The following is a 72,089-nucleotide window of genomic DNA, read 5'->3' as shown; positions in this document are numbered from 1 at the left end:
GTTAACCCTCTTGGCGCCACGGTCGAGTTTACTCGACAAGATGCGGCACTGAATAAAACGGCCGATTTTGTCAAATAGGTTGTCAAATTTCATGCAACCTCCCCTGCACCAGATAGTAGACATGTAATACTTCATCTCTGACTCAAAAAACGTAATGCTCCTATACAAAATTCGAGCTAGAGCGCATTGAATCAGTGCGAAAAAAAGCGGAGCTAGTGTGAGACTGAGCCATTTTATCTGACCAATATTGTCAACGTCAGCGAGTATTGGCATTAGATTATTATTATTATCATTATTATTATTATCTAATGGCATCAATAAAGCTTCAATAAAGCCGCAATGAGGTGTTGGAACCTCAACCTCATTCACGGACACTGATTCTGAAGGGGAATAGCTGCATTCAGAAGATGCCGGTGATACTGAAAGTGAAAGTAGCCCTTCACCAAGCACAAACGGTGAATCCTTTGCCTAATTTAAATGGTCCTTTGCCAAATGTCATAGGTGTGAACAATGTTTCCCGGGGTCAGAGTGTTCGTCGCGAAATTAGCAGGCGTGTTATTGTTGCGGGGACGAGGTGGGAGATTTTTACCGCGCTAGACATGTATATTTGTCTTCTGACTGCGCCTCTCCGCAATCGCGGCGACAGTATTGTAGTGGAGACTTTGTCTAATGCCACTGGGTATATTACACGAGGTTGAAGTATTCATAGGACAGTTAGGGGGTAAGGTGGGGAGTCGCAATGACACAGACAGTAGTCCGAGCTGTGCACACTCGGCGCGTGCGCGAGGCAGATCTGGCCGCGCAGCTCATTGCAGAAGCAGAGGCGATGTGACACGGGGCATAGCTTTTGAACTAAACAGGTCTTGTCTACTTGTGTTTGTGTGTCATATGAATAATATATATGTGCCCCATACATGGAATCAGAGTGCCTGCTGCATGTAGTAAATTGAAAATCCCAACTGCTACATGCATTCGGTTTGTTTCTACCATTTATTAGTAATGATTTACACAGTTTGTTTACTACTTACTATTTACCTGAGCATTCAGTATTGTGCAATATAGCACACAGAAGGTGAGGGACATTTTTGGGGGGAAAGAAGTGCTGCATTTTATTATTTAAACATGTGACTTTTCATGAAAATTCTATAATTCAAGATGGCCACCCCCATATGACGTCATAATATGCAAATTAGATGGGAAAATAAAATCCCTACATAAACATTCTTAATATTTGTATATTTGACAGAAAGTCTCTATCTTTTATAAATTTTAAGATATAGCCTTCTGAAATTAAGATGTCAAAATCGAACGTTTTAGGAAAAAAACCTCTGGCGCCTAAAGGGTTAAGGGTAATTGAGCCATCGAACAGCCATTGGTCCAGCCCTATCGTCATGGCCTCACCAGGCCTACACCACGGCATACCTGGATGACGTGGTCATCCACTCCGAGCGTTGGGAAGACCACCTGGACCATCTGCGGATGGTGCTGATGGAGCAACGTAGTGCTGGGCTCACTGCCAACCCCATGAAGTACCACCTGGGCTTGACAGAGGCGAAGTACCTGGGTTTCCAAGTTGGACGGGGACTCATCCGACCACAGGAGAAGAAGGTCGAGGCGATATGGTCTGCACCCAGACCCAAGGTACGAGCGTTTTTGGGGTTGGCAGGATACTACTGCTGTTTCATCCCTAATTTGTCCTCCGTAGCCGCCCCCCTGACAGACCTGACCAGGAAGGGGCAGCCGGAAAAAGTATGCTGGACACCGGAAGCGGAGGAGTCATTTAAGAAGGTGAAGCTGGCCCTCACCTCGGAGCCAGTCCTGCATGCCCCGGACATCAGCTGCTGCTTCCTGCTGCAGACGGATGCCTCTGACACAAGACTGGGGGCCGTCCTGTCACAGGTTCAAGAAGGTGAGGAGCATACCATCTTATACATCAGCAGGAAGTTGACCCTGGCCGAAAGGAACTACGCCGCCATCGAGAAGGAAGCTCTGGCCATCAAGTGGGCAGTCCTGGAGCTGCGGTATTACCTCCTCGGGCGGAAGTTTACTCTCTTCACAGACCACACGCCCCTCCAGTGGATGGCCTGCGCCAAGGACACCAACGCCAGGGTAACACGGTGGTTCCTCATGCTCCAGGACTTCCACTTCAAAGTGCTCCATCGGGCCGGAGCGGACAACTCCCAACGCCGATGGCCTTTCCCGGATCTGGTCAGCTTATGCAGGTCTGTCAGGGGTCACTCCCCACCCACCCCCTTATTCACCCCTGCTAACAACATATTTCTCCACCAGACCAGGACAACGCTTAGGGGGGGGGGAGTGTGACGAGCGTCCCGATTCCACATTAGCGTCCGAAGGGGCGAAGAGCCCTATTGTCCCACTAAGGATTCTTCTTCTTCTTATTATTATTATTTGTTTTTTAAAACAACTTTTGGGGGTTTTTGGGGGCCTTAACATGCTCAAGAACTCTTGAAAATTGCCACAGACTTTGGAATCTGCGGCCATCAGGAGTCAAAGTTATAGCGCCACCAACTGGCAGCAGGAAATGTGTCATTTTCGAAAGGCTTTGAATTCAGCATCTTATTTTTACTCGATTTGCTTCAAACTTCATCAGAATAATGACAAAACACGGCCGATGTAAATCTGTTGTGGGGATATTGATATCTAATATAGTGTTGCCATGGCAACGGTTCAAACTTGAATATTCTGTTCTAGTGATTTTGAGGCAGTTAACAAGTTCAGAATTACATGGAACTCAAAACACATATCAGTATTTATGGTAGATAGAGAATGGCAAAAGTTCATAAAAGGGCGTGGAAGAGGCACTCTATAGCGCCGGGGGGGGGGGGGGGGGGGTTAGTTTTAGCTACAGGCACCAAACTCGGTACATATATTGTTCTAATCAAGACAGACAACTTTCTAATTCACAGTCATCAGCTACGACCAACAGGAAGTCAGCTATTTTGATTTGAAAATAGATTTTTGGAAAATTAAGCTGTGAATTAATGCATACTGCTTAGAGGAGAAATACACTATATACATCAAAATTTAATGATGCCTAAATGATGCCAAAACATTGAGGAACTTAAATTGCGAATGGATTTTGGATAGATTGAACGGTTTTTTCATGGTGACTTTTTGAAATGACAGTAACAAGGGAATCATTAATTGTCTTGTATTTTTAATTTCCAGCTTCCAAACACTTCAAAACTTTTTTTTTTTTCATAAAAGTCATTCTGAGGAAATATGCATAGTTTCACGACTTTACAACACTGAATGGATAACAGAAAATTAAAAAACTGTCAGACATCTAATCTCCCTCTGTTTGAGTATATGTGCTAAGACTTCCATTGTCTGAGAGAAATTGCGCCCCTACATGAACAATTCCCGGATTGAAAGGGAGGAGTCTCTCTTAGTTTCACTTTTAAAACGGTTCAAAATACAAATATATACTTAGATTTAATTCACACTGACAAGCTAAACCAACATATCTCATTATTACCGGGTCAGGCCTCATTAATAATTGATGTTTGGTCAGAGATACTAGAGAAAGATGAGATCACCTCTGAGCACAAGCGTGTGGAGTCACCAGATCATAACAAACTAATTTATTCTTGTTTTATAGCTTTTAAAAATAAAATATTACAGCGATATCACACAATCCACCAATTAGAACACACCAAGAGCTAAATTCAGATGTTTGACTGTAAAGTCAGTGTGACACAGCCTATCTGACACTAACTGAAATTGCTCCGATGAACGCGTTCAGTGTCACGAGCTTAGAAAAAAACGAATTTATTTTTGTTTAAGAGCTTTTTAAAATAAAATATTACCATGAATGCACACAATCCACCCATTATAACACAACAAGAGCTACATTCAGGTGTTTGTTAGCTGTTTAAGTGTGCAAATTAAAGACAGTGCGAGACTCTCTAAGGGCAGAAAAACATCAATCTCTCGAGCTCCAGCTCCTGATTCTGCCTTTCGTCATAAGAACGAACACATCATGGACAAGATTATTTCAAAATACATAATAGCTTGGCGAATATAAACGAAAACAGCCATGTGAACATAAACTGTTGAGAAATAAATCTGAAGTGGATCATGATACTGTATTTGAACATTAAAGTGACCGCATTTACCAGCTGCTTTTGTCTTCAGTTTTAATCTATAAAAATAAAACAAAAATCATTCGTCTTAGCTGCTTTTTTATGTGTGTATGTATTCATGTATTTATTATTATTATTGTTATTGTTATTATGCTCTAACAAGAATTAATCTATATTTTATTAAATTGATGACATTTTATTTTACATTTGATTGGTCCATTTCTGCATTTAAACACCTAAAAACCTAAAACATCAATTTCTACTTTATCCAATTTATCTGTACACACTTTTATTTTCATAATAAACCTGTTTGTTAGATTATAGACTGTTACAGTTGTCTATAATAAATATTAACAGGTTTTATTCAAGCAGTTTAGAATGATTGAAGTAGGCTCATTTTTTAAAATGTAAATCCTAAAAAAAAATTAACAAATAAAAAACAATGGAAAACAATAACTGTTGTACTTTTAATACATTATATATAATTTCATAGTTTATATATTATAATTGTAAAAACAAAAACAAAAAAAATCCTTAAAATCCTTATTTGTGCTGCAAATAATAATTTCAAACTCATTTTATACTGACCTATGACATCCTGTGACATGACATTTATCTGAATTTACATAATCTCATGGATGTAACAGTAAAACAGTTCAGCTCACAAATGAAGACTAAGCTGTAATGGAAGCAGAACTTTCACAAATGCTTATAGGTCAATAAAAAAATTACAAAACACTTATAAATCATCAATGGATTTGATAACACTGTAAAATAAGGTATAATTTGTTAACATTAGTAAATTTAAATTTATGCATTTAGCAGACGCTTTTATCCAAAGCGACTTACAGTGCATTCAGGCTATCAATTTTTACCTATCATGTGTTCCCGGGGAATAGAACCCCCAACCTTGTGCTTGCTTGCTTGCTAACACAATGCTCTACCACTTGAGCTACAGGAACACTATATGCATTGGTAACACTTTGTAATAACTGCACTCATTAGTAAATAGTCAGTTCATGCTTTATAAAGTCTTGTCCCAACATTAATAGTCATTAGTAAGCAGCTTATAAATACAGCTATAAATAACTTTTACTTGGTTTATAAGCACATATATTACAAAGGAGAGTAAAGGGTCAGTTATCTTCCTAAGAAAAATAAAAATAAACAAAATTAGTAGGAGCCATTATGGGGATGGTAAAGGTTTTGTCCACTGGGTGGTGCTGTGGCTATGTTTAATTAGAGCACCTGAGCAACAAGTGTGTGTGTTGGTAATTGGGAAGCACATAGTTTTTGAGTGCACTGCAGATTAGCTCGCAAGGTGGACTCTAGTTGTATGTGGTCCATAAGGTATGGCTTTGTGTGTACATGTGAACAAGGAGAGGCCACAAAAAGTTTGAGATAATGTTTAATGGAGCTCAAGTAATAAAGAAATACATTTGTTATGCATCTACATCCGTCTGCATGGACTCTGTTTGTACGTGTTTTAAACTTGCTTACACCTATTATCAACAGCATTGGAAAGCATCCCATAGGCGTAATGGTTTTTAAACTGTACAAACTGTAAATTCTATGGCCCTAAACCAACCCTACACTTAACCCTAACCATCACAAGAAACTTTGTGCATTTTTACTTTCTCAATAAAAAAACTAATTCTGTATGATTTATAAGCGTTTTGAAAAATGGGGACATGGGTTATGTCCTCATAAGTCACCCTCTCCTTGTAATACCTGTGTCATACCCATGTCATTATGCAGAGTTGTGACCTGATATGTCACAAAAACAAGAGCACACACACAAACACACACACATATATATTCTGTATCCCTCTGTGTTGTGTTTAACTTTTTAGTTTGGTAGCTGAATGTTCCTTTAAATCTCCTTTGTGAATGCTTTAAATTTATAAATAGTCCTCACTTTAGATGAGTTCACAAAAATAGATAGCTGGAAACTACTACATGTTTTATAAAAACCTGACTTCATCATGAATTTGTCAGGGATCGGGCAGACCTGGTCCCAGCCAATCACCAGCACTCACACTCCCCTGAATTCTAATCACCAGCACCTGATCTCCATTATCCCAGCACTATAAGACACCTCCGGAAACCTCAGTTCACTGTCAAGCTTCCAACAGGAATCGACCTCACGATCTTGTCTCCAATTCCACCTCATCTCGACAGAGCACCAGCCGTAACGTATATTCACTTTTGGCAGTTAACCTTTGTGTCATTGTTCTCTTGTCTCCAGAACTCTCGTAGCACTTCCATGATGTGAATGCTCAAAACTGCAATGGATTTCTGTTACAATGCTATCTCGCACTGGAACAACATGCACATCAGTATACCATGGATCGTTCGAAAATATCTTTTATAATCCAGCAGTTATCCGGGGCTGCGCTGAGGTGGGCAGAAGCACTCTGGTTCCAAGAAACAGCGGCCACTTCATCATTCCAGAGTTTTATTAATCATTTTAAGAGGTGTTCGGCCGTCAAGTGGGTGATTCCTCTGTCAGCGAATGATTACTACATTTACGTCAAGGAAAGAAATCTGTGTAGGAATACTCTAATCTCGTCCCCCACGTTTAATGGTGAGTTCAGTCCTTCCTTAGCCCCCTGTGTTCTCCCCATTAACCATCAATGTGACTTTGCAAATTAGAGATGTCATCATTTCAGCCACGGCCATCGTGGACTCCGGGTCCGCAGGCAACTTCATCTCGGGAAAACTCGCTGAAACCCACGATCTCCGAATGACCAGAACTCAGAAACAATACTCCATCTACGCAGTGACAGGCGAGATGATTAACCAAGGGTACGTGACCTCCCAAATTGCACCTGTCACACTCAGTAAACAGAATACTCACCACGAGTCTTTCACTCCATTTGTCCTTGAGAAAAGCCAGACAGACATTATTCTAGGGCGTTCGTGGTTGATCCAACACCAACCCTCACTAGACTGGGCCACAGGAGAGTGTAGTAGTTCGTGGGAGGAAAGGAAGAGGACAAAGGGGTCGGCTGGACTGCTGACGTATTTATTAACTCAAAAAGTAGCTTAACTTTATAAACACCAAATGGTGACTTTTACTCTGACATCAACACAGACACGTTCGCACAACACTTCCGGTTTACTCGTTCCGGTTTCGGTTTCCAGTTCCCATCAGCAGTCCGTCTCTCTCTCGACTGCTTCTGTCTCTCCTGGCATTTTATACTCTCTCCGTGCCAATTACTGAAACGAGAAACAGGTGCTGATAGTTTTTGCCCAAACCACTCACTTACCGCTCGTCTCCTGATTCTCTCTCCCGCTGCAGACTTCGCTAAACCACGCCCCCCCCTGCCACATACCCCCACCGCCCGTCTCAGGCCGGGGAGCCATCCGGCCTGCAGTCCCCCCCCCCATTTCTGGAGAGGAAGTCGGCCACCGCCATCTGAACACCCGGCCTGTGGATCACCTTGAACTAAAAAGGCTGAAGAGCTAGATACCAACGAGTGATCCGCGCGTTAGTATCCTTCATGCAGTGGAGCCACTGCAGCGGAGCGTGGTCCGAACAGAGGGTGAACTCTCGTCCCAGGAGATAATAGCGGAGGGTGAGGACGGCCCATCTGATGGCAAGGCACTCTTTCTCTATGGTGCTGTACTTAGCCTCTTTCTTCGAGAGTTTCCGGCTAATGTACAGCACCGGCCGTTCCTCCCCCTCTATCTCCTGGGACAGGACTGCACCCAGCCCCCTGTCCGACAGGTCTGTCTGCAACAGAAAAGGGAGAGAAAAATCAGGAGAGTGTAATAACGGCCCGCCACACAGAGCAGCCTTGACCTGGGTAAAGGCCTGCTGATACGGCTCCGTCCACTGGACCGTATCTGGCACCTCCTTTTTAGTAAGGTCAGTTAAAGGGCTGGTGAGGTCCGAATAATTAGGAATAAACCGTCTATAATATCCCGCCAGCCCCAAGAACTGCCTTACCTCCTTTTTGGTCTTGGGGCATGGGCAGGTCACAATAGCGGCTGTCTTATCAATATGGGGACGCACCTGTCCATGCCCCAAGTGGAAGCCCAGATACCTTACTTCCACACGCCCAATCGCACACTTCCTTGGGTTGGCCGTGAGCCCCGCTCCCCTCAGCGACCTCAGGACAGCCCTCAGGTGCTGCATATGCCGTTGCCAATCAATACTAAATATAATGATATCATCCAGGTAGGCAGCCGCATATGCAACATGGGGCCGCAGAATCTTATCCATGAGGCGCTGAAAGGTAGCTGGTGCCCCGAACAAGCCAAACGGAAGGGTAACAAACTGGTGTAAACCAAACGGCGTTGTGAAAGCTGTCTTTTCTCTGGATAATGGAGACAAGGGGATCTGCCAATAGCCCTTTGTTAAGTCCAATGTCGAATAAAAACGAGCTGTGCCTAGCCGATCAAGCAACTCGTCAACCCGCGGCATTGGATACGCGTTGAATCTCGATATGGTGCTGAATCAGGTTAGTACGGCCCGGTAAATCAGTGAGTTGGGGCGGCGAGAGGTGATCTCCACCTGGAGCTAGGGCGAGGGATTGTGGTTTGATATTCGCCTCTGGTCCGAGATCATCCTCCTTCCCAATCACCGTTGCCACCATCACTGATTCCGCCTAATTCCATTTTTTTAGGAGGTTGAGGTGATAGATCTGACGGGACCCATTCCTATCGGACCGTATTACCTCATAATCGAGATCTCCGACTTGTCGTGCGACCTCAAACGGTCCCTGCCACTTAGCCATTAATTTAGAGCTCGATGTTGGGAGTAATACAAGTACTTTCTTTCCCAGTGCAAATTTGCGTAATCTAGTTCCCCTGTTATACAGCTGGCTCTGGCGGTCCTGGGCTTGTAACAAATTCTCCATTGATAGCCGCCCCAATGTGTGGAGTTTTGTTCTCAAGTCCAGCACATACTGAATTTCGTTTTTGCCCTGAGATGGTCCCTCCTCCCAAGTTTCTCTCATGACATCCAGCACCCCTCGGGGCTGGCGTCCATAGAGAAGCTCAAAGGGGGAAAAGCCCGTGGAGGTTTGTGGGACTTCTCGCACAGCGAATAACAAGGGCTCTAGCCACCTATCCCAATTTTTGGCGTCTTCATGAACGAACTGACGGATCATGGATTTAAGAGTGCGATTAAACCGTTCGACTAGGCCGTCGGTTTGTGGGTGGATGCTAGTTTGAATCGATTTAATGCCCAACAATCCGTACAGTTTGCGTAGCGTACGTGACATACACGCCGTGCCCTGATCGGTGAGGATTTCTTTTGGAACCCCCACCCGGGAGATAAGACGAAACAGGGCATCCGCAACACTTTTAGTGGAAATGTTGCGGAGGGCCACTGCTTCAGGATATCGTGTTGCATAATCAACTATGACTAATGCAAAGCGATGTCCTCGTGCCGATCACTCTACTGGCCCGATGAGGTCCATACCAATTCTCTCGAAGGGGACCTGCATTAAGGGAAGAGGGCACAAAGGCGCTTTTTGGGCGGTCGGTGGGTTCACCAACTGACATTCCGGACAAGACGCGCACCACCTGCGCACATTGTCATGAATGCCCGGCCAAAAGAAACGGGTCATGAGGCGATTCAGTGTTGCTGCCTGTCCCAAATGGCCCGCCATAGGATTAGAATGAGCCGCATGGCTCTTCGGAATCAACAATTGGGTTGTATTCCCTTTTGTCCAAGCGTCTTGGGTCACTCGATACAACCGGTCTTTTAAAATGGCAAAATACGGATAGGTGAGCGGGAGGGCAGGTTAGAGAGGCTGGCCATCGATGGAGCGGACCTGTTGAAACGCATGTTTTAATGTCTCATCCTGAGACAGCTCCAGAGGAAAGTCATCACGCTCCGAGAGAACTAGTCTCCCGATTTCGTTCGGTTCCTCTGAAGCAGAACCCAGCGGTCCTGGCTCAGTTTTTCCCACCTGTACCCGCGCGGTCTCCTTCCGTGCCTTATTTCCCCAAGAGGCATCCGCACATAACGACCCCAATAAAACCGTAAACGCGGGCCAATTCGTCCCCAAAATTATCAGATGCCGGAGGTGTGGACTAACCGCCACCTCTACACTATGCTTTTGTCCCCGGAATTGAATAATAATTGGGACAACCGGACAACCCGGGGCGGGACACGAGGAGGGCCGGGTGGACTGGACCTAGGGAGAGGGACAGGACAAGAGAGAGAAGGGGGAGAAAGAGAAGGAGACAGAGAGTTAGAGGGCAGGGGTTCGCCAACCCCTGGGCACGCACCATGTGGTCCTCCGACAGATGGATGGCCGAGTCCAGCGACGTGGGGCGGTGGCACTGGACCCACTCGGCCGTCTTCTTGGGTAGCCGAGCGATGAACTGCTCCAGCACCACCAGGTCGATGACATGCTCCACGTAAATTCCCTCGGCCAGTAGCCACTTGCCACCAAGTCCAGGGACTGGAAGCGCTGGCGATGTTGCTCGGGCGACCGGCCAACACGCTGGATGATGGCCCTCTTCAGGTCGCCGAAGACCAGGAGGTTCGCCACCGGAAGTTGTTGCGCGGCCACCTGGGCTTCGCCGGAGAGCAGGGGGATGAGGCACACCGGCCACTGCTCGCAGGGCCACCCCCACGCCTCCGCCGACTTCTGGAAGAGCTCCAGAAACACCTCCAGAAACGATCGTCCTGGGGCCCCATCTTGTGCAACGGCAGGTGCATGGGCACGGTGGGTGGCCCGGCGGCCTCTGCGCGAACCTCCCAACCGATCCAGCTCCGGAACCTCTCGCGGTCCTCCTGCTGGGCCTGGACGATGGCTTGGAAGCGCCTCTCCTGGTCGGTCCTCAAGTCCAGCAGGGCCTGATGTTGTTCGCGGTGCAGGACCGTGAGGGAGGCAATGATGTCCGCAGGCGGCATGGAGGACGGGCTTTGCATGGCGGCGGCAGCGGTCCTTCTTCCTCCCGGGTTTCGGCACCAGTGTAGTAGTTCGTGGGAGGAAAGGAAGAGGACAAAGGGGTCGGCTGGACTGCTGACGTATTTATTAACTCAAAAAGTAGCTTAACTTTATAAACACCAAATGGTGACTTTTACTCTGACATCAACACAGACACGTTCGCACAACACTTCCGGTTTACTCGTTCCGGTTTCGGTTTCCAGTTCCCGTCAGCAGTCCGTCTCTCTCTCGACTGCTTCTGCGACCTTGCATTGACTACAGGTCATTAAATAAGATCACAGTGAAATTTAGTTATCCACTACCGTTAATTTCATCCTCCCTAGAACAACTTCGTGACGCTCGCATCTTCACCAAGTTAGACCTTAGAAGTGCATATAATCTGATCAGAGGTGGGTAGAGTGCCCAAAAACTGTACTGAAGTAAAAGTAAAAGTACTTCTAGAAATATTTACTCAAGTAAAAGTAAAAGTACTAGTCTGAATAGTTACTTGAGTAAGAGTAAAAGAGTACCGGATAAAAAATCTACTCAAGTAGTTAGTTACTAGTTACTATTACATACTGAGCCTATTTTTATTTAGATATATATATAAAATATATGTAATGTATGTGTGTGTGTATAAATGTTTATATTTCATCAGCCTTTACTCGAATTTATGTAATTTATTATAAAACCCTGTCTGTTAACTTAAGTAAAAGATATAGGTGTCATGTCATAACATATTTTTAATACGACTAACTTTATATTAAATGTGAATTTAACATTGAAAGTTAATGTGATATAAATATTGCTACTAATTTTTCATAAATAACATTTACATTATTAAAGATCATTTTCACTGACAGTCTAGAGTTCAATCCCTCTCAGAAACTCCCATTAAAATCACAGAATATCTTAATTATAGAGTTAAAGTTAATGTGATATAAATATTGCTACTAATCTTTCATTGTTCAGAAAGAGAGCAAATAACATTTACATTATTAAAGATCATTTTCACTGACAGTCTAGAGTTCAATCCCTCTCAGAAACTCCCATTAAAATCACTGAATATCTTAATTATAGATTCGTACACACATCTGCACTTTGTTGTTTCTGACTAGAGAATTCGCCAGAAAGAGGTATTCAGTCAGGAGCGAGTGAAGGAAGCATCTGCATTTTAGCGATGACTCATCTGAACACCTCTGATTGGCCATTGCATTCAAAAGCTCAACAGAATCGTGTGATTGGTTATAATGCGCAGTGCTGTAAAAACGCATCTATCTCTGGCTCAGTGCCAGCAAGCGATCACAGATCTGAATTTAGCAGCTGATGATATGACTTGCTGAACGTACTCACACAATCGTGTGATTGTATTAAAATTAATAAAATCTTAATCGGCTATTTTTTGTCTTTTGGAAGCTGCATTCAACTTGACTCCCCTCTGTTATAAGCCACACACTGTACAACAAACTAATGTCACAGTGGTATTGTGTACTGTATTTGAATGTAGCCCCAGTTATTACCTGTTAAACAGTAGACGGCACACGCGGTGTTCATCTAATAAGGATCTCCATCGCAAGCAAATAAGATTTGCTTTCAATTCAGTGCAGTTCCATAGCCACGTTTTCAACGCTGCTGATGATCTTAAACGTTACAACTCTGAGTGAACCGCTTGAGACGCTCAGAGCGTGCGGCAGGGAACTGATCGACTCATTCAAACTGATTCATGAACTATTACACTCGTTTCCCAATTGGTTTGATCAAGCCTTGGAACAGAATTGACTCAAAAGAATGAATCATTCACGAATGAGCTAAAACACTTATCCCTCGCCAGGCCAGGTGGGCACTATTTTTCACATGTTTCCATTTCCTGATATCCTACCATCCTGGGTCAAAGAACACGTGAGCCGACACCTTATCCCGACTACATAATGTAGAAGAAGTCCAGGAGGAAGTGGAGTCCATCCTGCCCACCAAACTCTTCGTGAACCCGAATCAGTGGGACCTTGACGAAGTACTCCGTGAACAAGCCCAGAACAAGCCAGTTCAACCAATGTGTCCAGTAGGGAAGATTTATGTGGCGGAAGGTTATCGTGTTCCCCTCATTTCTGACGCTCATTCCTCTGTAGGAACCGGTCACCCAGGAGTTAACAAGACATTATCAGCCCTTCAGAGAAAATACTGGTGGCCAAGGATGCGGGAGGATGTCACAGAGTTCATTCAAGGGTGCGCACTCTGCGCGATGACCAAGGTACCTTGACAACTACCTACTGGAAAGCTCCTTCCCTTACCTATTCGACAACGCCCTTGGTCCCATATTGGTGTGGACTTTGTTACGGAACTCCCAGCATCTGAAGGTAACACTTGTATCCTGGTAGCCATAGATAGATTCTCCAAGGCCTGTAAACTCATTCCATTAAAAGGCCTCCCCACAGCTTTTGAAGTATTATTCAATCATGTATTCCGTAACTTTGGTATCCCCGAAGATATTGTTTCAGACAGGGGACCTCAGTTCATCTCAACGGTCTGGAGGTCCTTCCTTGCCATGCTCAACGTCACCGTCAGCCTAACATCTGGATACCATCCAGGATATCAGCCGTTTCCTTAGGATCTTCTGCCACAGGAACCAGAACTTATGGAGCAGGTATTTAGTCTGGGCCGAATATGCCCAAAATTCCCTCAGACAAACATCAACCAATCTCACCCCATTTCAATGTATTCTTGGTTACCAACCTCCTCTGTTCCCCTGGTCGGGAGAACCTTCAAATTTTCTGTCCGTCAATGACTGGTTCCGCGACAGTGAGCGGGTGTGGAACCAGGCCCACCGTTACCTTCAGCAAGCGGTCAATTGCCAGCAACGTTTTGCAGACACCCACCGTAAGGAGACCCCTGTCTACCAGCCCGGCCAGTTAGTATGGCTCTCCACCCGAGACATCAGATTACGACAACCATGCAGAAAACTAAGCCCAAGATACATCGGACCATTTCCCATACAACAGCAGATTAACCTATCGACTCCAGCTTCCTGCCCAGTACCGCATCCACCCTACCTATCACGTCTCCTTGTTGAAACCCCATCACTTACCTGTTTCTGTTCCCTCTGCAGACCCAGTCCCTGATGACGAACCCCCATTACCACCCATTGACGCGGAGCCTATCTACATGGTTAAGGAAATCCTAGACTCCCGGCATCGTGGAGGGTGGTTAGAGTACTTAATAGACTGGAAGGATAACAGATCAGAAGAGAGATGTTGGGTGCCTTGCCAAGACATCCTTGATCCAAGTCTACTTACTGAGTTTCACGCCCAGCATCCTAAGAAACCTGCTCCACGACCTCAAGGTAGACCCCCACGATGCCGAATGAGGCCCGCTGGCACGAACCCTGGGGGGGGGGGGGTAGTGTCAGGGATCGGGCAGACCCGGTCCCAGCCAATCACCAGCGCTCGCACTCCCCTGAATTCTAATCACCAGCACCTGATCTCCATTATCCCAGCACTATAAGACACCTCCGGAAACCTCAGTTCACTGTCAAGCCTCCAAAAAGAATCGACTTCACGATCTTGTCTCCAATTCCACCTCATCTTGACAGAGCACCAGCCGTAACGTATACTCACATTTGGCAGTTAACCTTTGTGTCATTGTTCTCTTGTCTCCAGAACTCTCGTGGCACTTCCGTGATGTGAATGCTCCTACGTGCCTCGTTACCTTCTGAGTGCTCACGTAATTCTCAAGACATTGTACTCCCACAGGAAAAGAGACAAGTGTTGATATTCACACATTGTGTGGCTTTGACGTTCCGACACAGAATGAACTCACCTGGCTTCTGCCAAGGAAGCAGAATTCACCGGGTTTCCATGAACACAAACTCCACAGCTCCTGCACCAAGATTTCCCTGACTCACCTTATACGAATATATTGTAAATAAAGCACTGTGTTGAAATCACTAATCTCAGCCTCCGTGTGATACCTTGACAGAATTACAGCTGGAATATATGTCAATAAAGCATGTATTAACAAACTGACCAACTATTATCATGTCTAAATAATAAGATTTATATATTTACACTAAAATAGTTCATCATTTAATTTCAGTTTCTTAATGATCTCATGAACCACTGACAACTCCTAAATAACTGGTTTGTAAATAATGTAATAATTTATAAATTGTAAATTGACCATTAAAGTATGAAAATACAATGATTAAACTTTATAGATCAAGAACAAAACATTTATAGCTGTATTTATGAACTGCTTAATAATGCCTATTAAAGGAGTGTTATTATGCTTTTTCACTTTTTCAACTTTAGTTAGTCTGTAATATTGCTGTTTCAGCATAAACAAGTTCTGCAAAGTTACAAACTTCAAAGTACAATTCAAAAGGCAAAATTTTTTGTTCATTCACTACCTCCCACCTACAAATTCTACCAGCACCGAGACTTGAACCTGCGACCTTCAGGTTACAAGTCCAGCTCTAACCATTAGGCCACAGCTGACCCAATTATCATCTTTTGTCAAATGGTCATGTCTTAACTTTGCAATTTCTGTATTACATTAGTTTTTGATATTTCTCATGGTGATTTAATAATTCTTGACTTTAGTTTGACTTAAAACTCGTTTTTGGCTTATTTCATCTATAAAAGAAAACATGCAATAATTATGCACACCTGACTATAAGGAGATTTTCTCTTCCAGCTTTCACGGACAGTCATATATGACTCACAAATTATTAAATAAAAAATGAATGGTAGTTATTAAGATTGATATGGTTTGGAATTGGTAAAATGTGCTTGGAAATAGAATCAGAATAAAACAACGTTTTAATGTTTAAGTTTGGAATATTAACTGACATTAATGAATACTATATAATTATTGTTCATGTTAGCATAGTTAATGTTGATAAATGAACCCTTATTGTAAAGTGTTACTAAAGTTATATATATTGTTCTGTGTATGTGATTTCAAAGTCTAGATGGTTTGGATTAACCCTTTAACTGCCATATTCCTTAAAACTTGACCACCATCGTATCGTATTTTTCTAGTGCTCAAATAAATCACTTATATGATGTTTCTCAGTTTCTGTCTAGTGTTTTATAATTAAAAAAAACTATGCAGTGGTATGTTTAATGACTAAATAGTTTGTAGAATCAATACAGTTGGTAAATATTTTTTTATATTCTAGGGGTGGGGGTGTAGAGAGTCTCATAAAAATATTTGCAGGAGTCTCATTTTTCATGATATCTTATTCAAATTTGAAATAGAAACTCATGAGGCATGTGACTTACTTTTTTAGATTGCTCCAGCACTGATTTAATGTATTTTTATATCAAATAAAAAATATTTAAGTGTGGTAAAAAAAAATTCAAGGCCATATAATATTTTTGAGCATTATCAAATCTGGTTGATAAAAAGTAAAGCCCAAAGGGTCTTCTTTCCAAAGACACCAAAATTATGTTTGTAACACACTGAACTGTTATAATTTTAAGTTAGGTAGAGCACTTTCAGCTGTGAGTCCCATAACGGGGGATCAGGTTAACAGGTTAAACTCTGGGTCTTCAGTCATTTTCTGCCAAATCGTTCAGTCTGCTTATGTGGTAATGAGCTAAAGCCTCCCGTGTCTTTGGACCAGTCCAGTGTTTGGGTCATGTGTTTTTTTTGTTGTTGTTGTTTTTTTGTGCTTTAGACCTCACTCCACCTGCATTCATCCTGCATTCTGCCTGCTACACCCGTTCAACAAACTAATCTCTCTGCTCTACCAATATATCTCTGGCCTGTTTGGTTTCCAGCCCATATCTTCTAACAATCTTCAACCAAAAAGAAGAGATGGATTGTGTTGCTTGACTTTTGGGAATTAACTAATTTTATTTGCATACTTTTTAGTCTGTGTTCTGCTTTTGGGTCCAGAACTGGGTTTTGGCATGACATTTCCCGACCAGGCACAGAGTGCTGCTTAACATAACACACACTGGCCCAGCTAACCAATCACAACACACACTGGCCCAGCTAACCAATCACATGGCCCAGCTAACCAGTCACAACACACTGGCCAAGCTAACCAATCACAGCAGTCACTGGCACAGCTAACCAATCTCAACACACACTGGCCGAGATAACCAATCACAACACACACTGGCCCAGCTAACCAATCACAACACACACTGGCCCCGCTAACCAATCACAACACAAACTGGCCCAGCTAACCAATCACAACACACACTGGCCCGGCTAACCAATCACATGGCCCAGCTAACCACTCACAACACACACTGGCCCAGCTAACCAATCACAGCACACACTGGCGTAGCTAACCATTAACAACACACACTTGCCGAGATAATCAATCACAACACACACTGGCCCAGCTAACCAATCACAACACACACTGGCCCAGCTAACCAATCACAACACACACTGGCTGACATAACCAATCACAACACACACTGGCCCAGCTAACCAATCACAGCACACATTGGCCCAGCTACCCAATCACAGCACACACTGGGCCAGCTAACCAATCACAGCACACACTGGGCCAGCGAACCAATCATAACACAAACTGGCTCAGCTAACCAATCACAACACACACTGGCCCAGCTAAACAATCACAGCACACACTGGCCTAACTAACCAATCATAACACACACTTGCCCAGCTAAACAATCACAACACACTCTGGCCCAGCTAACCAATCACAGCAAATTTCATATTTCAGAAGGCAGGCCTTCATTTGATACAGGAACTATTCAAGCCATTAATGCCAGACTGGGGAGAGAGGTTTGGTAATAATGTAAAATATGTGAAAAATAATGTTTTTCTAGTTCACCCCCAAAACAAAATCAAGACTTTGTAAAAGAGCATAATAGGACCCCTTTAAAAGCACTGAATTCACTTCTGTGTCTTTCTAAAGCAGGGCTGGATTTACCTCTTATCATGACATACAGGCAAAACTCATTTTTGTTCATGGAAGGCTCAGTTTGTAAAAGTAAGCTATTAATTTAAATTATAGACAAGTGCAATCTCTGCTTAATGCAAATATAATTGGCTTCATTTACAAAATTAGGTGATTATGTTCGCATCTCTATGCAAATGTCTATTGAATGAGGTTAATCACCGTCTGTCATGTAAGTTTATAGAGATATATATTAGCAAAGACACCTAAATAAATACACCTAAGCTTCATCTTCAGAAAACCTCTTCAGCTTTTGGTTTTATTTCTCATCAAACACAAAACAAATTAAATCAAATTATAGTGGCAGGAATTGTTCTTTAGATTGTGTTTATATCAATTTATTGGTATTAAACACCAAGCTGACGGAAGGAAAGTAATTTAAAATAGGACACAATTAGCCAAAAATTACATTTTAAGTAAATATATATATTTTTTATCCATTCATTTAGCAACGGATGTAGTGCTAGATGTCGCTGAATGCCTTACACGCTTCGAATATCTCACTTAAAGGGCCCTTCGAAGGGAGTAGGGCTTACGAAAAATAACCATGGTTTTATTATAGTAAAACTGTAGTAACCCATGGTTTTTTGGCGTGTTGGCTACCATTTGTATAACCACAGATTTACTACAAATACCATGGTTAAACTATATTAATTTAGGAAAACCATGGTTAATTTGTGGTTACCATGGTTTAACTACAGTAACCATGGTTTTTTGGTTTTATTTGTAGTAAAACCATGGTTAATTTTCATAAGGGGATGGTCACTTCCGTTTGGTATTCGCCCCAAATGACGACGAACTGGCAAGAGAGTCCCGTCGCTTCGCTCCAGTCCAGCGGGAGGCGCTATACACATCCGTTTGTTTGACAAATTAAACCTCAGAGGAAGAAGTTCAGTTTCACCACGCTATCTGTTGTTGTTATGTCGCTATGCTGCCTTAAAACAAACGGTTAGACATGTTGCTAAAAAAAATACGGTTTTTGAATAAGTTCAGTAAATACCTTTAATATTCTCATCCTCATATTCGTGACTGAGTCTTGAAGCGAGCAGGAATATTTGGAGGAGTTTATCATCTGAACTGAGATCTGCTGCTGTGAAGATGGAGTTTGTGAAAGAGGAGAGAGAAGAGAACACGAGTGAACCAGAAACCTTCACAATAAAACACGAGGAACCAGAAACCTGGAGAATAAAACACGAGGAAGCAGAAATAAAACAAGAGGAACCAGAAACATGCACAATACAAGACGAGGAACCAGAAACCTTCACAATAAAACACGAGGAACCAGAAACCTGCACAATAAAACACGAAGAACCAGAAATAAAACACGAGGAACAAGGAGGTTGGTGTTTAATCTTCATTCATCTTTAATGAATGTTTGTGGTACATTAGGCTTACAAAGCTTTTTTTTCTGGGTATTTTTGAGCACTGGAAAATTTCAGTGTAGTCATTTGTGTGTGTGTGTGTATATGTGTGTATATATATATATATATATATATATATATATATATATATATATATATATATTATTTTATATGCATATTATTTTATATGCATATTAATAACTTGTGATAACACTGAAATCGGCACAATCTGTGTAACAATAATATGCTGTGCAGCATGGATGTAGCCTACATGTTTTTGAAAAAAAAAACGTTTATTTATGGTTAGTGAAATTATAATTTTTTAAGTCACTGAAATAAGGCCACGATACACATACAGAACATTTGTTCACAAAACATAACAATATTCTGATGTCATGATAAGTGTTATTTTGAATAATGTGTATTACCAGACAGTTGAACAGTATTTTTTCTACTATCAAATGTGCACCAGCTACTGTTTGGTTACCCACATTCTTCAAAATATCTTTTTTCTTTTGTGTTCACCGCAAGAAAGATATTAAAGGGTTAGTTCACCCAAAAATTAAAATTATACCATGTTTTACTCACTCTCAAGAATCCTTTAGGTGCATATGACTGATTTCTTTCAGATTAATCCAATCTGAGATATAGAAAAAATTATCCTGCTCTTCCAAGTGTTAGAATTGGAGCAGGAGGGTGTTTTTGTTCAATAGTCCAAAAGCAGTCAAATAAAGCATGCGCATCTGTAATAAAAAGTGCCTCACATGGCTCTGAGGGATGAATAAAGGCCTAATGTAGTAGGGTTGTGACGATAGACGATAGTATTGTGTATCGACGATAGTCAGAGATATGGGTCAAAGACGAAAAGGGTTTAACCTGTTAGCCAGCACCCCCCGTTATGGGACTCACAGCTGAAAGTGCTCTTACTAACTTATAATTGTAATAGTTTCCTACTTCAGTGTGTTACAAACATAATTGTGGTGTCTTTAGAAAGAAGACCATTTGGGCTTCACTTTTTATCAACCAGATTTGATAATGCTCAAAAATATTAAAAGTTATAGACACTGAAGTGCCTTGAATTTCTTTTACCATATTTTTTTATTTGATATAAAAATACATGAAATAAGTCCTGGAGCAATCTAGAATAGTAATGGGTTGAAAGCCACATGTCTTATGAGTTTCTATTTCAAATCTGAATAAAATATCATGAAAAATGAGACTCCTGCAAATATTTCTCTGAGATTTTTCTCACCCCCCAAATATAAGAAAATATATTTCCCAATAGTATTGAAGGCTTCTACAAACTATGTAGTCAGTAAACATACCACTGCATAGTTTTTTTCAATTATAAAACACTAGACCGAAACTTAAACATCATATAAATGATTTATTTGAGCAGTAGAAAAATGCAATAAGAATAATTTGAGTAAGACAAATAAGAATAATAAGAAAAATAAAAAAAAGATTTAACTTTGTTTGCCAATATAGAACATCCTGAGATTGCTAGAGATGCATATTTTACAATGAATTACGATGCAAATAAGTGCTGATGTGCTGATGGCCACTTATACAGATGGTAATAACACAAATGTGCCGAAGTAAATAATCCACTCTCTCTATTCATATAGACGCGTTCACTTTGATAGCCGTGACCATTCAGTAATAGCGAGCTGATTCGGGCTGATTTGCACTCAAACAGATGGTAATCATGCTGAAACATTCACATTCAACATAAAACACACTCTCACATATATAAAAACTCTCTAAAATAAAAAGAAAGACAGGAATTTGCGATCGCTGTAAGTTCCACCTCCATCAGCTGACAGGTGCGTCAGAGCGCGTCACCAGCTCTCAGGAGAGAGCGCCAAAATCAAATAAACTATTTTCCGCCTATTTTTCATTCATTCTTTTTTCCGGTGGATCGCCTCATTCTGTTTGTGACACTGTACGCTGCAAAACCGTGCCGTGTTTTTACTACCAAGACGCAGTTTTCGACCGTGAGTTATTCCATAACGGACGCAAACAATTCTGTTGCTGAAGAAATGAAACGTAAACAAAGGAATTATGATCCATATTACAACGTTATTGCTTCGTTGGACTAAACGTGCTCCATGAGATGTCGTTCAGTGGACCCTTACCTTTCTAACTAAACCGGGATTTACAGCTGAGGATGTGTTTATGACTCGTTATAACAACGGATCTGGTATGTACTGCATTTTCATTGTTTATTGTTTTTATGTGAACTGCTTACACAAATGTAGCAAATACAGTCTTTATAAGCTTTCCATTGAAAAACAGCGATCTGTCGTCGATGCTTGAGGCTTAGATCTTTATAATGATACATAGTTTGTCAAGATTAAATTTGTCCCGTTTCATTTAATCTATTCATAATCACTGACATGTGCGTGTGGGGAGGCTTTGAGGACGAGGGCGTTTTAAAGCATAAAAAAAAACAAGTGTAAAAGAGCTTTAAATTTAGTCTTTTTCACATACTTTAGAATATGTCCTGTTTAACTTTATATTTTTCTGAGCAAAAAATAATTACCATAAATTTTACTGTGATTTTACAGAAGACACACACTAAAATGTCATTCAGTGTAACAATATGTTTATGCCAAAAATATTATCAGACATTTTTAGAAAAAATTTGATGACATATTACAGGACTCTATTTAAAGATCACAGTGCAGACCCCAAATACGAATTATTTGTCATTTTAAAGCATTATACTTCGCCAATATCCTTTAAACCATTAGGTTTTACCCATTTGTCAGCAAGAAGTTTTTGTAAGGAAGTGAAAATCAATTAAAATCAAAATAAAATTTTGTAGGATCACCTATTATTTTACATATTTGTTTAATAAGTACAGCTCAGATTAAGTATATTGTTTCATTTCTAGATAAATATATCCGTTACACCGAATGACCATGGCTTGTGACAATGGAATGACATTTTTGACAAAAATGGAGAAAATCGTGTCATTGTTTCCATATTGCAATGTTTTGAATATTATTCTGTATCATTTAATTCCTAAACAAATCACAGAAGCTGATGCTGAAATGAATAATCATTTTATTCCACAATACATATCATATTCGTTAAAATGAACTGAACTGGTGGTAATACTGTATAATCAATATCTCTCATTTCATTGAGAACTTGGAACTTGGACAAACAAACACACACCTTAACAATTGTGAAAAAAGTGGTGGTAAAACAATCAATTTCTCTCGTTTTATCAGTAACAGAGATAGTGATTTAGAGATTTCATCAAGAACAAAGATAGTGGTAATACAATCAATGCGTGTGTGTGTGAGAGAGAGAGTGAGAGAGAGAGTTAGAGAGAGAGAGAGAGAGAGAGAGAGATGCATACTCAATAAATTTCTCCCAGTCTGCAGTAGTGAGTTTGGACTTCCTCAGGGTTAACGACTCAGGTTCAGGCACGATTGCCTTCACATCAGATGTGAAGTAAAATAGTTTGTCTGGTGTCTCAGGTCGCACAAATGAATTCTTTCCAGCTCCATTTGATGCATGCAGTTAACTTCTGATTCATCACCTTCAGCGCCCAAAATCTGGTGTGAGATCCAGAACCGCCCTTCTACGTTTTGCGTCGGCCCTGTGTTTTCTTTGATTTTCCTGCCATTGCTTTCGCCTCTTCTCAGCTGCAGCATCTGATAAATTCCTGATCGACGGGTGATCAGGATTTGCAGCCAAGGCAGCTTGCTTTCTTCTCTCTTCTCACAGATTCCTTGTAATTATTGACATAAAATTACTGACATAGATCTATATAAAACGTGTTATTAATTAAAAATACTTTCTGTTTGGCAACATAAATGACATGTTATCAGGATTAGTATTATGGGCAGAGAATCCCCTCAGTGTCCTCTCTTAACTTGTGGTATAGGTAGGGTTGATTCTCTATCTAAAAACAGCAATAAACTATTATTCTGTAGGGCTAGGCTTTGACACAAATTTCACGATTTGATTCAATTTCAAATCAATTCGATATTGATTAACATCAGCTGAAAACAGCATATTCTTCGAAAGATCGATTCTTGGGATTTACAAATCAGTATTGTTTCTTCAAAATTAGACTTGATTAAAATCGAGAAATCTATCTTTTTAAACCCAGCCCTATGAATTTGACATTCCACTCAATACCTTTCTCGTCTCCTTGCTAAAAGTGCTGCCCTAGCTACTGGGTCTGCATTAACTTTCTGCCGGTGCCTAGAAACCCTCTCTTTGTTTGTGGGCATCTAAAAGAAATCAGAACCAAAAATGCATTAAAACATTAATATTTATAAAGTTTGATATATTTTTTTGTGCTAAACATCCCTCATTTATCTGAAATATAAATAAAATGCTAAAAATGTTATCTAAACAGTGACACTGTCATTCAGTGTAATGGATGACACTGTGCTGTAACAGACAATTTGCATTACACCGAATGACAAAACATTACCCTGAATGACGAAACTTCTACTTAAGCTAATATTGCTAGCTAACAACTAGCCACCTAAGTTAACTTGACCAGAAAGGTTAATCATCATTATTCACAACATCTACTTATTTTTCAAAAAATGTAACAATAAAAGAGTTTTTTGGCATTTCACTGAATGACATTCGTTTTTGTAACTCAAGATACCACACTATGAAAAGGTGAAATTATCAAATATTTAAGAGCAATAAACTTACCTTGCTGAATCACCACACGGTCTTCAGGGGGCCTTTTGAAGATGTCACTGACTGCTTGATGACTATTGGTTGTTTATTTAATTTCAAAATGGCTTCCTGATCCTGTTGCACTGAATGACCTCTGACAAACTGCATATTCGGGACAAAAGACCCCTAGTTACAATATGTAACAAAAAAAAATACACACAGTTCGTTCTTTCTTATATTAATTTATATTAATATAATACAGCCAACACTTATGTGAACATGCCAAGGAAGCAAATACTTTTTTTAACATTGTATTTTATACGTTTATTTAAAAATGTATTAGTAAAATCATAGTCCGGACCTGAAAATTGCTGAATGACAATTTTACACTTTGGAGCATTATTTAACTCATATTTTGTTCATTGTATTTGCACAAAAGTTATTTGAAACATGAAAGTAGACATTTTACTCGTATTTAATGTTTTTTTGTATGTTAAATCACTTTTGTAAATTGTAGTTGATGCTGGCACCAAAATGGTGACGTCTCATGTTTGACCCATATCGACATAAGCAGATTTCTCTGTCGATAATCAAGATGATATAAGGCTCATTTTCCTGTTGATGTATTAGATTATAATAATAACTTTTTTTTAGGTGGCTTATTATAATTTGGCTATCAAACTGCCCAGCTATTTTACTTCAGCGCCGCATTACACACACACACATACACACACCCCGCACGCAGGAGGATTAGAGCCTGTAGTTGCTGAAGTTGTCCGCTTTGACTCGGATAACTCGTTAAATGCATGAAATGAAAGAGACGAGAACAAGGAGTTGGTGTCCAACAAATTTATTGGCTGCTACACGACAATGCGCTCTTCTCATTCGTGAAAGATTAACTCTTTCTTGGTGTTACAAATAAAGTAAAGACAAAATAATAACAAGGCGGCAGAGTGAACTTATCATCCATAGTAGTTCTCACATAGTCCTTCTCTTAAAGACTTATCACTTATAACACTCACTATGTGCCAATAAGACCTCTTATGCTGCGTTGCGTTCACACCAAACGCGAATAGAGCGTCTGGCGCGAATGATTTCAATGTTAAGTCAATGTAAAGATGCGTTTATGCGCGTCTGGAGGTCTTGTGGCGCGGTAGACGTGAATTCGCCTCATTCGCGCATCTAGTTACAGGAGATTCTGAAGTTATGAAAAGGACCATTGCAGGCTGAGAGCGACCGGCTTTTGTGATGGAAAATTGTCAGTAATACCCCCACCTTGCGCAGCTGTACCTGAGTGTCCCTGGGACATCAGTGCGGTCGGAACACGCGTCTTCTCGACAGCTGGACATATAGTGAATTAAAAACGCTCTGCTCTGGACCCCGAAAATGTTGATCGACCTGTTTTCCTGTCCAATAAATTTGTAATGGTGTCGGTTACGTTCAATAAAAAAAACACACATGGCCTGTTCTCAAGTCCATTTAAAGTGTCATTTTTTGAACAGTTGTTTGAAATGGATTGAATTAGGGCTGCACGATGTGTCGTTTAAGCATCGATATCGCGATGTATGAATCCACGATAGTCACATCGCAGGATGTGCGATGTAGGCTGTCGTAGTTGATCCGTTATTCATTAACTGTATGGGCCAGCTGCTCCCCTGCCCTTGACAGTGTGATTCGCGGATTAATTGCACAGCTTAACCATCATAGAGTGAAAGTTTATAATTGACAGGACTGAAAACCACATGCAAGTTTAACAGGGCAGAGAGAGAGGGAGCGCGAGAGAGACAGAGAGAGGGAGCGCGAGAGAGACAGAGAGAGAGCGCGCGAGAGAGACAGAGAGAGGGAGCGCGAGAGAGACAGAGAGAGGGAGCGCGAGAGAGACAGAGAGAGAGCGCGCGAGAGAGACAGAGAGAGAGCGCGCGAGAGAGACAGAGAGAGAGAGAGAGAGAGAATGTGCGCAAGAGAGACAGACAGAGAGAGCGCGCGAGAGAGACAGAGAGCGCGCGCGAGAGAGACAGGGAGAGAGAGAGAGCGCGCGCGCGAGAGAGAGAGAGAGACCGAGAGAGAGAGAGCGAGCGCGCGCGAGAGAGACAGACAGAGAGTACATTAGAAGTACCATCAATGTTTATAGAAATGTATATGGATTTATTTTGCATGTAATTTTTTTTTCTTATGAATATATATGTATTTTTGTTTTGTTTGTTTCTATTCTGCTATGTACAATGCTTTGGCAATATGTAACTTTGTATGTCATGCCAATAAAGCAATATGAATTGAATTTAGAGAGAGAGACCGAGAGAGAGCGAGCCGTTTTCAAACAACACGAAATGAAAATGTAAGTGTGCTCACCCCATTTTTGTTTGTAAGAAAAAATATCGCAATATATATCGCAGAAAAATATCGCAATGTCATTTTTTCCCAATATCGTGCAGCCCTAGATTGAATCATTTAAAATAATCTTGGAGATTTTTGAATTGCCTAAATCATAAATGCAGCCGGGTTGAAGCCTGCACTGATGTTTTTCTTTTGTTATGGCAGCCGTGCCCTCATATATTTTTTGCTGTTTTTTATTCTGCATGAAACTTCATGCCAATAAATAAGAAATATTGCTGACTTGTGCGTTTCCAGCATTCTCTTTACGTTCGTCCGTTATTTGACGTTGAAAAAGGAAACGCCTTTTTTTTAGACATGAAAAATCGGTTTTACAATTGATTCAATGAACACTTATGTCTTAAAAATCGAAAAAGATTTTTTCACAAAAGTGACAGCCCTAATAATATCATACAATTTAATACATTTAAAAAATGTTTTTAATATTTTTGTTTTTATGTTTGAGCTTATCTCTATTATCATAACAGTCCGAGTAATTCTGATTGTTAAACAGTAAACTTTGAAGTGTCAGCTTTGTGAACAAATTTTTATTATGTATCTAGTCAGAAAGAATCATGAGCAGAAACCTTTTTATTTTGTGTACAGTATGTCATTTCTGTCTCCATGCCGAAAAATGGGGGGTGACTAGTAAGGGGTTAACAAGTAATCTGAACAGCCTATATATGTGCAGTATTTTAATCGAGCCCTCATTAGCTGAGTTTAATGCCACAGTTATGTTACAATGCATCTCATTCTTGTTTCTGTGGCGGTGCGTCGAGCTCGTCATGAGGCGCTGTATGACTGATGCAGCAGTTCAATTAAACTTTACTCCAAATATATGAACTTACCTGTTTTGAATATATTTAACGTGTTCGTTTATGCCCAATATTATTGTTAAACTGCTGGACTTTAAATGAAATCTACTATTGATTTTCACCGTTGACTGATTTTGCAGAACATTTAGACTGGTAACTTCCACTTGCAGATATAACAGCCGCGTCCAACTATATATGAACTAGCGGTTTCAAATATAGTATTTTAATATTTAATGTTAGTTTATCAGTATGTTTGAAAGTATATTTTTCGATTATTGGTGATTCCATAGGCTCTCTCTCTCGTGCACATGCACAGTTTAAAACACCAAATAGTTCTGCTATGACAAGAACAAAGAATCTCTCTCTTGCTCCACCCATGCACGATAATATCATGTCGTCGATCTCACGGGCTAACGATATGACGATTTAAAAAATGACCATATCGCCCAACACTATCCTGTAGCGAATCGATGTGTTTTTGTAAGAAAAATATCCTTATTTTAATTGTTATAAACACTTTTTTTCTCACTTCTGCTAACTGTCATACATTCAAGCCGTTTTGGGCAGATGACGTAGGACACGCATGCACTTGTGATTAGTGACGAACAAGGAAGAGTGGATGAGAGACACCAAAACAAATCGCTGGTCACTAATTAGAAGCATTAGCCTAATTAGGAGGATTTCAGTCTAAGCCAAGAAGAGACTGGTTTTCCTTTGCTAAAGTAAGGAAACTTTGCTCCTGTAAACAAATTTGTGAGACTCTATATCTCAGAGGCATGTGCTCGATGCCTACATCTTACGTCCACCTCCAGAACGGCTTGCACATATGACAGTAGAGCCGCGTTTCCACCGCAGGAACTTTACCCAGGAACTAGGGACTTTGGGCTTGTACTCTGTGTGTTTCCACTGCGAGAACCAGGAACTAAATACAATTCTAGTAAAAAAAAAAATGCCCCTCAGAAAGTCCCAGCTGGCGAGGTAGTACTTTTTCAAAGTTCTGGAATGTTTGGGGGTGGGACTTGAGAGCTAAACATCCTGATTGGTTGAGTTCACACACCATTGGTTGAGTTCAACCACCATTTATTCGGATCATTTTCAAAATATTACTGTTATTGTGTCATGAAATGTAATTTTAAAAGTATTTCAGGTGAGAATGTAGTTGTATAAAACTCAATTATTCTTTGGAATAAAGAATACTTATCATTATTCTTTGGACTCGAGTCCGACTCGAGACTCCATTCTCTTGACTCGTGACTCGACTTGGACTCGCGGACTGATGGACTCGGACTCGAGGATATATAAAATCGGACTTGAGCATTCATCACGTTGTTTTTGACTAAATATATGTTATAAAAAATTATATAAGGTTACACTTTTCCTGTTTCGTGCCCAAGACCGGCCGGGATCAATTTTTTTCCCCTCACAGACACTGCTACCGCTCGCTCTCTTTGCTTGACAACACACTCACTGATGTCACTCACTTTACGCTCGTGCATGATTCGCGGGCTAAATGTTCACATTTGGAAAATGCAGAAAGATGTTCCCCAGATTGTGAACTTTGCCTACACGAATTTTGCATCTAATGCTGGAAAGAGCAGCGCTAAATGTTGTGTGTGTAATCGCACAATCGAGGAAAAGACTAGGACAACTTCAAACTTTAACCGACACCTGTCACGGATGCACCCAGAAAAATTAAGTAAAACTCACACTAAATCACTCGGTCACTCACACACAAACACGCTCTCTCTCTCTCTCTCTTTCTCTCTCTCACACACACACTCATTCTCTCTCTCTCTCTCTCTCTCTCTCGGCATATCGTATTGATTTTTATGTTTTAAGTATCTTTAAAATACAGTGTCCTGTAAAATGCACGTTTCTTTTTTTCGCCAAGTGTATTTCTGTAATACAGTGTTAAAGGATTAGTTCACACAAAAATGAAAATCTCCTAATCCTATACTCCTCCCAATGCCATCCAGGATATCCATGGCTCTTTTTCTTCAGTGGAAAATAAATTGTTTTTAAGGAAAACATTTCAGGATGTTTTCTTCATATAATGGACTTCAATGCCTACCAACTCAGTTGGTTGCTATTGTTTCCTTAAAAAAAACGTTAAATCTTTTCCAATACGGGACTCGAGACTCGACTCGGACTCTGGGGACTTGAGACTCGACTCGGACTCGAACTCTGGTAATGGTGACAAGTCAAGTCACCTTTATTTATATAGCACTTTAAACAAAATACATTGCGTCAAAGCAACTGAACAACATTCATTAGGAAAACAGTGTGTCAATAATGTAAATGACAGTTAAAGGCAGTTCATCATTGAATTCAGTGATGTCATCTCTGTTCAGTTTAAATAGTGTCTGTGCATTTATTTGCAATCAAGTCAATGATATCGCTGTAGATGAAGTGACCCCAACTAAGCAAGCCAGAGGCAACAGCGACAAGGAACCGAAACTCCATTGGTGACAGAATGGAGAAAAAAACTTTGGGAGAAACCTGGCTTAGTTGGGGGGTCAGTTCTCCTCTGACCAGACGAAACCAAAAGTTCAATTCCAGGCTGCAGCAAAGTCAGATTGTGCAGAAGAATCATCTGTTTCCTGTGGTCTTGTTCCGGTGGTTATCTGAGACGAGGTCTTTACAGGGGGTCTGTATCTGGGGCTCTAGTTCTCCTGGTCTCCGCTGTCTTTCAGAGCTGTAGAGGGTCCTTTCTAGGTGCTGATCCACCATTTGGTCTGGATACGTACTGGATCCGGGTGACTGCAGTGACCCTCTGATCTGGATACTGACTGGATCTGGTGGCTACGATGACCTCGGAATAAGAGATAAACAGACTAATATTAGCGTAGATGCCATCCTTCTAATGATGTAGCAAGTACATCAGGTGTTATGGGAAGTGTTCCTGGTTCCGGTTTACCTAATTAATGCAGCCTAAAAATCCTTTAACAGATTTGGATATTAAAAGAATATTAGTATGTTATGTGTAAGCCAGGTTAAAGAGATGGGTCTGTAATCTAGATTTAAACTGCAAGAGTGTGTCTGCCTACCGAACAATGTTAGGTAGGTTATTCCAGAGTATAGGTGCCAAATAGGAAAAGGATCGGCCGCCCACAGTTGATTTTGATAGTCTAGGTATTATCAAATTGAGTTTTGAGAAGGTAGCGGACGTAGAGGATTATAATGTAAAAAAGCTCACTCAAATACTGAGGTGCTAAACCATTCAGGGCTTTATAAGTAATAAGCAATATTTTAAAATCTATTCGATGTGTGATAGGGAGCCATTGCAGTGTTGACAGGACCGGGCTAATATGGTCATACTTCCTGGTTCTAGTAAGAACTCTTGCTACTGCATTTTGGACTGTAGTTTGTTTACTAAGCCTGCAGAACAACCACCCAATAAAGCATTACAATAATCTAACCTTGAGGTCATAAATGCATGGATTAACATTTCTGCATTTCACATTGAGAGCACAGGCCGTAATTTAGATATATTTTTGAGATGGAAAAATGCAGTTTTACAAATGCTAGAAACGTGGCTTTCTAAGGAAAGATTGCGATCAAATAGCACACCTAGGTTCCTAACTGATGACGAAGAATTGACAGAGCAGCCATCAAGTCTTAGACAGTGTTCTAGGTTATTACATGCAGAGTTTTTAGGTCCTATAATTAACACCTCTGTTTTTTCAGAATTTAGCAGTAAGAAATTACTCGTCATCCAGTTTTTTATGTCGACTATGCATTCCATTAGTTTTTCAAATTGGTGTGTTTCACCAGGCTGCGAAGAAATATAGAGCCGAGTATCATCAGCATAACAGTGAAAGCTAACCCTTTGTTTCCTGATGATATCTCCCGTAAAGAGTAGCGGCCCTAGTACTGAGCCTAGAGGTACTCCATACTGCACTTGTGATCAATATGATACCTCTTCATTCACTGCTACGAATTGATGGCGGTCATATAAGTACGATTTAAACCATGCTAATGCACTTCCACTAAAGCCAACAAAGTGTTCAAGTCTATGCAAAAGAATGTTATGCGATATGGAAAAAATATATCACGATCTTTCATGGTATCAAAAAAGGCATTTTTTCTAGCAAATATTTTGCCAAATAGGGTGAAGATAAAAACCTTTATCTCATTTTTTTAATAACGAAGATAAAAGAATGACAAAGATACATTACAACTACACATAATATACAAAGAGTAGTGAGTTTTTTTTTTATTACACAAATAAAACAAACACTGCTTTAATTTCTGGTACAATAGGTGTATTTAGCAGGAGCATTCAAGAAATTGAATGAACAAATATAAAAATAAAACACTATATGAACTGATTCCTTAAATTTCTTCAGTCAAGAGCAGTGAATGATTTTTCTCTTTGTGTTTTATTGTTTTATCAACATTAAATAGTTCACCCAACAATACATTTCTGTTAGCTGTTAATTCGTTCAAAGTGTTTTGTTTTTATACCACCATTTACTCACTCAAAAGTTGTTTTAAACCTGAATGAATTTCTTCTTCTGAACATAAATGCTATTTTGTGGAACGTAGAAAACCAAACAGTTGCTGGTCCACGGTGACTTCCATAGTTTTTTTGCTAATATCAAATTCAGTGTGGACCAGCAACTGTTTGGTCACTCACATTCTTCAAAATATCTTATTTTGTGTTCAGCACAAGAAAGAAATTTCTTGGGGGTGACGACACATTGGAGAATTGGCCAATCAGTTGTTGCAGTTGTGGCCTTCCGAAGGGGAACAGCCTCTGGGTAGCGGGTGGCGTAGTTCACTATCACCAAGATGTGTTCGTGGTGATATCCGTTGGCTGGTGGGACAAGCTTGACAAAACCACTTCAGCATCCAGGCCTGGCCAGTGGAAATGGTTGTGGATCCTCTGGATGGTGTTTTGTGCCCCCAGGTGGCCAGCCATTGGATGGGAGTGTGCCAACTCCATCACGGTCTCAGTCTTCGTCCTGGGTACAACTAGTATTTTTTTTCCTTCCCCCTTTGCTGCTCGACACAGTAAAGCAGGCCATTTAGAATGAAGTGAGGAACCGTATTAGGTTGTGGCTGGTTTTCCTTCCCCTTGATCACTCTTGACTTCTGACAAGCAATGTTTTAATCGTTTGTCCCTGTGTTGTTCTTTTGCAAACGCCCCCCCCCCCTCCCAACACCTGTTGAAATGCATCAAAGTAAAGATTAGTACTTTGGGAGTGGGGCTCACCATCTCTGGTGCTGTCTGAGGCTAGCAAGGCCCTCGGGTCGACTTCTGGTTTTGCCGGTTCCCGGCAGGCTGAGTGGCGGTGGCTAGCAGCTGGTCGAATCCCGGCCAGTCTCTCCCGAGCCGCACGAGCACAGGTGCGTGTGTCTCCATGTATGCAGGTGATGGTCAAGAGAGCCTGGGAATCCAGTAGGGGTTGAAAGTGTTATCCATTAACTTTTACTTTAATCCACGGCGCCCCCGTCGGTGGCTTGTGATGGACAATGCAGCCTGTCAGCCAGACCCGATGTGGTGAGCAAAGTGGTTTCGTGGGCCTTGGCTCATCCTGTGGGCCGGGAACCGCCGGCCTTCTTACTGGTTGCGAGATGCCCTCCGGCGTTCGTCACTCCTGGTTCACCCTCTGGGAAAAGGTTGCGCTCGCTCCCTAGCATCGCAGTGTTGGGCCACCTCCGCAAACTCAATTGCCGCCACAAAATCGCAGATGGTGTGTGGGTTCCGCATGCCTGCCGCCAGCCGAAGTGGATGAGGAAGGGCTCGTAGCAGGTTTATCTATTATTACTCGCTCCGCCACCTGGGCAGCGATGGGAGCCCCGGTGAGAAGCCAATGATGTGCTAGGAGGTTGAGTTCGGCTGCTTGGGCATGGGCTAGCAGCCGGGCCTTATCTTATATATGGAACAACCGAGCCGCACAAATGGGCAAAAGCCCCACCCGAGGGAGGATCTCTTTCCATGGCTCATCATAGGTATCGCTCAAAGCCGGTGACATTGAAAAAAAATGCATGTTGCGCTACTGTCAAGAGTGGTGCCATCACACGTGCCCAATCCTCCCGCTGCCAGCCTTCCCGGGTCGCGATGGCCTCGAACATTTGCAAGAAAATTTCTGCATCGTTGTGTATGGTCATCTTCGGCAACCGCTGCGTAGCCTGAACGCAACTCTGAACTCGTTGGGCAGCGGCAGCATGAAGTGCTGCGATCTCTTACTCTGATTCTCCCTGGCGGGCGGCCATATGCTCCATGATCTGTTGTTGGCGGATGCTGAATGAATGTTGAATTGGTAGGTTTTTGTTCAATGTGAGCCAAAATCATCACAGTTAAAAGAGCCAAAGACTACTTCAGTGTGCATTGAATTTATTTAATACACGAGTTTTGCAATGAGTTGAATTACTGAATTACTGGAATAAATGAACTTTTCCATGACATTCTAATTTGAGATACACCTGTATGTGTTTCAGCAAAGAGCTCTCCACCTGAGAGGGTTTTTAGAGCCAGTGGGAACATAGTTTTATGCAACAGAGCTTCTCTTATGCTGTGTTCACACCAAACAGTAGAGCGTCTGGCGCAAATGATTTCAATGTTAAGTCAATGCAAAGGCGCGTTTACACACGTCTGGAATCTCGCGATGCGAATGAGGCATTTAGCGCGGTGCGAATGACGCGAATTGAGCGTTTCACGTGATACGCTTTTTTTGCATTTAAGCATTTGACGCGAATTTGCGTCTGCCACCTGAGTTGAAAAATTTGAACTTTGGCGTCAATTCGCGCTGTGTTAACCAATCAGGAGCCTGCTAGGAGTCACTCATTCAACATGGAGGAACGACTGATGTTGTCAGTGAGCAGTCAACCGGAGCTATATGACAAAAGTTCATATTTCTATTGAGACGGGAATAAAAAGGATCTTTATATATAAAACATATTAATAGATTAATTGAATAAAGGCCAAAGATAAGAAACGTTTCATTTTACCCCAAACGAATTATATTTTATCTTGAACCACTAAAGAGACATCAGAGCCAGCGGCAAATGTCAGAAGGTCTAGCCGAGGGGGAGGCTGCTCTCGGCGGATACATGAGCTCTGAGCTCCCGCTGATCGCATGGAGCTCATCTCCGAATTCGGCTAAACACGTTTTTGTCAAATGAAGCGAATGATCTCAAAATGTTCAAGCGGCAAACTAGCCGTGGTAGATGCAAATTTGACGCTCTATTCGCGTTTGGTGTGAACACAGCATTAAACCAGAGACAGTAGGTAGACAGACTTATGTTCTCAGCTAAAAATAGAGATTTATTTATCAATTATCAATTTTGCAATTTCGATTTTAATCATGATTTTGACACACACAGATATGCTTTACAGTCATAAATGCATTCAGTATTAATTTGAAACATTTAAAAAAGAAAACCAATTAAAGCTTTATCAAAAAGTTGTAAAGTCTCTAGAACATAAGTCAAAATCACTAAGTAAAGGTGTAACAAAATGTCTAGACATATGGCAAAAAATATAAATAAATCCCTTTTTTTCTTTTTTTGCCATGCATTGGTCATAGAGCTCACTGTAGCGATGCCTCAGGTGTTGAAAAAGATTTGTTATACAAAATACAGGTTCACACATACACACGTCTGCAGATATATGAAAATATATTAAGGTATATATCGAATATCATACAAATTTTGACAAAATCAAGATACCGATATATTTTTTTATATATCCCCCAGGCCTAGTGTGTGTGTGTGTGTGTGTGTGTCTGTGTATATATATGTGTATATATATGTATATATATATATATATGCCTTCAGATTAAGACAATGTTTAAGAGAAATAGGCTTTTTGTGTACACAGGAAAAGTCTTAGATCGTTGAGTTCAGCTCATGAAAAATGGGGGCAAAAACCAAATTGTTGTGTTAATAATTTTGTTCTATATATATGTATATAAATGTTTGTATATGTATATAAAATAAATATATACATTTTACTAGGGCTGTGATGGTGGTAAAGTGGTAAAAATCTGCCACCATCACAGCCCTATTAAAATTTATATATTTCTTGCTTCATACAACTTAAAGACCCTGGGGTCAAACTGACCGAAAAGAACAATGATGCTTAAAAATGTTAACCAGGTCTCTATTAAATTAGTAAAACACATTACAGTAACATTACAGTAGACAAGACGGTAAATCTAAAGCAAGAAAAGTAAATTGTGTATTTGCAGATGTTCTCTCAGCTTTTAACAATATACCAAAAATAAATAATTTTTACTTTTTATTTTAGAGTTCATTGAAGAAAAAGAGGAAAATGAAGAATCAAGTGAAGTTGAGAAGAAAAATCATGTCAAAACTGGTGGAAAACCTTTGATTTGCTCTCAAACTAAACTGAAAGATTTAAAGAAAAAAAGAGTTAAGAAATCTTTCACCTGCACTCAGTGTGGAAAGAGTTTCACATGTAAATCAAATCTTAATCGTCACATGAGAGTTCATACTGGAGATAAACCATTCACTTGCGATCAGTGTGGAAAGAGTTTCACATGTAAATCAAATCTCAAGTGTCACATGAGAGTTCATACTGGAGAGAAACCATTCACTTGCGATCGGTGCGGGAAGAGTTTCACACAATCATCAAACCTTAAGGATCACATGAACATCCACACTGGAGAGAAGCAGCACGCATGTGATCAGTGCGGTAAAATGTTTTTATGGGCTCCACTTCTGAAGAAACACTTGAAAGTTCATGCAAATAAGCAGCCACATTCATGTCATTTTTGTGGTAAGAGTTTTTTGCATCTACAAAGTTTGAAAGAACATCAGAAAATACATAATGGTGTGAGAGAGCACGTGTGCGTTGAGTGTGAAAAAGCTTTTAGTTCAGTGAGCAGATTAAAACTGCACGAGAGGATTCACACTGGAGAGAAACCTTACATGTGTTCACACTGTGACAAGAGATTCAGTAGTTCATCAAATCTGAAAACACATGAGAGGATCCACACTGGAGAGAAACCTTACATGTGTTCACAATGTGAAAAGAGATTCAGTCGGTTAACACATCTGAAAACACATGAGAGGATTCACACTGGAGAAAAACCTTACAAGTGTTCACACTGTGACAAGAGATTCTTTAATTTATCAAGTCTGAAAAAACATGAGAGGATTCACAATGGAAAGAAACCTTATAAGTGTTCACACTGTGACAAGAGATTCAGTCAGTCAGTAGATCTGAAAAAACATGAGAGGGTTCACACTGGAGAGAAACCATACAAGTGTTCACACTGTGACAAGAGATTCAGTCACTCATCAAATCTGAAAACACATGAGAGGATCCACACTGGAGAGAAACCTTATAAGTGTTCACATTGTGACAAGAGATTCAGTAAAACAGGAGATCTGAAAACACATGAGAGGATTCACACTGGAGAGAAACCTTACAAGTGTTCACACTGTGATAAGAGATTCAATAATTTATCAAGTCTGATAACACATGAGAGGATTCACACCGGAGAGAAACCTTACAAATGTTCACACTGTGACAAGAGATTCAGTGGTTCATCGAGTCTGAAAACACATGAGAGGAGTCACACTGGAGAGAAACCTTATAAGTGTTCACACTGTGACAAGAGATTCAGTCGGTTAACAAATCTGAAAACACATGAGAGGATTCACACTGGAGAAAAACCTTATAAGTGTTCACACTGACAAGATTCAGTCAGTCAGTAGATCTGAAAAAAAACAGATTCAGGGATTCATCAAGTCTGAAAAAACATGAGAGCATTCACCCTGGAGAGAGAGCACATCACTGCAATGTACGTGGGAAGTGTACCATTAAGTCATCTGTTCTACACGGTCATACAAAAAACAATCACAGTAAGGCCCCGTACACGCGGAGACGCATTTAGTTGTATATGTAAATATTTTGTATGGTATATGCGTTTCGTCCAGATGGATCCAGCATTTGGGGGAGTGAAAATGCTATTTTTTTAAAAACCAGGTCCCAGAGTGGATAAATCTGAAAATGACACCTTTTGGGTTTTTGTGTACTGTAAACTTACTTGTAGAGCTGCACGATATTGGAAAAAAACTCACGTCGTGATCAAGTCAGGTGCCAGTGGATTACAGACTTGCTCCTGCAAGACCCGATGCAACAGAGAGCAGCGTGGGACAAGACTCGTGTGTGTGTGTGTGTGTGTGTGTGTGTGTGTGCAGGAAAATAAAAGGATTCATGGGACTCCGCAGAGTAGAAATATAAACACAAAATATCTAAAACAAATAAATTATTCATCTATTGCTCAAAAGCGAAATGAACTCATACAAAATATACATGATAAACAGGTGCAAGCATATGCAGAGCTTCTATTTAGGCTATAACAAGGATTGATGGGAGATACTAATCCAAAAGCACACCTTTTGTTAAAAAAGGTTTAATTTCTTTCGTTAATATTCCTTAAATAAACCGAGTTTGTTATTATTGTTGCTGTTTTCACTTAAATTAAAACATTGAACCACAAACTAAGTATTTGTTTTTAAAGTGGGAAAATACCTTATGTTGGTTACAATATAAATTTTATTCGTTTTTGTTAATAAAAGTAAAATGCCTTTAAATACCAATGGGAATTTGTACTATTGTACTATTTTATTGCTTGTGTTTTAATTAATGGGCTAACAATGAACCACAAACGACTACAGTTTTAAAGAAAGGGTTGAAATATAAATTCTCACAGAATGTAGCCTATCTCTATCTCCCTGCTTAGGCGCACCTATTGTAATCATTAGATTTCCTATTATTATTAGGGGCCATACACCGAAGGTGCGTAGGCACCTATTGAATTTGTTGGCGTTATTATTCCTCTTCTTCTTCCGTTTCTTCCGCCTTAAGTCCATGGCAGCCCATAGAACCACTTGCAGGAAAGTTGTGAGATTTGGCACACTGATAGGGGACAGTCCCAACATTACTCATGGCAAATTTGAAGTCTCTAACTCCAACTCTCTAGTGCCACCACTTGTCCAAACTTTCAATGTTTCTATGCTAATAACTTTTGAACCAGAAGCCAGAAAATGAAAATAATTTTTTCTTAAAATTTAACTTAAAACTTAACTTAAAACTTTTTAAACTTTTCAAAACTTTCCAAACTTTCCGATCAGGCTTTCGAAAGCCAACTTAAAGTTTGTCTTGACGAACCTTTTTCTTCTGAATCATTGGCTCATGCCAAGTCGAATTAATTAAAAAATCGCAAGGTTGAGTTTTTTTGGTGTTTGTATGAAATTGTACGAAAACCTACTTTTTCGAACTCGTCCTAGACGGTTAGTCCGATTTTCACGAATTTGGCTCAGATCATCTTCAGATAATGCTTGCAAAAAGTTATGGAATTTATCGTTGATTCGTCCAACCGTTCTTGAATGACACGAGAACAAATTTGCTGAAAAGCACGCAAAAATGTGAGGCTATATCTCAGCAACAGTTTGGCATATTGAGACCAAACTTGGTGTGTGTCCTAATAACCATGACCTAAGACTACCTGCAGGGTTTCGACGCAGCGCCACTTAGTGGTCAGGAAATATGAAAAATGCATATTTTTGCTTATAACTTCTGAATGGTTTGGCCAAAAATCATACAACTGGTCTCTTTAAATTCAGTGGCGCTGCGTCGAAACACTGCAGGTAGTCTCAGGTCATGCTTATTATAACACTCACCAAGTTTGGTCTCAATATGCCAAACCGTTGCCGAGATATAGCCTCACGTGAATTTTTGCATGCTTTTCTTCAAATTTGTTCGTGTCATTCGAGAACGGTTGGACTAATCAACTTGAATTCCATAACTTTTTGCCAGCATGGTCTCAAGATGATCTGAGCCAATTTAAGTGAAAATCGGACTAACCGTCTAGGACGAGTTCGAACAAAGTAGATTTTTCGAAAAATTCAAAATAGCGAAAAAACTAAACCTTGCGATTTTTTTTTTATTTTGGGGATCATTCAACTTGGCTTGAGCCAAGGATTCAGAGGAAAAAAGAATGTTCATTTTCTGGCTTACGGTTCAAAAGTTATTAGCATAAAAATATTGAAACACCTTCGGTGCTTGGCCCCTAAATATCTTCGGCTCCATGCCCTGAAGGTACTCAAAAAGTTATAATGAAACTTTTGAATAAATTAGACTATTGAAGTGAAAATGGTCTCCCTATATTATTTGTGTCATGCCGAGAACATTGATACCAATGATGCCAAAATTGTCCATACTTCCTGTTAGCCATTTTTATTTATGTTGAAAACTTACCAAAATGCATTTGAGGCTGTATCTCTGCAAAGCTTTGACATATTTGTACCAAACTTTGTATGTCATTGTCACCTCATACTGACCATGCCACATCATTTTGTAACAACGCCACCTATTGGTCAAGAGTAATAAACCAGTCATTATCCATTAATTTTCACACTTATAAAAATGCTAATAACTTTTTATTGCATTCACCTATTGCAATGAAACTTGTCTCAGAATATTCCCTGGCTTATGCCGACAACGTAGATACCAAATATGCCAGAGTAAGCTGAACTTCCTGTCCGCCATTTTGATTTATATTGAAAATCTACTTTTTCAGGTGATCTTCAGACTGTGTTGACAAAAAGTTATGGATTTTGTGTCGATAGACAAAACTGTTTTCGCATACCACAGCGACGAATTTGAGGCATGATGCCAAAATGACACTTGAGGCTGTATCTCTGCAATGCTTTGACATATTGATACCAAACTTTGTTTGTGTCATTGACAGTTTTTTTCTTAACTTAAAATTGAACTTAAAACTTTTTAAACTTCTTAAACTTTACAAATCTTTTCAAACTTTCTGATCAGGCTTTCGAAAGTCAACTTAAAGTTTGTCTTGACGAACTTTTTTCTTCTGAATCATTGGCTCATGCCACTGAGAAAATGAAAAATCAGTGTTAAGACATCTCTCCGTTCCAGACCATTCTGAAAGAAGAATTTATTAACGCGTATAAAATGCTTTAAAAACTTTAACAGATGTCTTGAGGGTATTTAATAGGTCTGCCCCCACAAAAGATTTTTTTAGTTACTAGTTGATCATTTGTCATTCAACTAATTGCAGGTTTTATTGAATTTACATCTACAATCCATAATGAGTCTCAATATATTCTGCACTCAAGCCTATGCATTAAGTTTGCCACAAGGCACAGGCAGAAGTAGCTTAATAATTGTGAAAAAGGAGACATTTTAATTATTTATTAATAAACAAATGTTTTCTTGTCGGCTGCGAGATGAAATTCCCAGTGCTGTGTCTCTCCACCAGGACACGTCTTTAGAGAGAAATGTAACCATCACAGATTACATTATGCTTTCGTTTTGAATTGTTTTGTTTAAAAGACATTTCAAGTTTTCTGTAGATACATTTCTCATGTACAGGTCCTTCTAAAAAAAATAGCATGTTGTGATAAAAGTTCATTATTTTCCATAATGTAATGATAAAAATTAAACTTTCATTATATTTTAGATTCATTGCACACCAACTGAAATATTTCAGGTATTTTATTGTTTTAATACTGATGATTTTGGCATACAGCTCATGAAAACCCAAAATTCCTATCTCAAAAAATTTGCATATCATGAAAAGGTTCTCTAAACAAGCTATTAACCTAATCACATCTGAATCAACTAATTAACTCTAAACACCTGCAAAAGATTCCTGAGGCTTTTAAAAACTCCCAGCCTGGTTCATTACTCAAAACCGCAATCATGGGTAAGACTGCCGACCTGACTGCTGACCAGAAGGCCATCATTGACACCCTCAAGCGAGAGGGTAAGACACAGAAAGACATTTCTGAACGAACAGGCTGTTCCCAGAGTGCTGTATCAAGGCACCTCTGTGGGAAGGAAAAAGTGTGGCAAAAAACGCTGCACAACGAGAAGAGGTGACCGGACCCTGAGGAAAGATTGTGGAGAAGGACCGATTCCAGACCTTGGGGGACCTGCAGAAGCAGTGGACTGAGTCTGGAGTAGAAACATCCAGAGCCACCGTGCACAGGCGTGTGCAGGAAATGGGCTACAGGTGCCGCATTCCCCAGGTCAAGCCACTTTTGAACCAGAAACAGTGGCAGAAGCGCCTGACCTGGGCTACAGAGAAGCAGCACTGGACTTTTGGACAAATTTTGCATGTCATTCGGAAATCAAGGTGCCAGAGTCTGGAGGAAGACTGGGAAGAAGGAAATGCCAAAATACCTGAAGTCCAGTGTCAAGTACCCACAGTCAGTGATGGTTTGGGGTGCCATGTCAGCTGCTGGTGTTGGTCCACTGTGTTTTATCAAGGGCAGGGTCAATGCAGCTAGCAATCAGGAGATTTTGGAGCACTTCATGCTTCCATCTGCTGAAAAGCTTTATGGAGATGAAGATTTCGTTTTTCAGCACGACCTGGCACCTGCTCACAGTGCCAAAACCACTGGTAAATGGTTTACTGACCATGGTATTACTGTGCTCAATTGGCCTGCCAACTCTCCTGACCTGAACCCCATAGAGAATCTGTGGGATATTGTGAAGAGAAAGTTGAGAGACGCAAGACCCAACACTCTGGATGAGCTTAAGGCCGCTATTGAAGCATCCTGGGCCTCCATAACACCTCAGCAGTGCCACAGGCTGATTGCCTCCATGCCACGCCGCATTGAAGCAGTCATTTCTGCAAAAGGATTCCCGACCAAGTATTGAGTGCATAACTGAACATAATTATTTGAAGGTTGACTTTTTTTATATTAAAAACACTTTTCTTTTATTGGTCGGATGAAATATGCTAATTTTTTGAGACGGGCATTTTGGGTTTTCATGAGCTGTATGCCAAAATCATCAGTATTAAAACAATAAAAGACCAGAAATATTTCAGTTGGTGTGCAATGAATCTAATCTAAGTTTAATTTTTATCATTACATTATGGAAAATAATGAACTATCACAATATGCTAATTTTTTGAGAAGGACCTGTATGTGAGACACCCCAATTTTCATTTATTTAATTATCAGGAAATATTCAAGTGATTGAGAGGGCACCTCCCTGTCATGCATGTGCATTAATAATTTTCACATGCATATACATTACAAAGTAAATAAATTTACATGCAATTATCCAAAATAAATAATAATACTAAGTAGACAAATAAGAATAATTGCTGTGCATCACACTCAGCATCAGGCACACAGCAAGGACTATGATACACACCTGCATTTAAAAGCAGCTGAATTGTTTTATAACTTAAATTATATGAGAGCAAGTAAAGAAGGCTCCCTTTAAAGTCACTGAATTTGTCAATAAAAGAAGCTCTTTTTTAAAATTGAATCTAAATCTTGCAGGTTTAATTTATTCGCCAAAATAATGAGAGCAAAATTACAGTGTGTCACGTTTTACTAAAATAAGGGAAATAATTTATAAGTCATGCAACAATATCTTAATCCGTGTACAGACAAATATCTTTTTCCCAAAAAAATTTAATATAGGCAGCTCACTGAAATAGACTACAACTTTTAATGCTCTGATGCCACAATTTCTTTAGAATAATATTCATATTATATAAATCATACTGAAATGTGTCAAATCTAAAATATTGTGTAATTCTGTGTACCTTAGAGAAAACATAAGCACAGACTCATTGGCTTGACATTTATCCTGCTTGAAATCGTTCTAAGAAACACACATACATTCATAAGTAAAAACTTTCATCTGTGAATATTACATATTTTAACTACAGTGTTTTTAGGTCATTTTCCCAGTCTGCAGCCATCAAATGTAACACATCGCTGACATCTATCCCACTCCTGCTCCACACTCACTGATATCAGAAACACCGTTCCATGTCTGAAGTATTTCAGTATGTTTGAAATAGCACCGTTCTGTTAATAACATATATTAAAAAAAAAAAAAAAAGAATTAAGAGGAGAGTTTCAAAGTGGTTTATCGGAACACTAGTTTGCAAACTTTTTTTCTACCACATGACAAGCCAATAACATGGTTGTCAGCAGTAAAATGTATAATTGCTACTTTTTGAGGTGCAAATTTTGTTTGAGATGAAAATATCAGTACCTTTTCGTCAGTTATTTTACCTACGGATCAATGCATTTCTTACAGATTTCTGCTCATTCAAAATCAGATACAGATGAAGTAGCGCTGTATTACATTTGTTTCAATGCATTATTGAGAGAGTGATTGCATGTGAATAAGTGTTGTAGTACTTGATTAAAGGTGACAGAATGAAAAACTGTATTTACCTTGGCATAGTTGAATAATAACAGTTCTGTACATGGAAGTGACATTATATGAGGCTCAAACACCATTGTTTTCTCCTTCTGTTAATCTTGTGCATGTAAAAGACCACTGAAGAATAGTTGAATCAGAACATAACAGACTGTGATATTACAGCCTCAATCACTAATAGTTATTCCCGCAACATTTGCTTATACCCACCAATGTTCAATATCAGCCACCAGCTGAACCTGCACAGCCGAATCATCAGAAGTTCTGCAGGTATTCTGAAGAAACAAGCGTGGATAATCATGGAAATAAATGTTATATTCCAGGCTGTGCAGGGGATGTGATGTGCCTGGATGGCTTGGTGTCTGTATTCAGAAAGGAACAGAAAACAAATGTATTCTAATAAAATAACATGACCACTGAAGGGGCATGGTTAGCCGCTTGCTAGCAGTAGCCCGTTACATTACAGTACAGCAAGATTTTACTTGCCATATAAACGGTAAGGAGAGATGACTGAGGATGCTGATGAATGATTAATAGATCCTGAGCACCATCGATGCTGAAACAATGTATCATGCAGTCCTAACGGGGAGGTCCCAAAAGACCACTGTAACATTTACTGCTTTTGAGTTGATCTGAATCTCACAGTACATATGCATTTAAGCATATGCGATAAGACTTATAAAACTCACATTTTGACATTGTTCTTTGAGGACTAACTACATATTTGTGTTGATCTGAATCTCACAGATGAATCTGCTGGTTTTGATGAATAACTTTATTCACTGTGAAAACATTAGATAATGTTTATTTTTCAAGTAGGGATATATTACTATTACCGGTTTGACCATAAATCATGATAATATTCCCCCTGGTTATGTTTTATCTTTTTATTATCTTTAAAACCATATTAGATTACCACGATATGAACAACTGGAGATAATTGAATACTGTCCAGCATAAAGCACAGTTTTCAGTAACAGTCTCAGGAAAGAGAGTCCTGAACACGCTGTTTTTTTTCACGCAAAACATGAACAAACAGTGCGTCTGAACCGAACTGGTTCTTTTGGTGATTGATTCTGAAATGATTCTGTGATAATGTTATGATATCTGTCCACTGCACTGTTAAAAAATGTAAGACAGTACAACAACAAAAAAACTTGGTACTAATGTCTCCCTAAGCTTTTTCTTGTTCACTCAACGTTTGTAAAAAACAGTTAAGCTGACTGAAAGTAAGATGTCAGTCATATAAAAAATCTTTAATTGGGTTAACTTAAGATTGTTAGTTTTGTGGAGAGGTGCAACTGTTTTCTAACAAACATTTTTAAGTTGAGCCAATTCAACATTTTTGGTCTGTAGAACTTAATGTCAAAAGTTGAGTGAACAAAAAGATACTATTGGAAATTGGTACTAAGAAATAATATGTTACAACTGGAAACTACAATAACATTACCCAAAAACTACCAGTCAAAAACTGAAAACAGTGAGTCAATGTTAAACAAAACATTAAAACAGTTTTACAAACACTTTCAACAAAATTTTTTGAAATTTTAAAAAAAACCATCCATCAACAAAGCAATGACACACCGACATTTAATTATCAAATGAAATCAACAAATAGCCTATCAAGTAAACTAATAAGCATTTTACTTTTAGAGAAATCAAAACTATAAGTCTTAAAAAATTTAATTTCACCATTACACAATATACAGTAACATCCTAACAAACACCATCTTTATGCCAAATGTACCCACCAACACTAAAAGCATCTTTAATTCCCTATACAGTAAGTAGCTTATTCTTCAGGGACTGAACTCTGTTGGTGCACTTTTCTCCCAACCCCACAAAGATGTTCTGCACTGCCTCAAATGTGTATTTTATTCATTTTGAATACTCAATGTTCAGCACATAGAGAAGTCCAAGGAGTACCACGAAAGCAGTAGGAAAGTCAGGTAGGTCCTCCATTACCACAGTTTCCTCCAGGATGATGCTGTAGTTTAGGCATTTCTTTTTTGTCTGTGAGATATCGTCCTCCATGACTTCAAGGATGCCCAGTTTCACTCCTCTTGTGTAGGTCTCCTCCAAATCAGTGTCCTATTAATTATATAAATTTCATGAATAATTGTTGTGCATATGTACAAAAAATAAAAATAAATTTTACAAACAAAACATGGCACTGTGGCAAGCAGGACAAGGCTAAGAGGCTGTTGGAAACAAGCTCACCTGCAAGGCGCACCTGTCTCGTGTCGCACTGAAGGAGGTCCGGATGAATAAAAGGTGGAGCAGCGACAGCAAGACTAGTGAAGTCCAGGCCTGGACTATTTACGTTATGTTTTATTTATATGTGTTTGGCAGTCGTCCGTGAGGGGCTGCTGTTTTAATTTTATTTTGTGTGTTTATTTTATATGATTAAAGTTCCGTTTGAAAGTTTGCCGGTTTCTGACTTCCCCTTCCCTGATCCTTTAACGGTGTTGCATTGGACCTGAATCCCAGGAACGAGGAGGAGGGAACCGGCGAATGTTCAACACTTTAATTATAAATAAAGACAATACGACAGTAAGAACGGTAGCCCCCCACAAAGGACTGTGTATTGTACTGCTTGCCACAGGCACAGTATGTGCTAACCTGATGTAAATACTTGATGAAAACAAACCACATGGAAACCATGTCAGCACCTTTATTAAATATATCCACACATTTCATAAAATGACAGTGATCAATGGAAATATGACATGAACAAAAGCGAAAAACTTACCAGGCAAGTCTTTGATATTGCATCACACTCTCTGAGGTACAAGGGGTGTCCCCGTAGAGCTGTAGAGTGTCTTTTTGTGATAAGATGTCTGTTGTCTAGAGAGAGATAAATAGTTTAAATTATGATTTACTTCTGCATGATTCCTTACAGATTATATAAAGAGACGTAAAGAGGGTGTCACTGAAAATGTATTAGGGATGGTAAAAGGGTCAGAAATGGCAAAAAAAAAAAAAAAATATATATATATATATATATATATACTAGGGATGGCTCGATACCACAATTTTGGCTTCGGTACGATACCAGAATCTAATACCTTGGTATCGATACTAAATCAATACCACAGATGACCAATAACCAGCCTCAAAAGTTAAATGAATTGAAACAATTTTATTAAAAAAAAAACACTGCTTGAAACTCTGCTGCACCAAATGTGCAAACCAAAACTATCAAAACGTTCACACACAAAAAAAAACCTACCAGGGAAAAAACAGTAGGTTAAATTTTGAAAAGATACTATTAAAATAGTTTAATATCTTCAATATCTTGTCAGTCTTTACTCTTTATCACATGATCAATATAACAAACCAAAAACACCTAGAGGGAACATAGGTTAAATCTTGATTTTGCAGAAAGAAAAAAAAAAGTGTTCATATCGTCACATCCTTATTTTTTTTTTTTTTTCACAGCTGCAGATTTTTGGACAGGAAAACTAATGCTTACTGTTTGGTTTGTGTTTGGGTTCAAATTAGTTTAATGCATTCCATAAAGTAATGTTAACATGCTAAACTAGTATTAGTATATTTAAATAATAATTACTGATTCATTTAGATTAATAAATGTTATAATACTGTTATAATAGTCGACTTCCTGTCCTGCGTACTCTGCCCTATAGTGCTGCGGAGCGCTCCGGCATCTGGCAAAAATAGAAGCTCTGCGTATCTGCTCCGGAGGGCTGCGGATCGCCGGAGTCGGAACGCAGCTGTAACGCATTCAGTGGAAATACACTCATTGACTTTAATGGAAACCTATTGACTCCTCTGCCGTGCCGGAGCCGTAACGCAGCCGTTACGCATCTGGTGGAAATTTGGGGTTAAAGGCGGGCGTACACGGTGCGATTTTTGCTGTTGTACAAGTTCGCATGCGATTTTTTTCAATCATGTGGAAATCGCGTATGCTCGTATGGTCGCGGCTCGTATCATTTGCGATGAATTACGAGCCAAGCAGAGTGGCTTACGAGCACTTCCCGACTTCCCGATCATTTTTAAACATGTCTAAAAAGTTCGTGAGCTATCGGTTTGAATTCGTGACATGTGTGCGGTTGAACGAGCCGATTTGTTGATTTATTTGAAGTTGACCAATCACGAACTAGGAAAACCACAGAAGAAGAAACACGAACAGGGCAGCGCCACGGCGAATGTGGACTATTGACCAGGAAGATAAGCTCGCTGAAGTCTGACATGAACAGCGAGCGCTGTATGATGTTTCTAGCAACGTGTACCATGCTTTTTAGTTCTCTCTCTCTCGCGCTCTCTCTCACACACGCATTATGTAGTTTACAGGGACTCTCCATAGACGTAACGGTATTCTGTACTGTATATCCCCATACACTACCTCTATCCATTACGGAAAATGCATGTTTAAAATTTCTATTAAACACTGTATAGTATTTTTTAAAAGCCATTTGGTTTACGAGGGCACAGGAATTGTCCTCACAAACCATGTTTACATTGTAATACCTATTTCAGATATTTATAAACCTACAAGAACACACAAACACACACAGGCTGACCAACCTATTGCTGAAAAATAACATGTACGTGTAGGAAACAGTCACGGCTTGTATCAATATTGTATATGCAGTTATGGGAGAGGGAGAGCAGTTATATTAGGCGCGTTCGACTTGAAGCAGCGCTGCACAGAATGACATCACCTGTATGGCATCAAAGTACCGCGAGAGCGATTCGAATGCATTGATATGTGTGCTCTCTTAGCGCTCTCGCGGTACTTTAATGTCATACCTTCTGTGCGTGCACAGCGGTGCTTCAAGTCGAACGCGTCTATCAACTTCGTGCGATTGCTTCTGGAATTCGCAGGTTGTAAAATCGTGTCGTATATCATCTCGTCCGTACGATTTTCAGATAAACTCACTCGTGCCGTGTGCGTGGACATACGATCTTCCGACCAACCGAATTCGCACCGTGTACGCCCGCCTTAAGAGCTGTAGAGCCTCAGCAGCAGATTTTGACTGGCACAATTGTATTTACAGTTTCTAAACTGCATGAAGTTTAAGAAAAAGAAAAAAAAACATATTCATAAAAGGCAAATTAATAAATGAACAATGAAATAGACAATTAATTTATACCTGTACATTTTATTTTTTTAAGTGTAGGACAACTGCTTCACAGATATTTTCAAAAATCATTATCTCCTCAGAACTTTTCATCAATCAATCTACTACTGTTGGAGCAATTAATCAGAATTGGCCTTCAGTACTATTATCAGCAAATGGAGAGCCAGGTAATCTGCCTAGCAACAAAATGCGCACGACTTCAAAAATGTTACTTTGCAGCAAAATCCATCGCAACAAAATATGATAACTTAAAGGGTCATTCCACCCGTGGAGACATGAATGTGTATTGAAAGTGGGTCATATATGTAGTAGAATAGTATCATTTTTTTTTTTTTGGTCCTTCTGGGCCTATAAAAGGCAGAAAATAACTTTTTAGAGCTTGTGGACTGTAGACAACAATCCCCATAGTGCATTGCAATACTCAGCTCCGCAGGCCACTCCCACTACTCCGCCCATCGATGTGGATTATAGTTGAGCTCTCCTCTACGCTACCGATTGTAAATTATTTGGCACAATTTGTTGTGAAGAGTTATTTTGTGACCCAATTAATGTTGTTACAAAATGGTGTGCACTTGCATAGTACCGGGATGTTGTTCAAGAACAAGGAAAAGTATTCACAGATTCCCGAAAGATACGGACTTGTGCAAAAAGTGGCTACGGGCTAACGTTATCAATAACCCTAAGTTCGGTGAGGACACAACACTTGAAGCACTAAAAAATCAGATGGTGTGCAGTTTACATTTCAAGCCCGAAGATTATGCGCCTAACCCCCTAGGATTGAAGAGACCCGCGCTTTTGAAAAACGCAATTCCTTCAGTATTTTCCTTGCCAGACGATGACGACGAAAAGCCAGGAACGTCGGGAACCACCAGCACTAGCAGCACTAAACGCATTTGCCTGGAGGTAATGTTATTTCTGACTAGACTCTATTAGCAGCTAGTGGCTACTGAGAACACACACTGACATAGTCGTCTGCTGTAAAGAAACACATCTCCTATGATTTTTCTGTTTACGAACTAAATATCTTGTATGTTTTGCTCGCTTGTTGTTTTAATGTGTCTGCCTCAGTAACTAACATTACACTTGTCAAGAAATGAGTAAGTAAAGTTAGTATGTAACGTAATAATGTAACGTTAGACACTTAGCTAAAAGTTATATATAAGTTTGCGATTATCTATGTAAATCAACCATGTTTTACTGTGTTAGTTTGACGCTTTTCATGTTTTTTTAGCTGCTCGTCGCTGTACTGTGGCTCATAAAGGTAGCCACGAACATCCGTTTCTAACATAACTTCGTCTAAATCAAAATCCTCCCCAATGCATCCGTCTGAAAAATCAGTATTTTCCTCCAAGTTTCTCCCGGTGAAATCAAACGCACGGGCACTGATCTGTGATAGGTCTGTTAGCGCATTAGGTACAACCCCCTATTGACAGACTACTTGTGCGTGTAGTCTTTACAGAAATCCACCCTTTTTACACTTCCTCCTACAATGACGTCAAATGACGATTTTTGCGTCATTGTAGGAGGAAGTGAAAAAGGTAAATAGTGGATTTCTCTTGTCTCAGGGGAAAATGAGAGAATGTTGCACAACCATTCAATAGTATGACTGGTTTTCTAACAATGGACCTCTTAATGCAAATGGGTGGAGTGACCCTTTAAATATTTCACGTAACGTTAAAAGGGTTAAAAATAAAGCTAGATTTAAACATTCAGTAATGTTGATAACTTATAAAGCAAAGTTAGTGGTGTCTCTATTTTTCCTAATGAACTAAAATCAACTAATTCAGAAGTAAAGTACAACAAAACCAAATAAAAACACTCACCATAAATATTCCTCTGGATTATTATCGCCCACGTGCTGCCTTGTCTTTCAATAAGATTTTTCTTCGGCCGCCTGATAAACACGTCTTCTCAGTTGATTCTCATGCATTAAAAAGTGAATGTTGACGCACAGCAAGGTTGCGCAAAGGTCACGTGCTGAGGGGCATGGTTTAGCACGAGAAAAAATAATAATGTTTATCGGAAAACATGTTGCTAATTCTTTTTAAATGAATGTTTTATTTAAATGTAACAATTCAATAAAAAATAACTCTTCCCTAGGCTAATTGTGTTCTGTTGTGTCTGTAGAGCGCAAACTAGTGAGATAAAAGCATTGGCGCCAACTCCTTTTGTTAACAAACTTCACAGTAAGTCTTCCTCCAACAAATTAATGCTGCCTTCACGTGCTATCTTAATCTTCCTCCCGCTTTCGAAATCGTGTTTTTGACTTGAGAGGGCGTTCGTTTACATTTTGTTTTTAAGAAACTAGTATTTCTCAAAATTCATCGATATTTATCAGAAAGCCCGTGAAGACAGCATAATTTCCAGGATTCACAATATACTGCTGTGCACAATATATTACTACTACTACTACTAGTATTACTATGATTACTACTACTACTATAGCCTACTACTACTACTACTAATAATAATAATAATACATTATTATTGTACAGGGACGTGCACAGACATTTTGAGGGGCAGGGGCTCAAGTGAAATAAAGGGCACTTCTCATAATTTTTTTTTAAATAAAAAAGTATATATATATATATATATATATTTATATTAATGCAACTCTGACTTCCTTTTAAAAAAAATAATTTACAAAGTTAATTAATTTTATCTTCCTCAAACTCACGCAACTGTTTCATTTTCAAAAGATGTCTACAAAATAATCAGTTCACAGAAACCATGGTCTCCTTAGTATTCACTAGGTTTATAGAGCAGCAAAGGAAAGCATTCCACAATGTGCATGTTTTTAAAACATTTTCTATGCTACTAGTTTCAAGTATATATGAAGAGTTCAGATGCAAAAGCCTCTAAGTGCCATCTGAAATTTTCTTATGAGCTTTTTTTTTCAAGCTCGTATTTAAGTTCAGTAATTTAACTTAAATGACAATTAATAGGTCATTTTCATTGCCAGTAATGTGAAATAAGTGAACATAAACATACAAGCTTGATAAAAATGATCATTATTGAAGGAAATTTCAGGTGGCACTTTGAGGATTTTTCATCTCAACTCTTCATATTTAGAATAACCTAAATAACTGCATCAAACAGAGGGGCGTGTTTTACTAATAATTTGTTTATTTTTGCACAAGGCACTACATCGTTTTAATTATTTTGGTGTTATCAGAATACATAAGACTTTAAAATTAAACTTACCAAAATAATTGAGTAAAAATTCAATAAAAGCCAATGTCATGTATGTATTTGTGGTGGTATGGAATACTATTTTATAAAGGTTTCGAGGAAATAAAAAAAGTTAAATTACTTAAATAGTTAATTTATAAATATTGTTATTTTTAAAGTTTAATGTTAACTTATTTCTACTCAGTTTTATTTATTAATGTACCAGATGCAGTTACTCAGATTTACTACATTTTTTAGAGTGTATCCTCCATCTGTTTGCATCTGTAGATTTCTTCTAAATTCACCAATTTAGATTTCTAAATTTCAGGAGGAAAGACTCATGATGTAAGTCAATAACTGGGGACGTTCTGTATGCAAATTAGGCGTCAACTAGTTAAAATGCGCACATTTGCATCTAATTGACAGGGAAATGCAGGTAAATAGGATAAACAAAATAACTAAAGCATATCACCTGGTGGTGATATATGCTTATTTTATTAACTTATTTTATTACATGGCTTGGTTGAATTCCAATGTAGAATGCGGTCTGTTATAACCAACAGACCGCTGTGCGGAGTATAACAGACCGTTGCCATGAAAAACAGAGCGTTGCTATGGACTCACAGGATTCTAACCGTAGAGACGGAGCGGACTATTTTCTTTAGCGAAAGCAATACAATCGGGTTTAACAATCGGGGGAGAGGGAGCGCTTCAGAACTCCTGACCTGATATTTAGATACTATATTTCAATAAATATATTTGTTTGACAGGGAAGCTGTGTGCAAACAGAAATATATATTATTTTTCAAAAATAAAAATAAAGAATCCCAGAAAAAAGGGCACTTTCTCTCCAGGAATAAAAAGGGCAGGTGCTCAAGCCCCCTTTCATGTCTATGTGTGCACGTGCCTGGTATTGTACATTATCCGTACAATATATTATTATTCATACAGTGCCCATTATTTAATTAATAATAATACTATTATTCAATTCAACTTTATTTCCAGACTCAAGGTCAATAATCATAATAATAAAATATATAAAATTAACACTATTTTTATTTTACAATAATGTTATTTTACAGTTAAACATTAGGCTCATTTAAGTTATTTAAATAAATAAATAAACAATTTTTCTACACTGTCCCATGAACAAATGGTTGCATATTATCTTCCAAAATTAGTATTTGATAGTGGGAGGGCAGTTTCTAACTTAACTTAAAAAAATAAGTTGGCATTTTTTTAGGATGAACTTGCAAAACCTTGTTCACAAAACTAAACTTTTTAAGTTTATGGAAAGAAACTTGATTTAGGTTGAACAAATGTATTAAACATAGTTAAACTGACTTTTCTATATATTTTTGCTGAGCCAACACAACAAAACCAGTAATTTCAACCTTTTTCAAGTTGGGTTTTTTACAGTGTGAAACGGCATCGCTTTTAAATTAAAACGGTTTATTTAAAACAATTAATTATCAAACAGATGGAATTAGAAATAAAGGCCTGCTTCTAATAAAAGCCTGCTTCAAATAAAAGCCTGTTCCCTTCTGTAGTTCAGGTAAATAAAGGCCCCGGTTTTTATTTGAGGAATTATGGTAATCTGTGAAACATTTCTATAGTCACATTTTATTTAACAATTTCTAAAATGAGATCTGATTTATTTCTATATTAAGTACTTCTGTAAGTTGTAATCTTCTGTTGTCATATCTTTTACATTATATTAAAATAGGTTCAACTGTTTCAGGAAGATCACATTTAATACAAAGTCCAGACTCATGTTTTCCTCTTATAAATAATGATTGATTAAAGGGTTAGTTCACCCAATCATAAAAATTATGTAATTAATAACTCACCCTCATGTCTTTCCAAACCTGTGAGACCTCTGTTTATCTTCGTAACACAGAAGATACACACAAGATATTTTAGATTTAGTCCGAGAACTCTGTCCCTCCATTGAAACTGTGAGTACGGTCTACTGTCCGTGTCCAGAAAGGTAAGAAAAACATCATCAAAGTAGTCCATGTGAAATCAGAGGGTCAGTTAGAATTTTTTGAAGCATCGAAAATACATTTTGGTCCAAAAATAGCAAAAACTACAACTTTATTCAGCATTGTCTTCTCTTCCGTGTCTGTTGTGAGAGAGTTCAAAACAAAGCAGTTTGTGATATCCGGTTTGCGAACGAATCATTCGATGTAACCGGATCTTTTTGAACCAGTTCACCAAATCGAACTAAATCGTTTGAAACGGTTCGCGTCTCCAATACGCATTAATCCACAAATGACTTAAGCTGTTAACTTTTTTAATGTGGCTGACACTCCCTCTGAGTTAAAACAAACCAATATCCCAGAGTAATTCATTTTCTCAAACAGTACACTGACTGAACTGCTGTGAAGAGAGAACTGAAGATGAACACAGAGCCGAGCCAGATAATGAACGAAACATTGACTCGTTCATGAGTCAAGAACCGGTGAATCGTTTTCTTAAACCGGTTATTGAACCAAACATCCCAACACTACTGGTGATCCCAAAACTTAAACCGGTTATTGAACCAAACAGCCCAACACTACTGGTGATCCCAAAACTTAAACCGGTTATTGAACCAAACATCCCAACACTACTGGTGATCCCAAAACTTAAACTGGTTATTGAACCAAACATCCCAACACTACTGGTGATCCCAAAACCAATGCAACTGGTTTTGGGATCACCAGTAGTGATGGGAAGTTTGGTTCAATAACCGGTTTAAGAAAACGATTCACCAGTTCTTTTGCGTTCGACGTAATGGCGACATTGGCGATGCTTGCCCTTGATTCAAGCCTTCGGTTTACCCACGCTCATAACACTAGAATCAGTTTGATTCAGACGCTCTGTGTGTCAGTCTGCTTCACGCTGAATCACACATGCGCAGTATCATCAGCTCCTCGGTTCTCGAATTGGACGTGTCTGACAGAAACGGTTCTTGACTTGTGAATGAGTCAGTCTATTGTGGTTGATGTTAATCAATAATAATAAATAAAAATAAAAAAAACTTACTTTCACAACTTACTTTCTTTTCAAAACACAATAAACATTCTTATGACTTTTTTAACCGTTTTGGTTGGAAATTTGAAAATAAATGAATAAATAGATAAATTAAAACATAGTGTAATGTTTCTTAGTTAGAATGCTTCTAGTATGTAGTAAAATCACACATATAAACTATAAACATTTGTGCTTTTTTCTGTTTCTTATACACATCTAAATGGCTAAAGTCTAATCTCACTGTAATCAGCACATACTGGGCTATAATAATAATATGTGAGCAGCATGTATGTACATGATTGTGTTTTTGAGGAAAAAAATGTTATGCGTGGTTCGTGAAAAACTAAAAATGTTAAATCACTTGAATAAATTGTGAAAGTGAAATGACATTCAGCCAAGTATGGTGACCCATACTCCGAATTTGTGCTCTGCATTTAACCCATCCGAAGTGCACACACACAGAGCAGTGAACACACACACACACTGTGAACACACACACCCGGAGCAGTGGGCAGCCATTTATGCTGCGGCGCCCGGGGAGCAGTTGGGGGTTCAGTGCCTTGCTCAAGGGCACCTAAGTCATGGTATTGAAGGTGGAGAGAGAACTGTACGTGCACTCCCCCCACCCACAATTTCTGCCGGCCAGAGACTCGAACTCACAACCCTTTGATTGTGAGTCCTATTCTCTAACCACTAGGCCACATCTTCCCTAATAAGGCAATAGAACACATAAAGAACAATGGTTTCCAGGAATTTTGAGAACTGAAGCTTGTAGACTAGAATTTTTCTTTCAAAATTATGGGAAAATCATCTTGTTTACTCACTCACAGAAAACAATATATTGATTAAAATTTTCTAAAACACTTTTTGTTACTAAAAGTCATATGCAAGTAGGCGTCAACTATCATGAATATCATTGTGATTTACACCTGAGAAGACAAAGGCCCGAATAATGAGCTGCATTTTTTTGCATCATTACTTCAGTCACACAATCAACATTTATTGTTATTATTCATGGGCGTCAGTTTGGTTTGAAATGTGGTGGGGACAGAGACGCATGCATTCAGAAGTGCATTTTCAGAAGTGGTGGGTACAATGATGCATTTTTTTTTTCTCTTTCGCGCAGGTCATGTTTTGAAAGACGTCCTGTATCTTATTAATGTAAATAAATAAAAATGTATACAAAAATGTGATGATGTCCGACTCGTTTTATGAAGAAGAAAGCCGTACAAAGCATTAGACATATGATATATGACCCACTAATCTGCTTCATATCATCATATAAGTACCATGTTGACAATATGACATGGCCATGACGTGGTTTAATGTACCTAAACAATGATTACCAAATTTCTCTTTCATGTTGCTTTGTTATAACCACTGAAAACGGGGGAAAAAATCTGGTGGAATTCAACCAAGCCATGTAATAATTTGATTTAATTCCCAGTACAATTTACCATATCTACACACAACACAACTTAAGCACTACAAATTTTATCAAGATTGAAAAAGCAAAAATACGTGTAGCACATGAACACTATTGACTATCACACCATGATCTGACTGCTCTCAATTCACAACAACATGCATCCATCCAATCTACATCAGGCATTTTGACTAAAACTTGATCCATTCCTCATCATCATCATCATCATCATCACAACTATTTCAGAATTCAGCAATAGATTCAAGCAATAATTAAACAAGATACTGACTACTCAACAATCATCTCCCCCAACACTTGCTGTATGAACGCAAACCGTAACTAGCTAATTAAGTTGGTGGCTAAGGAAGTCTAACGTAACATTAATTGCAAGAGAAGAATTAAAACAGCCGATCCCTTGTGTGCAAATGCACAAGACCTAGCCATAATACCAGCAAATCTTAATATACATAAGTTATCGCGTCTTACCTTTGTGTCAATGGTCTGCAGACCCATGCTGTGTGTACAACAACATCCATTTGTTCTACAAGTTATCACTTTGATATGTTATAGTCCATGGCACTAGGATGCAACCTTGTGATATTGTATGAAGGCTAAATGACTTGCTCGTCTATGATACATTCGCCAGAAATTCTGGCCAATCCCAGCAAAGACTAGGTAGCCTCGTTCCCGCTCGTTCACTGTCCATTCCAAACTGTCAACTCATTTGAAAAACATTCTTTAAAAAAAAGAAGCGCGATAGTCATATAGACGGTTTCATCGGGCGCACGCGCCTGGACCTAAGTTAACTTCCGGTCTGTGTTGTGTATATCGGTCTGGCTGCAGTGCCTTCTACAAACGCGGTTAAAGTCAAGGCGATGAGTAGACTGAAGTTGGGCTCAGGTGGTTGTGCTGCGGGATGTGTTTCCCATACATTTATTTATTTTTGGAAACTCACCACAATTTTAAAACTGATCGATTTTCAAAAAGGCTTCGCTGAATAAACATGAGTAACGTTATGTACTGCACGTTTAATAATAATAATCCCTTACATTTATATGTTTAAATATCAAAACGAGGCACAGGTGTTTTTTATATCGCTGTATTTCTGAAGGAAGACTTGCATGTTATATGCCTGATAAAGCAGCGTGTGTGAGCGTACTTTGTTTACAGCTGTTACTGGGGAAACCTCCATTTCTCGCGCTTTATGTCTATGCTTTAAAACATCTCCTATTGGCAAAGAATGGATTTGCATTCTCATTAAGTCCGCCTGATCCATGCAGCAAACATATTTTGTTTGTTATCAAAAAATATCTACTCTAGAGGGACTTGGCTGATGTTATTGATTCTATTTGGAAGTCTACCGGAAGTTAAGTTAGGTCCGCAAAAGCGCGCATCCGCTGTAACGTTTGTTTATGTTGTTGCCGTTGAAACCGTCTATAGAGAAAATAATAACAGTGACACGATGACTCCCCCTCCCCCAACCTAGAACGTATCCCAATGTTACAGTTGTTGCAGTTTTAATGAACAGAAAAGCGTGTAGCCAGCGCAGCAGCAGAACTCGAGGTTTAAAAAAAAAAAAAAAAAGTGGTGGGTACAAAATGACTCATGACGAAATCTGGGGGGGACACGTCCCCCCCCCGTCCCCCCCCCGAAATCGACGCCTATGTTATTATTATCATTATTATTATTATTATTAATGTTGAAAAGAACTGAGAATATTTTTTAAATTGTTTTTAGGGTGGAAAATTTGAAAGAACAGCATTGTTTGTTACATTTGTTTCAGTTACATTTATTTGTTACATTTATATTATTTACATCAAGCTTTTGAATGGTATAGTATTGTATATTGTTATTGAAACTTCATAATATTTCACTTGATTATACATTTAGTCAAGAATTATAGTTTGGAAAAAGTCTAACTAGTAAAATGTTTACACGTTATGTGAAAACTAGTGCAAGTATATAAATAAATAAAAAGAGACTTACTAATTTTTATGATCTCTGCTGAATAAAGCACTTCATCCTTTTTTTCTGAGGAAATCCAAATCTCAAATCCTCAACCACATCACATCCTTTTGGGGTGAATTATGTCATTTTCCTCTCATCACGAAGCAAACTGTAAAACAAAAGAACTTGAAGAACAGTCTCGCTGCATTGTTGTCTGTTGTTTGGGCGTATTCAAGCCACGTGCTTCAGTGGAACATTAGAATCTGAATAGCGCGGGGGTGTGGTCACATCAGAAGATAATGAAGGGAGACGTGAAAAACGGACATCGCATTGTTTTCATATGGATTTCATATAGATTACGGCAGCACTTGTTTAGTTTAAAAGTAGACATGTCAGACTTTCTATAGATATCTATCTCATGTCTCTTCGTTGAGTATTCAGGGAGTTACAGTTCAATTTAATGTTTGTAAATGAAGATCAGCGCAGACTAAGGCTGCAGACAGCACACCTTGTTTGTTATCTTTATTATATAAGTGCACAAAGTTCTGTTGTTATTTTGTCTGTATACAAAAAAAGTAGATCCTTTACAGATTCGATTGATGTATTGCTCTTATCTGTACGATCAAAACTGAAAGTGTAACTTAAATTATTTTCGGGGTTATCAGGAGAAAATGACTCAAAACGCATATACGCGTTAAACGACTCCAGAGGGTTAACTCCTGAAACATCTGTGTCTCACATTTCAGTGCAGTCAATGCAGTTTATGAAATATATCAATTAAATCTGTACATGTGTGAAAAAATATTCAGATGTAACCCCTCTGTAATAGTTAACATTTTCATAATTAACTATAATTTAATTATTTTTCTCAGTAACTGTAACTGATTACATTTATTTTGTAATCAAAATACATAATTTAACTATACATAGTTGACCCACTAACACCGTTTATGCATTATAACAATAATAGATGGTGAAAGAGTTCATTAACCTCTTTAATGTTAAAAATGTGGACAATAGAGGGGACACGATTGTCATTTTCTAAAGATAAAGTCAAATCCTAATGCCTAATGCTTCATAAGATAACAGAACAACGGTTGCTCCATTACTGTGCACATAACTGCTTTAGGCTGAAAAACAACTTCTAAATAGGAACCATGTACCAGGAAAAATTAGTTCTGAGACAGTCCGTACCAGGGAGAGGGGCATGAGGTGTACATGAGCTATGAGGTGATGTGCACTGGGCAACATGATTGGCTCAGAGGTCTTAACCTGTCCTATAATGTATCTTTTACGTTCTATAAAAAGTGGACTTTCAGTCTGTGTGTTATCTCTTGCACACAGACTCAAGCTGTGTGTGAACAAGATCATCCTCTGCAGAGAATTAAAGCAATACAAAGACAAAACTCTGTTTGGTTTTTCATTCTCAGTCTCTACAAATTGTTACTGAATTAGAATTCCCACAACAAACTTGGCGACGAGTGACAGGATTCCACAGCTGATCATCCGGGACCTGAGGATGTTAGTTGGCTGATCACCCTAAACCCATAAAGAGTTTAGCCCTAAACCCCAAAAAGGTTTCAGGGAAGGGGGGACTGACGTCTGAGGGCTTGTGGACCTTTACTGCTGGTAACAAACGGTGAGACTGATTTTGAAATTCCAATAACCTTAAAATTTACAAATTGGTATTTTATATTGGCAAATTAAGATCTGGTATTCCCAGACTCTACTGGCCTAAAACCTCCATTGCTGCAAGTCCAAGCCACCCCATTAAGAAAGTGAAACAAGATTTCGCAGGTAAGCGAAAATAGGTCTGCGAGTAAGCAGGACCAGGAACATCTTGCAGGGTAGCAAGACAGGGGGGTGACAAGGCAAGACTTCGGCGAGTAAGCGCGAAGCCAACTGTAGTGACGACTAAGTGTGAGGAAAAAGAGGTTAGAGGTTGCTTAGTTTAACCCAAGCTAACGAATATGAATGCAATCTTCCCTCAGATGCCTCCAGGTGGCATGTTTACCCCGAGCAATATCGTACAATTCCCTTGTGTCTATTTAAAATGACCCTTGAGTCTATTTTCATTTCATTTCTCATCTTGCTTAGTACTCTCAGCATAATTCACCCCAAAAAGATGTGATGTGGTTGATGATTTGAGATTTTGATTTCCTCAGAAAAAAAGAATGAAGCACTTTATTCAGCAGAGATTATACACATGAGTCTCTTTTTATTTATTTATATACTTGTACTACTTTTCACATAACGTGTAAACATTTTACTAGTTAGACTTTTTCCAAAGACTTTTTCCAAACTATAATTCCTGACTAAATGTATAATCAAGTGAAATATTACGAAGTTTTAATAACAATATAAAATACTATACCATTCAAAAACTTGATGTATATAAATGTAACAAATAAATGTAACTGTAACAAACAATGCTGTTCTTTCAATTTATCCACCCTAAAAAACCTGAAAAAAATATTCTCAGCTCTTTTCAACACTGATAATAATAATAATAATAATCATAATAACAATAAATGTTTTTTTTTTTTTTTTTAGAAAATAAGATTGTTAAAAGGATTTCTGAAGGACTGTGAGACTGGAGTAATGATGCAAAAAAATCAGTTTGAAAGTCAGCTTTGATTGTTCCTAATAAACTGTTTAACTGCTCCCCCAAGTGGATATTAAATTATGTTGTGGGATAATTAAATATATTCTAAATAAACTACAAACATAAGATTATATAAATTTATTTTGTCCTCACATTCTTTCTTGTAACTCCTCCCTCTCAGTGACAAACCTGACTGAAAGGCTAATTATGCAGCTCAATATGTAGGCCTTTCCCAGATAGCAAATGACATGTGGCCCAGTTCTGGCCCACATCTCCCATATTCTTCTGGCCCACATAGCACGCGGAATGACGGCGATGACTCAACCTGAGTCACAACTGTACCAGATCCATGCCGCATCTCACAAATGGCATGGGCGACACCTGGCCCAGATGTCAACCACGCCATTTCTGAGATGTGGCCCAGATCCGTCCCAGTTGTGGCTTACTTCTGGGTTAGATATGGCCCATATTTACCCTTTCTAGACACAAAAGCATGTAATTCATCCAGAATAAAGAAAACACTCATGTAGTCTAAACTGCTTTATTAAAATATAAAAATTAGACAAATAAATATACATACATGAATACAACTGCATGTATAGATATAAAACAAATACATTTACATTATTACAAAATAAAAAATACAGATAAATATTTATAAATATACTTAAATACACATTAACATTACATTTACATTTAGCAGACACTTTTATCCAAAGCAACTTACAAATGAGGACAATGGAAGCAATCAAAATCATCAAAAGAGCAATGATATACAGGTGCTGGTCATATAATTAGAATATCATCAAAAGGTTGATTTATTTCACTAATTCCATTCAAAAAGTGAAACTTGTATATTATATTTATTCATTACACACAGACTGATATATTTCAAATGTTTATTTCTTTTAATTTTGACGTTTATAACTGACAGCTAAGGAAAATCCCAAATTCAGTATCTCCGAAAATTAGACTATTGTGAAAAGGTTCATTATTGAAGACACCTGGTGCCACACTCTAATCAGCTAATTAACTCAAAACACCTGCAAAGCCTTTAAATGGTCTCTCAGTCTAGTTCTGTAGGCTACACAATCATGTGGAAGACTGCTGACTTGACAGTTGTCCAAAAGACGACCATTGACACCTTGCACAAGGAGGGCAAGACACAAAAGGTCATTGCAAAAGAGGCTGGCTGTTCACAGAGCTCTGTGTCCAAGCACATTAATAGAGAGGCGCTTTTTGAATGGAATTAGTGAAATAAATCAACTTTTTGATGATATTCTAATTATATGACCAGCACCTTGTGTATATATATATACTTGTGTATATTATATACTTGTGTATATTATATACTTGTGTATATATATATATATATATATAAATGAATACAAAAAGGTTAGAGAAGCTAGTATTATTATTTCTCTTTTTTTTTGTTTTAAGAAAACAAGCAGTTAGGAAATGAAAGACAACATATACACATGACGTATATCACATAACATATTGAGGCTGTGCGATTTGGGGCAAATATCTAATTGTGATTTTTTTGACAGATAGTGCAGTTGCGATTTTGATTTGATTTTGCAAAGTCAAGCTTTAGCTTAATATTGTCAGTAGTGTGCAGCACAGTATGGATTTCGTTACCCTGCTGAAAAAAAACAAAAACAAAAAAAAAAAATAGAAACCATCACAGAAATTCTTATGGTTTCCATTAAAACAATTACAAAATTACTTTTTGTAGTGTGTTTTAGGGCATTATTCCAATATGAATTACTGTTCTATTTATTCCCATCTGCCAGATTACATCCCATCAATAGAATCCATCAAATACCAGTAGACACCATTATAGTTTACATTAAAGCCAATATAATTCCCATTATAACCCTTAATTCCATTACATTTTCTATTGTGTTTTAGGACAATTTATTCATTTTTAAGTATTTAGGATTTTAAGAACAAGTGGAAAATGTGCTGAATGTTTCATTTCTTCTAAGTGAAATTAGCAATGCAGTTAAACTGAATTTACATTTGTGTTAAAATACAGAGACAAGCATGAGTTGACACAGGCTGCAGCCGTGCATCAAGCCTTGTCCATATTGCCAGATGCGCTCGTAGAGTCTTGCGGTTTGGAGTATACCGAGTATAAACAAGCATTACATAAAAATGTATCTTTTACTCTCCAGTACTGAAAGCAGAACTGATAAGGGAGCCCTTGATACTGTGACACAGCTCTTTCAAATTAACATGACCTTTTTTGCAGTGGCGGTCGTTTGTATGTCCATCTATAGTTGCCATCATCTAAGGTCTTTTGAGTACTGGTATCATCTGAAGTCCTCACAAGTCCTGCAAGTCCTGTGCTGTGCAGTTTCTAATAACCCTGGGATGGACAAAAAAAAGGGCCTCTAAAACTAGCTTGTTCTTTTCTTTTTCTATACTATCGGGGGGGGGGGGGGGGGGGGTTATTTCAGACTTGTTAAAACACTTATACAGGTGCTGGTCATATAATTAGAATATCATCAAAAAGTTGATTTATTTCACTAATTCCATTTGCAGAAACAGGAAGGCAAAGGGAGAAAGATTAGCATAGCTGCTGTTCATATCATTTCAGGCAATGTGCACTTTTTACTATTTCATCAATGGAGTACATTGAGTACTGTTTTTAATCTAGTAGGTTTAAACTGAAATAATTTTTCTAGATCACTTAATAAACATATTATTTGTTGTCTGTTTTTGGGGAACAGACACAGTCTATAGAATTGACTGCATATGCCAGAGTAACATTTAATACATTTTAATAAAATTTAACTGGGAGGAACATCATAACTGTAATTTACACAACCATTCAAGAGTTTGGGGTCTGTAAGATATTTTATGCCTTTATAAAAAATCTCTTATGCTCACCACGGCTCCATTTATTGAATCAAATTACAGTAAAATAGTAACACTGTGACTATTACAATTCAAAACAACTCTTTTCTATGTAAATATTATGTTAAAATGTAATTTATTCCTTTGATCAAAGCTGAATTTTCAGCATCATTACTCCAGTCTTCAGTGTCACATCTTCAGAAATCATTCTAATATGATGATTTACTGCTCAAGAAACATTTCTGATTATGATCAATGTTAAAATACAGACGTGCTGAAATATTGTTTTTTGGATTCGTTGTTACATAGACTCCAAACATTTGAATGTTAGTGTTACATACATCAAATTGTTCAAAATCATCTGTTTCAAATAAATGCTGGTCTCTTGAACTTTGTATTCATCTGTGAATCCTGAAAAATAAAATGCATCACGGTTTCCACACAAAAAAATGAAGCAGCACAACTGTTTCAACGCTGATAATAAGTTTTTTGAGCAGCAAATCAGCATTTCTGAGGGATCCATGTGACACTGAAGACTGGAGGAATGATGCTGAAAATACAGCTGCACATCACAGCAATAAATTAGTTTATAATGTATTCACATAGAAAACAGCTATTTTAAATTGTAATAATATTTCACAATATTACTCTTTTTACATATTTTAATTAAATAATTACTACAGAGGTGAGCAGAAGATAATTATTACAAATTGTATCAACTTCAAGCTTTTGAACACTAGCGTACTGTATATTTGAGGTTTGACTTACTGTACTAGTCTTGTGGTCAATAGCATCTTTGAGATGTTGTCTTACAGTAGGTTCACTCCGACTCTGCTGGATGCAGCAGGCCATCAGCACTGAAGAATCTAGGAACAAAACAAGCAATTTGACACAGAGCCAACAATATTTAGTCTGCAGTTCCAGGTTTATTAGATGGAAACAAGCTAGAGCAGGTGAAATGCAAAAAATAAATAAATAAAATAACAGATTCATTGTGATATATGTTGTGAAAAAAATGCATATTAGGTTACTTAACCTTTTCAGCGCTTCCTACATCTCTGTCAGCAGCTCCCTTCAGAAATATTGAAATCTTGGACACTGCCTTCTGTTGTAGAAGGATTATTTTGTCAGTCTTGAAATCGCAGAACAGTTTTATGTTTACCATAAAAGATCAAATTTTCGCGCTCCTTGATAACGTGACGTCATCGATAAGTGTAAAGTGTAAATGTTAAGGTTAAATAAATTAAGCAATTTCCAATCATCCATTGAAAGATTACCAACAAAACAGTCAAAAGCTATCCTCTACAGATGAAGATTTGATTTAAAGCCCAAACTTTCATAAATAAGAGCACAATAGAGTTATCATACCTGACGATACGTCGTCTGAAAACGGTAGAAATGCTAACGGACTTTTTCGAAGACATTAAACCATTCTTATAAAGTAAATAAACAACAGAAGCGAGTCAAATACAAGTAAGAGAAGTGTCAACAACATTTATAAGTAATATTTGTGTGATTTTATGGACTTAACTCACCTGAAAACAGTGAAATCAGTGAGAAACGGGGTGTTTCCTCGTGACATTTGCAGTGTTGGGCTCCGTTTCCATGGCAACTCCATCCGGTCCGCGCGCACGCCCATGAAAGCACGTCACGAATTAAAAGTCACACGCTTACATTACATAAATAAACATGAATAAACATATGCCCCTTATTTTTTTTCTGTAAGAGGGGGCGCGGCCATTTGTAAATTTAATGTGTCTGGGTTTCGGTGTCATTCCAGCTATATTAGCTGTACAAACAGCTTGTTTTGCTGTTTACTGTTGCAAACTGCTGTATCTTACCATGTTATTGTCTTAATTATGAACGTACTGGTTTGTAGTCCAAACAGTTTACCGTTTACTGCACTTTGTTCTTCTTGTTACTTCCCTATTACCATGACCATAAGTCTCACACATTCACATATAATTGCTTGGTGGATAGAATTAGATCACTACATAATTCAAAATGTCATTCAAATGTTATATTGCTAATTTAAAAATTCATTTTGTAGTTCTATAGCCCAGTGCAAAATGCCAGGCCTGCACATAATAGTGGGACAAAGTGGCACTTTTATAGTTTAAGAGTTTGTATTGTTGCTTTTATGAACACTCACATATGTATGTGTGTGTGTGTCTGTGTGTGTGTGTGTGTGTGTGTGTGTGTGTGTGTATAAGGTGCATCTTGAAGAAATGTGAATATCATGAAAAAAGTTTTTTGTAACTTTTTATTAAAAAGTGAAATTTTCATATATTCTAAAGATTCATAATTTTTTTTTGATGATTAGATCTTAATTAAATGAATGTAATTATTGCATTTAAAAGTATAAAAAAGGAGTTAAACAAATATTATTTAATTATTTAAAATTATTTTTAAAGAAACTTTGTCCTGTGGTGTGACAGTACAGGTGTCACAATGGAGGACTTTTTTTTTATCACACCAAAGGTCGTTTCAGCCTTTTCTGTCAATAAATAACCTTGTTATTCCAAGCTATCCTGTCATTAGTGGCAAGCAAGACACATTTGCAAAATTTTCTAGGATTATGTGGCTTAACATGCATTTTTTAATAAAAAAATATATAATTTAGGGGTGTCATATTAATGCACAACAAAGCATAAAACATTTGTAGTGGTTCCGAAAAAGTTCAAAAGGACACGGTGTCACACCAGAGGACATGGTACAAAAATGTTAAAAAAATCGAATAACATTGCAGCTTCATAACAGGTCCGTGTAGAACAAATAAATGTGTGTATGTATTTATATTACGTGTCCTGAAATATTATGGGCGTCCAGTACTCAAAATAGTTTTAGAACCACTGACTGGTAAAGTAAGGTGATCTGCCAGGACGTGTCTTCAGAAAATGGCACATCTGGTCACCCGGTATAGGCCATATCTGGCCCACATACAACAAGCCAGAACTCAACCTAAAACCGGTTTGTCACACATGGCCCAGATCTGGCCCACATACAACAAGCCAGAACTCAACCTAAAACCGGTTTGTCACACATGGCCCAGATCTGGCCCACACGCAACAAGCCAGAACTCAACCTAAAACCGGTTTGTCACACATGGGCCGGATCTGGCCCACACTCAACAAGCCAGAACTCAACCTAAAACCGGTTTGTCACACATGGGCCGGATCTGGCCCACACTCAACAAGCCAGAACTCAACCTATAACCGGTTTGTCACACATGGGCCGGATCTGGCCCACACACAACAAGCCAGAACTCAACCTAAAACTGGTTTGTCACACATGGGCCGGATCTGGCCCACACACAACAAGCCAGAACTCAACCTAAAACCGGTTTGTCACACATGGGCCGGATCTGGCCCACATACAACATGCCGGAACTGACACTAAAACCGGTTTGATGTGTGTGGGCCAAATCTGGCCCAAATGACCTCTGCCACTGCCAGAACTCAGCCATATGTGCCATATTTGGCCCAGATAAGGCCCGGAAGTGTATGCTATCAGGGTTGTCTTCTCAGGTGTAAATCACAATGATATTCATGATAGTTGACGCCTACTCGCATATGACTTTTACCAACAAAAAGTGTCTAAGAGAATTTAAATCAATATATTGTTTTTTGTAAGTGAGTAAACAAGATGATTTTCACATAAATTAGAAATAAAAATTCTAGGCTACAAGCTCCAGTTCTCAAAAGTCCCGAGAACCAATGTTCTTTATGTGTTTTATTGCCTTATTCAAGTGATTTAACATTTTTTGTTTTTCACTAACCACACATAACATTTTTTTTCTCAAAAATACAATTATGTACATGAATACATTTCACATATTATTATAGCCCAGTTTGTGCTGATTACAGTGAGAGTAGACTTTAGCTATTTAGATATTTATAAGAAACTGAAAAAAGCACAAATGTCAGGCCAGGACAAAACTTCTCCAGGCCCCCAAAATTCCCTTAGACTCCAGAGAGTTAAGACTACAGTACTACAGTACATAAGCACATTGTACATCCCTGTGTATCTTAATATTTAAGACTACAGTTTACTTTCATGCACATTATTTTGCATTCTATATTTAATACTACAATATACATATTTTTTAATATTTTATTCTCATATTTTTATTGTTTACTTTTATTTCATTCTTTCATAGCTATATTTATGTATATTTTCATCTTTGGTTTGGTTTGGTCATCTTGGTTATATATACTCTATGTAATTGTCTATGTGATGAATAAAAATCTTGAATCCAGGTGGACATCTGCATCTTTTTCTGAGACCCAATCTACTGAAGTCTTGGCCATTCCCGAGATGGAGTCCGTCACAACCAAGTCCCTAGTTCATTGTCTTGAGTAATCACGAGTTCCCCAGGAGTCTGTGGACCTCCAGGAAATCTTTAGTAAAGCTCAAGCTGCCACATTACCACCTCATAGATCTTATGACTGCTCTATCGAATTGGTCCCTGGAACTTGCCCACCATGTAGAAGGCTCTACTTCCTTTCCAGCCCTAAGAGATTTGCTATGGAAAAGTACCTTAAAGAAGCCTTGGACAATGGACTCATAAGTCCATCCACCTCACCTGCTGGGGAGGGTTTTTTTTTTGTTGTTGTTGAAAATAAGGATGAGGGTCTCCAAACCTGTATAGACTAACAAGGTTTTAACTGGATTACCATCAAGAACCGATACCCTCTCCCTCTTATGATCACTGCTTTTGAGATCCTGCAAGGGGCCACCATCTTCACTAAACTTTATCTGTGAAACGCATACCATCTAGTTAGAATCAGTGAGGGAGACGAGTGGAAGACGGCCTTCAACACACCAACGGGCCATTACGAATACCAGGTAATGACATTTGGCCTAGTCAATCCCCAGCCATCTTTCAAGCCTTGATTAATGATGTTCTCAGAGAAATGTTAGATTCATTTGTGTTTGTTTATCTGGACGACATTTTATATTCTCTCGCAATTAAACCAGAGCATGTTCAGCATGCCTGGCAGGTCCTATCCCAGCGACTGAAACATAGACTTTATGTGAAGTTGGTAATTTCATGTTGCAGAAGTTTCCTTCCTTTGTTTCAGGGTATCAAAGGGCAGCCTTCAGATGCATCCTGACAAGATACAAGCAGTCTTGGACTGGCCTCGACCAAACTCAATAAAACAGGTATAGTGCTTTCTGGGCTTTTCCAATTTTTATAGAAGAATCATAAACCACTTCAGTTCTGTTGCTATGCCTCTTTCTGCAATGACCAGGAAGTCTGCTAAGCCATTTGTGTGGACCTGCACAGCAGATCAAGCCTTCAACAAGCTAAAGAGACTCTTTACGTCTGCCCCAATCCTAGCCCTTCCTGATTCAGAGCTGCCTTTTGTGTTGGAGATAGATGCCTCAGACATGGGAGTAGGAGCTGTCTTGTCACAGATAAGTAATAGCGATAACAAGCTTCACCCATGTGCTTTCTTTTCTCGTCAGCTTACACCAACGCAGAGGAATGATGATATTGGAAACTGGGAGTTGCTGCCCTTGGAGGAGTGGAGGCACTGGCTGGAGGGGGCCAAACATCCATTCCTAATCTGGACGGACCACAAGAATCTGACTTACGTCCAGGATGCTAAGAGACTGAATAACCGACAAGCCCATTGAGCCCTATTTTTCAACCAGTTTAACTTTACTCCTATTACCCAGGTTCAAAGAATCTTAAGCCAGATGCACTTTCGAGGCAGTTTTTGCCACCAGAAGTGAAATCTTGTCCAGAACCCATTCTGCCCACTACTAAGATGGTAGCTCCCATCCAATGGGATGTTGAAATGGCTGTTAAGAGGGCGCAACTGATGCGGCTAACAAGACACTTGCAGCTGCAGCAGTTGCAGCGGGAGATTTCTGGTGCGAACGCGGTTGTAAACTCAAGAGCCAGTGGATATCGGATGCCAAGCGGACGCGTATGCGGCTGCAGTATGCTGCTGAAGCTGAAATACCCAACGCCAGTAGACAACAGGCGCTGGAGGGGACGAGGACGGGAAGACTGCGGTCAACGGAGTCTATGGCACCTGGAGGACATACAACACTGACGGGTCTGCTACCAGGGGGAGGTGAGGATGTGGACACGATAGCCCCATTAAAAGAGACCAGGATTAAACAAAGATCACAGCCTTGCATAAATAATGATGTTTTGGACACCATTTACTTGAGGGATAAAATCTTAAGTGAGCTTAAAAGAACCAATCTGCCTGTTCTTTTTAAAGAATATAAAGTTCTTAGAAATAAGGTTCAGAGAATTGTGGATGAGGCAAAAAAAAAATTGAGGAGCATAAAAAGGATCCCAAGAAATCATGGTCAACTGTTAGGCCTTTGGGGATTAAAGAGAAGGTAAAATAGGTCTAGATATTAATGGGTCCATATTGTATGATAGAAAAGTGGTGGCAGATACTTTTAACAGTTTCTTCACAAAAATTGCAAGTAATCTGGTGCAGAAGCTTCCATCTGCGTCAGGTGTTTTTAGTGATCCACAGAGGGTACATAACTTTTTATTTCACACAAATAACATAGGATCTGGTACTAAAAAACTTTAAGGCCTAAATCTTTCCAAGGCTACTTTTAGTATTTTGGGTCCTCTGTTTCTTTATTATATGTCAATGATATGTCGTCAGCTATAAACTGTAATTTGTCTTTATTTGCAGATGACTCAGCTATTCTAGTCTCTCATAAAGACAAATCAGAGGTGGAAAGGCTACTTAGTTCAGAACTTCTTAACCTCAGTGTTAGGCTAACAGACAACAAGTTGTCTATCCACTTTGGCAAAACAGAGTCAATACTTTTTGGGTCCAGAGATAAATTGAAAAAGGCCATGGGGTTTAGGGTAGTCGTAGGTTATGTTGAAATTACAGCCAAGGAAGCAGTTACTTACTTGGGCTGTATATTAGATAACAAACTATCAGGGGAGCTTATGGCTCGAAAAACTATCTCAAAGGTAAGCCAAAGGACTAAGTTCCTGGCAAGAATATCCAGCCTCTTAGATCGTAAAACATAAAAAATCCTGGCGCTTGTTCAATGTCATCTTGACTATACCTGTACATCTTGGTACACAGGCACTACTAAAGGTCTTAAAGACAAGCTACAGATCTATCAAAATAAACTAATCAGAGTGATCCTTAAATTACATCTTAGAAATCATCTTCTTCCTGACCATTTCTCAAGTCTTGGGTGGCTCAGAGTAGAGGAGAGGGTTTCTCAACTTAAACTGTTTAGTTTATAAGATAAGAAATAATATGGCACCCAAGTATTTATGAGATTACTTTTCAAAAATCAGTGATACGCACAATTACTGCACCAGGGGGAGTTCCACAGATTACAGGCCCTGCCGCTTTAAGAGCTGTGTGGGAAAATACAACCCGAATTCCGGAAAAGTTGGGACATTTTTTAAATTTTAATAAAATGAAAACTAAAGGAATTTCAAATCACATGAGCCAATATTTTATTCACAATAGAACATAGATAACATAGCAAATGTTTAAACTGAGAAATTTTACACTTTTATCCACTTAATTAGCTCATTTAAAATTTAATGCCTGCTACAGGTCTCAAAAAAGTTGGCACGGGGGCAACAAATGGCTGAAAAAGCAAGCAGTTTTGAAAAGATTCAGCTGGGAGAACATCTAGTGATTAATTAAGTTAATTGATATCAGGTCTGTAACATGATTAGCTATAAAAGCTTTGTCTTAGAGAAGCAGAGTCTCTCAGAAGTAAAGATGGGCAGAGGCTCTCCAATCTGTGAAAGACTGCGTAAAAAAATTGTGGAAAACTTTAAAAACAATGTTCCTCAACGTCAAATTGCAAAGGCTTTGCAAATCTCATCATCTACAGTGCATAACATCATCAAAAGATTCAGAGAAACTGGAGAAATCTCTGTGCGTTAGGGACAAGGCCGGAGACCTTTATTGGATGCCCGTGGTCTTCGGGCTCTCAGACGACACTGCATCACTCATCGGCATGATTGTGTCAATGACATTACTAAATGGGCCCAGGAATACTTTCAGAAACCACTGTCTGTAAACACAATCCGCCGTGCCATCAGCAGATGCCAGCTAAAGCTCTATCATGCAAAAAGGAAGCCATATGTGAACATGGTCCAGAAGCGCCGTCGTGTCCTGTGGGCCAAGGCTCATTTAAAATGGACTATTTCAAAGTGGAATAGTGTTTTATGGTCAGACGAGTCCAAATTTGACATTCTTGTTGGAAATCACGGACACCATGTCCTCCGGGCTAAAGAGGAGGGAGACCTTCCAGCATGTTATCAGCGTTCAGTTCAAAAGCCAGCATCTCTGATGGTATGGGGGTGCATAAGTGCATACGGTATGGGCAGCTTGCATGTTTTGGAAGGCTCTGTGAATGCTGAAAGGTATATAAAGGTTTTAGAGCAACATATGCTTCCCTCCAAACAACGTCTATTTCAGGGAAGGCCTTGTTTATTTCAGCAGGACAATGCAAAACCACATACTGCAGCTATAACAACAGCATGGCTTCGTCGTAGAAGAGTCCGGGTGCTAACCTGGCCTGCCTGCAGTCCAGATCTTTCACCTATAGAGAACATTTGGC

At 38.9% G+C, this 72,089-nt stretch overlaps 1 protein-coding gene and 1 long non-coding RNA gene across 4 annotated transcripts; one reads left to right on the top strand and one right to left on the bottom strand.

Annotated features, from left to right (window-relative positions):
* Positions 1-18,792: 18,792 nt before the first annotated feature.
* LOC132149166 (zinc finger protein 271-like) lies at positions 18,793-36,813 on the top strand (the record flags this gene model as incomplete). The annotated part of the gene is made up of 2 exons (XM_059558190.1): positions 18,793-19,284; positions 35,411-36,813. Coding segments are annotated over exons 1-2 (1,644 nt in total), but the record flags the coding sequence as incomplete, so codon positions are not given.
* Positions 36,814-62,805: 25,992 nt separating this feature from the next.
* LOC132152627 (uncharacterized) lies at positions 62,806-65,103 on the bottom strand. Of its 3 annotated transcripts, none has more exons than XR_009436560.1 (5): positions 65,033-65,051; positions 64,866-64,930; positions 64,534-64,602; positions 64,266-64,363; positions 62,806-63,006 (listed from the first exon to the last, which is right to left on the bottom strand). It is a non-coding gene; the product is annotated as an uncharacterized LOC132152627 (long non-coding RNA). The 3 variants fall into 3 exon arrangements; XR_009436566.1 differs by having other exon boundaries at positions 65,029-65,047; XR_009436559.1 differs by having other exon boundaries at positions 62,807-63,006; positions 65,041-65,103.
* Between the last annotated feature and the right edge of the window lie 6,986 nt (positions 65,104-72,089).

The sequence above is a fragment of the Carassius carassius genome, chromosome 1, assembly GCF_963082965.1.
Source record: "Carassius carassius chromosome 1, fCarCar2.1, whole genome shotgun sequence".
Lineage (NCBI taxonomy): Eukaryota > Metazoa > Chordata > Actinopteri > Cypriniformes > Cyprinidae > Carassius > Carassius carassius.
This window is presented reverse-complemented; position numbering and strand designations above follow the sequence as displayed.